Source organism: Myiozetetes cayanensis, unplaced genomic scaffold (genome assembly GCF_022539395.1).
Source record: "Myiozetetes cayanensis isolate MyiCay16 unplaced genomic scaffold, myiCay2020 scf1, whole genome shotgun sequence".
In the NCBI taxonomy this organism is placed as follows: Eukaryota; Metazoa; Chordata; class Aves; order Passeriformes; family Tyrannidae; genus Myiozetetes; species Myiozetetes cayanensis.
Window position 1 is genome coordinate 146,523,984 of NW_026086604.1, and position 62,130 is coordinate 146,586,113.

The 62,130-nt window shown below is 47.9% G+C and overlaps 1 protein-coding gene across 1 annotated transcript; it reads left to right on the forward strand.

The window, feature by feature from the left end:
- Positions 1–48,862: 48,862 nt before the first annotated feature.
- Positions 48,863–56,545, forward strand: XIRP1 (xin actin binding repeat containing 1). Its single transcript, XM_050319283.1, has one exon. It carries the CDS (start codon positions 48,863–48,865, stop codon positions 56,543–56,545), a length of 7,683 nt encoding a protein of 2,560 aa, XP_050175240.1.
- The last annotated feature ends 5,585 nt before the right edge of the window (positions 56,546–62,130 follow it).

Here is a 62,130-nt window from a genome sequence, read left to right on the forward strand (position 1 = left end):
TACTGGGTTGGTGTACATCATCTCTACTGACATCAGCGGATCATTTCCAATGCCAGCAAAATCCAAATAACACATGTAAGTCAATGGCTCAGAGCCCATGTTAACTAGGACTGGGGGGAAACCATCAAATGGGAATTTCAATGGTTTAAGCAGCTACTGCCAACTGTTGTCCGTCTTGTTTCATGCTGGTTTGAGCTCACATGTTCAAACCCACAGGTGGGAATGATGTAGGAAGACTCAGCTGAAGGGGGCATCTCATCTGTCACAGCAGCTCAGTCACATCCAGGTGTGCCTTTACCCTCTTCACCCACAAAAGACCTGGAAATACAGGTGGTTTTTGCCAGAATGAGCCTCTTGCTGCTAACCTATCTCATGGGTGAGACTCTTGAGAGCTCTGAGTCTCACAGTTTAGGAAAAAAAACAGTTTCGTTTTACAAAGCGGCAACAGAGCCAGGGTCACTCAGAATGTGGGCACCATTTCATCACGTAGCCTCAAGGATGGATGGTCAGAGTGCAACAGAATCATGCAGAAGACCCTGGGAGGAGTCATAGTACTAGATGAGATGAGGGAGAGCTTCCCTAACAAATTCCTGCCTGGTTACCCACATCTTGAAAGCGCCCTACCCAGCAGGTACCTACGGCATTACATTGAAAGGAACTTGAAGTCCTTCCCAAGCCTGTGGTCCTTTTCCTCTCCTGTGATCAGACCCTCTCAATGTACCTCCCTCACATAACCCCAGACAACCTGCCATCAGTCCCCACCTCTCAACACCCCCTGGGGCACTTCCCCGTTCCAGCAGGGGAAAGTCGAGCTGTCTGTCCTGGCAGTAAAGGAAGGTGAGATCAGGAATTGCCCCACCAACCTCCCCAGAGCTGCTGTGATGTGAAGCAAGCATGATGGGGAGGACTCTCTGACCCAGGGCACGCAACACATGTGCACTTTGTTATCAGCTCTTCACCCCTGGGAGAGCAGCTGGGATTCCCCAGCTGCCACGGCACCTCCGTGGAGCTATAACTTTGTAAACTCAGCTCAGCCTTTCAGGAAGAGATTTCTAATTTTATCCAGGCCATTCATCCACCCTTAATTTGCAATGAAAAAAAGAAGCTGTTGCAGGGTTATTATTAACTATTGGCCAAGAGAGAATGAACTCCAGGCTTGGCTGACTCCCTCTTTGGTAGAGAGCAAGTGCACAGAGAGCAGACGCATTGCTGGTTTGCTTCCCAACCATTTCTGCTCCTGAGTGAGGATGTCTGAAAGCCAAAGCAGAAGGAAAACCTTTATTTCACAGGTGTAGCTGCATTGTCCAGGCTCCACCTCAGCCAACTGGGCTTGGAGACCTTTGGCCAGCCATCAGTGTTCAGCCTTGCTCCACTTCCACACTCTCATAACGCCCTTGCTTTACTAAAATGAGTGGGAAAAGTCTCCACTGACCTCACTCAGGTTCTGAGATCAGATCTCAGATACAGGGAGCAATTATTCACCATCAGCTTGTGAAGCTCATGGGTCTCCACTCCCCTCAGCAGTGGTGCCCCTGAACGCTCACTGAGGGCACAGTTCCTTGCAATACAGAAGGACATATTCAAACCACTCCATCAAGCACACAGGATAATTCCTGGAGTTTGGTAGGAGGCCAAGAAAGCAATGTTTTAGTCTTCCCACCACTGTTTTCCAGGACAGAGATGTTAAATCCCTTAAGCTGGATACCTAGAGCCAGTCAGGTGAGGACCTCCAGCCATACCCTCATATCCTGCTATGCCAGACTGTGAGTCAGTCTGCCTATGACATGTTGGCAAGAGGTGATTCATGACAAATGTTCAACTATGAGAAGGTGTTTTTTTTAATAAAACAGGCAAAGTAACAAATAATAGCAGAAAGAATCAAGAAATCCACATCCTTATTAGCTGGGCTGGTAGCCCAAGGATTTAAAAACAAAAGTATCTTAACCAGAAATATTGCAAAGGTTGTTATATTTTCCCTAAAGTCTCCTAAAAAGACCTGGTTATTCTTATGCCCATTGTTGCAGGATTTGCCACTTGCTTCATCCTTTTTACTTTGATGACATAGTGGTTTCACCTATACCGAGCTTTTGGAATGTAATGAATATTCCAAGAGACAGAGCCTGGAATGTAATAGTTAAACAGCCATGGTTCTAAGGGCACAACAATTTATCTTGGATAAATTCATGTAGAGCTCCCTTGATTTTATGTATTTTTGTAATTCACGTTGTCCCCAGCTGATAATCGCACTTTATGAAATTTATATCTATTTATTGCAAATGTAAAAACTAATACAATTATAATTATAAATTCTCCTTTCCATACAGCTGCAAGAGTTTGTCTGTGATTAGTTTTTTTTGGTTTTTTTTTGATCATACTACTTTTCCCCAAATTCACCCTGGGAAAAAATGTTCCTGCTAATGCAACACATATCCCATTGCTCCACCTGCTCTGGCTTGCAGATCCACACAGCACCAAGCAGCCCTTCACCATGGACATAAATCAGCTTGCACCCAACATCTGCCCAAGAAACCTCATCCCAAAATTTCCTACCCAATTCCTGGCCAAATGAGAGGGGAAGAGGGGAGACAAATCAGGTCCTGGGAAAATATACCCTGGATACGTGAGTGTGTAAAGCTGTGGGGCACGGGGACTTCCATGGTAACTCTGTGCATAAACAGGACCAAACAGCTTGAAGTAGCTGCTTTCCTTGCAAGGCCGATGAACAAAGTATCTCTGTAGCTTGGCCAACGCAGCAAGCTCCAGCCAAATGTAAATAGCCTGCGGGGCTTTTTGGCACTTTGCACTCTATTTTGCATACAGCTGGTAATGTTTTAAAGGCCAGACCCAGCCAAGGGTAATGCTTCCAAGAACAGTGCAGGAAACACTTTGTGTACAGAAAAGAGTCTCAGGAGAAATCAGTGGGATCTTAGGACCTTTTGTGTTTCTTTCTGCCTTCCCAATTCAGGGTGTTTCATTTTTATGTCAAAAATTTCCAGAGCTCCAGGTAGGCTGCCTAGATGGGAGCGTCTCATTCCACGTTCCAAGTGCTTGGTAAGAAAGGTATTATCTTGGCTCCTGCAGACACAGAAACACTTGCTTTGTGTGGGCAAGTCCTGCTGAGCACATCCATGATGTCTTTCAGGGTAGAATTTCTGGAGCCGGCTGGCATTTAATGCAAAGCACGAGAGACGGCATCAAGGGAGGAGCAAGGTTGTATCAAAGCTTTTAGTGACACTCTTCCAGAGCACCAACACCAAGGAAATACCACAGTATTTCCAGTTGTCTGGATATCATTCAACCTTTAGGTAAGAATGAGCAGATCCTAAGGCTTAGGATGGGTTGGTGTGTTGGGGTGAGGCAGCTGCTACCTAAAATGTACCTCTGCTCTCCAAGGGCTTATCCTTGCTGGTGGGATGGAATTTCCCTCTTTATAGAACACTGAGGAACTGGAATTACAATATTTTGTTTGCCTTATCACTTTAACACCACTATGTAGGGCATGAAAAGGAAAAATCTGACTCTCCTGCAGCCTCTCCTGCTCCTGTGTGCAGAGGATGCCTATGGATTGGGCAGAGCAGAACCACACTGAGCATGGAAGGCTGAAACAGGCGGCCACACAGGATTAATATTGCAGCAGAAAATTTGTTACCATGTTTTTAAAATCACAGTGTACCAGCACAGGCATTTGGCCCACCTGCTCCTCTCCTTTCAACCTCGCTGTGTTTGAACACGTTTGTACATCAGGACCATCGTGTCCTAGAGGGAGACTGTCCTTCTGTTAGCTGTCCCAGGCACTTCATTATTCAGGGTAAAGGAATGAGAGCTGGCTGAGTTAGCAGCAGCCATCAAAGTTGGCAGCAAAAGGGAATATCTGCCAATAACTCAGAGAAGAGAAGCAGAGACAACTTGGAGAGGAGTTATCGCCACACCCGCACGAAGGGAAACCGAGAGCTCAGCTTATCATAATTTAGTGTCCTTTACTTTGCATCTTACAGATGTCTGTCCTTCCACAGGTAATTCATGAGTGCAAAGCCAAATCACTGCCCTCCAGACAGGGCTGGAGCACAATGGAAGGGTCACGCTGCAGAGGGACCCCGAGGGACAGATGGGGGACTGTGAGCTGCTGTCAGATGGCACAAAGGGCTGTGCTTTCATGTCTTTGTGTTGCGGCTGCACATGGTGGGCCAGCCAGGGAACAGAGAAATGGGAAAAAGCAGAGTTGGGATCTATAATGTAAACCATGCATTTGACCCCTCTGGCTGGGGACACGGCCTAAATCTCATTGTTGGCTTTAAAATTACAGAATCAGGTTCTCTCCGCTCAGGCCACAGTCCCTTTCCCTCTGACCAGCTTTGACATGTGTGCATTGGACCTTCCATCGGATTCAGAAACTCTGGTTCTGCCAGATTCCAAACTGTCCTTGGCCATGGGGGGCATGATGGCACACAAACATGCAGCTGCCCAGCCTGCAAGTTGCTTTACACACACCTCTTACTTCCAAATTGAACAGGCTCTTGGAACTCCCAGGTGGGCACCTATTCTCCTCATCCCAAACCTTCTGCTTTCTTTTCCAGGCCAGACAAGGAAAAAATTCCCACTCCAGCTCTTCCTGTCCATAGGAATTACACAGCCTACACTGAGATTAGAATCACAGGAAGAGCCCCATCTCTAAAATGCCCCTACTTCTTTTCTCCAGAGAAAAGAAGTGATAGAGAGAGAGGAGTCAGCACAGATCTCAAAAAGACATCCAGGAAGAAGGGAAAGATAACATTTTCTTATCTCCAGTTTCAAAATGTCCTTCTCCAGCCCCAAGAAGTGTGTGGCACACATGCAAATGTGACTAAACATTGCTTGTACCAAGTAACTTTTGAACCTGTTAGCCAGATGCAGGGGAGGATACTTCATAGGCAACTACAGTACATGAACAAAGAGGAAAAATTAATTTCCTGGAATCAACTTGTCCTTTGAATTTTGCAATCCAAAGGGACTCCTACAGTCAGACATGGTTGCTGGCAATGTGTGAGTGTGAGAAGAGGTGATAGGCTTATCCAAGAAAAATGGGAGCTCAAGGCAGACTATTTGAATAATAACAATAATAATAATAATGATAATAACAATAGTGATGATGATAATAATAATAATAGTAACATGTGAGATACTCATCCAGGGAAAGTAGAGAGAGTAGTACTCAAAAAACTACCCTTTCACAATACTTACCTTCATGAAAAGTCAAGTTGTGGCATTGAAACTGCGATAGGGAAGAGTGTCACCTGTCAGACACACAAGCTTAAATCAAGGAGCAAGTCCCTCGCTTCCCAGAGCAGGCACTAATGGGCTGCACCAGCTATGGTTCAAGATCTCAGCAATCTGCTGAACATGTTGTGTCCCAGACTGCTGAGAGAGGCTGGGCTCAACCCCAGCAAGGGCCTGCAGAGCCACTTGGCTTGAACCTGTAGGAAAACAACATATAGGTCAGTTGGCCCTCACTGATGCCAAAAGGATCTTCTGCCTGGATGTCTCCAGGGAGCTCGAGTGCTGCCCAGCGTGAGCTGCAATATCAGAATTCAGCCCTTTGCTAGTCTGGAGCAACAGAGGTGGGATGGCCCTGCAAGACAAGCAAGCACAAATGGCTAAAAGAGCAAGATAAATGTGGGACATAAATATGGGATGGTGCAGGAGGTGGTACTGTAAACTTATTTTATTGCCACTTGTCTGCAAAGGCCAGCATAACTCACTCCCTTCGCCTCGCTCTGCCGTTTGTGAATAATGAGATTGCCCAAACAGATGCCAATAAAAACCCCCTCACATCCAGCACCTGGGCAAGGAAACAAAGGAGTGGGGATTTCTAACAGTGATCAGTCCCCTGCTCTCCATAGCCTGCATACCTGATGTGGTGTTTACTGATTACCAATAACATCAGGTCATTCATGTCAGCTGCCCTCTGACTTAGCCCCTACCTTAGGAAGTCTTCAGGGGTGATAAAAGTATAGCTGAGCCCAGGTCCTGCAGGCAGAGGTCCGTGGTATTCATAAACTGCTCACAGCCAGTGCAGTCCATGCTGTGGGCTGAGCAGGTCTGTGCTAAGGCAGCCAGCACAGTGCTAACACCCATCCTGCGGCTGAATTACTCCTCCCAGCCTCTCTGCAGGGTCAGTGGGGGTTTTGGCTTGTTTGGGCTCTCCACAAACCACACAGGCATACTTGCAGAGCCAGGCTGTGCCCAGAGGTGCTGGCAAGTGCTTGATCCATGCCTCCAGTGGAAGCAGGGAATCTGCCTCATGGTTTTAGAGATGCATATTGAATTACTGTGTTGCTAGAAGTAGCAATGACAGGTTAATACTTATCACCATTTTTCTGAAATCATCTTCCTACCTGCCCCAGAGGTCTGTGGACTCAGCTGTGTTCCCCTCCCTCCTTGCCCTGGCCAACCACATTCCCACAGCCTGCTCCAGCCCCTGCATCAGCCAACATCCACCAGGAAATGGGACAGGCATGTGTGGGACGGACTGTGTCAGAGCTGGAGGGGAGGGAGCTGGATCAGGTTTGGGAATATGCAAAGCCACGGACAGAGGTTTCTGGTGCCTGAGGTGGCCACAGCAGCATTCCTGGCCCATCACTCTGGCACACGGATGTGTGGGAATGCCAGAGCCCACATCCCCACAGCCTCTGCCTCCCGAGGGGAAAGCCACTTCAGGGATGGATGTCTCTTCCCTGTACTAGCAGTCTGAGCCTCGCCAAGCAGCCCCTGTAGGAGTCAGAGCCAGAGTCACTCACTCTCTCTGCCAAAGGGTAAAGCAAGAAAAAGATAGTTAAACAAGGAACAAGGGTCAGCAAAGAGAGCCAGAACCTTTTCCCAGAGCCCACGAGGGAAAATTGCTGTAACCCTGTGCACAGGACATCAATGGGCCAGAGGTGCCCGCTGGATGATGCACAGGCAGAGAGCTGGGCCCCAGAACTAACCCTCTGCCCTCCTGTTACAGACCAGCACCTCTGTGTCACCGTGGTCACGGGAACAAAGGAAAGCTGCCTCCCCATCAGTGGGTGGCAGCAGCATGTCCCCAGCTTGCATCTCCCCAGCATCACCTGCTCCGTCTGGGCTGAGAGCTGGGAGCTGTAAATCAAAGTGTCCACTGGAAGTCGTAAGGGGATAAAGCATCCACAGTAAAATTTCTCTGACAAGTAGTCACAGCTGAGATATCATTTGATGAATGGCAGCAGAATTCCCAGTGCAAGGTGATGGATTTTCCGTGGTTGTGGGCAGATTGAACCCGGTTGTGGTTGACAGGGCTTTTGGACATCTGCTACTTGAGCAGGTACATGTGAGAACATACCCAGCCATGTACCCCAGGACATCCCCCTGAGGACACTCAGCAGGAACAGCACAGGTAGTTTTATCTGCCAGTTGCCTCCACCTAGGGAAAGCTGACTTTGCCAGTAAGTCATCAAATGCAGAGGCATCAGTTTAAGTCCCAATTTGAGCACTTTGCTCTTCTCCACCTCCTGGTCCACACAGGTAAAAAGAAAATAGGTAATTGCCTCATCTATCAAGGGTGGTTTCTCCAGAGCAGAGCCACTCATCCTCATTTATGACATGAATATAAATGTTACAGCAGGAGCTGTAACAGAGAAAATAGTACCAGATATGGCTTGGAAAAAAATAATCAGGGCAGGGCTTTCAATTTCTCTTTATTTTCCTGGAGATACCAGGAATTTCAAGAGATGTGGTACATCTCTTAGATACTCTGGTACTCTGCGTGCTGAACAACAGCCCTAACAATTATTTGGGTTGTAAGAAGGGAGGTTGTCATGGGCAGCTTCCCAGAAATAAAGAGTTGCATTTCAACTTCAAAATCACTTACAGCATCTCAAAAATAAAATACAGGTGCCTAAATTCACTCAACTGGAGTACATATAGGGATGGGTTTACTTTGTTTGTTTGTTTTCTACCTGGAAAGCTTTCAAATGAAAGGTAAATTGTGGGTTTGGTCAAAGACTTCTAAGGGAATTGCTGGGATTCTGGCAAAGTTTCCTCCTGGTTTTTGGGGTTTGTTAGTTCTGTACTGAACAGGACTCACTGGTGGTTCTCCCTGGTGAAAGGAAACAATTCATCACAGAGTGCACTGCTCCTGGCACACAGTGTGCTTGGGTATCTTCACCCACAGAAGGGGGAAGGAGCAAAAGCTACCACTCTGATCTACTCATATCACCAATATGCCCATGTTGCTCTTGGTGATCCAGCACAAAATTGTCTCGTACACTGGGGAAGAAGATTTCTGAGAGGTGAGTCACATTTTTCAGCTCAGGATTTCAGTGATCAGCAGATGCTTTTGGTGGAAGAGGAACTTGGACAAAAACCAGTTGCTTCTCATTTAAAAAAAAAAAAAAAAAAAAAGGTATTATTTTATTCATTTATTTATTCTTGGAAAAGATCCAGTGTCATTTTGTGACTGCCTGTGGGTGGTGCATAACTTAAGCATGCTGGAAAATCAGTCTGGTCTGCACCAAGGGACAAAAATGTACATTACAATTGAGGGCTTTCCACCAATATCTCCCTTTCTATAAGGCCCAGCCATGGAACAGGAGATCACTGTGTTATACAATAATCACACACCACTCAGGGTTTACATGCTGGGGTGATGCTATAGATACAACCCACACACAGCAAAAGTCTATAATAAGCACCATTGCAAGACACTCCCTTTCATTTCAGTGAGACTTTTCTCAAAGAAAAGAAAAAGAAACTAAAATCCAGAGTTTCAGGAAGAAATACACAGACTAAGATGATACTTGGATCAGGTACAATTTTAGGTTCTGTTTGCTGGAGCAGAGATCTAGGCTGCATTGTGTGATGCCCAGACACTCAGGTGTCTTGCTTCTCCCCCTCAAATTATGACCAAATTTGTGATATCCAGAATTTATTATCCACAGTTTGGCAGGACATTTTAAACACATTATTATAGCTGTGATTTCACACTCTGTAGCTGGTTATGGATGTGACTTCTGAAGGGACTTTTGAAGACCTTGGAAGTCACTCTTTGAGTGCCACGAGCTGCCAAGCAGCATCTGGGAGCTACAAGAGGTTACCAGGCCTCCTCAACCCTCTTCTTTCCTTCCTGCCTTTTTTTTTGGATCAGGACAAACTTTTTAGAGAACTGAACTGACCTTGTAACTGCCCTACCTTAGCCTTCCACTCTCACCATGCTTTCCCCTGCTTTTGGTACCAATTAACAGTGACAGCACATCATTTAAGTGAGGGGAAGGTTGACATTTCCTAAGCACTTGGACTTTCTGAGGTTTGAGACAGATGGCAAACCTCATCAGGATGAAGATCTGGACTTTCTCATGCATGACCCTGAAACTGGGAGCACAAGAGACCCACCCCTCTTGGCAGAGGGGGCACAGAGGCGAAATTGTTGTCAGTTCACCAAGCTGGGGTTCCAGCACCTCAGGTCCTTGAGTGGCCCCACTGGTGTCACAGTCACCTCCTTGGTGAACACCAGGGTGTGCTCAGGGAGATGAGATTTTTGAACATCCAGACCAAGGATCAGCTCAGGCACTCAGGAGGATCTCAGCTGTGCTTTCCTAGCAGGTGATACCGAAGAATTACATCCTTCTGACAGACATTGAGTTGGACCTGTAATCCAAAATCTGTCACTGCTACATAAACTGCTACACAAGAAAAAAAACCAAACTCATGTGGCTGTTACCCTTTAGCACTTTGGCTTTCTCTTCACAATAACTTGCCTTCCTGCTAATAGATTAGATCAACACTGACAAGGAACATGATGGAGTCTAACCATGTCAGACAGCTGGAGAGCTGCTCTGATGATGTTTAAACCAAACAATTCATTTGGGAGGGGGGCTTCGTTTTTGCTTTAATGTTGAGGACAGGGCAAACCTAAAACTACGGGAATAAGGGAGACCTGAAAGTTTCCAAGTACCTTTGCTAAGTATCTATCTATATTTTTCCCATGCATTTATGCGCACTTAAAATCTGCAGCCAAAGTGGGAAATTCCTAGAAATGCCTCTTACCTTTTAAGGCCCTCTATCTCTAGAGTCACATCATCAGCTGGAGTATTTGGAGCTACACTTCGATGAGATACACTTAGAAGCTCTTTACTATGAAGGTGGTGAGGCATTGGAACAGATTTCCCAGAGAAGCTGTGGCTGCCCCATCCCTGGAAGTGTTCAAGGCCAGGTTGGATGGGGCTTGGAGCAACCTGGGATAGTGGAATTTGTCCCTGCCCATGGCAGGGAGCTTGGAACGAGACGATCTTTAAAGTTCCCTCCAACCCAAACTACAATTCTGATTCCATTGCAGATGCAGCTCTGAGTCCTTGCAATGGCAGAGAAATTGGTCTGGAACAGTTAAGCATGTAGACTGGGCACCAAAGAGGGAGAGTAATTTTTCCTTTGGGACATTAAAAGAATCTGGGCTCTTTGATGGGATCTCTCTATCCCACATTAGGTCAAAACCTCTAATGAATTGAAATAGTTGCTGTTTTCAAAAGGCATCTTTTGCCCCATCTCATTCATGAGAGGAAGATTGCCCTATTCCATCTTTTCAAGACTTGCCCTCTTTCAGTGCTAAGCTTTATTATTGCAGATATTTTTCCCATTTTCAGGTAAAATGCTAAAAGGTTACATCTTGGAGGAAAAAGGGACAAAGTGTGAGGACCCTCTTCTCCTTGGGTTTATAACCTCTTGCATACTCAACAATTGGTGTAATTTAAATAAAAGAGGGGGTTGTAGGAGAATTCCAGCCTAATTACACATTACAATGGTGCTGTGCTGCTTCTGGGAGACCAGCCAGGCATCTGGAAAGAGGTTCAACTCCCAGCAGGGGGGAACTGACAGGACAAAGGAGGGAAGGCTGGGGAGTAAGCAGACAGAAAATACAACCAGGGGAGGGTGGCCCAGCTTCAGCCAGGAATTGGCAATATTACCCACACCAGGCAGCATGGACATGGCAGGCACGTGGCCAGTCCCAGAGGCAAATCCTGGTCATAGTGGTTTCAATTCAGGTGCCTCGGGCTGACCCTTAACCTTGATGAAAGACTGGCATCAAGAGCACACAGGATTCACAGCTGAGCTCCCCACTGACCATGAGTCCATGGGGGTTAAACCACACAGGTTTAAGAGTTCTGCTCCCTTTGGGTCACCTTGGAGGACCTTGCAAAGCATCCTAACACAGTGTCCAAGACCTCTGGTTCCTGTCCCATCAACACAACAGCTCTGCACATTTCATGGGAGCAAATCTCCTCCGAACCTCACTCACTTCAAAGATGTTCTTAAAATTACCTCCCAGCTTCTTCCTCCTCTTGGACAGGTCCTTCTTGCACAAATTCACAGGGCAGGGGTAGGAATGCAGGGCCACCTTCCCCACATTTTCCCTCTATCCATGAGGTTTCCCTGGGCAACACCAGCAGCTGAGGATGGTTAGTAAACACTGCACTCGTGTCCCTTGCAGACAAGGGCTGGTCTTGACTCTCTTGGCATACAGAGAGCAGAAGAGGGTGCCCTGGCAGCTGTGTTTGTGCACTGCTTAAGTGACTGCAAAGAGCCAGATGGACTTCAGCCCTGAAGACTCGAGTGCCCTGTTTAGCCAAAGAGAGGGGATGCAGTGAGATTCTGTGTGCAGGCTGCCTCAGTATTCTCCAGTCCTGGTTTGGAGGACTCCATCCAAGCTGAGTCTCCAGATCCATTCAGACCTGCCAACAAACTGCCGGAACAAGCTTGGGGAGCTGAGCAGCGAGGAGCCAACCCATGTCACCAGCCCTTCAGATGGTAACAATCCTTCCCAGCCCACAAGCCCGTGAGCAGGAGAGGGGAAAGACTCCAGATTTCACTCTTAATCCTCAAAGTTATTCATGCTAGCCCCATTCCCCAGCATTAGGAAGGACAACGTTCCCTTATATGGCCAAGAAAAAGTGGAGACTATCTGCAATACATTCTCACATCTGTGCTCAGCTGAGCCTGGCAGCGTGTCCTCGCGAATGCAGAGGTCGGAACCGCCAAGAGCTGTGGAGCAAAATGCCTCCACCCTGCTGTGAAAAGGCAGGCAAGGGGGATAAACAGATACGGGTGGAAACATTGCAAAATGGATCCCATTAAGCAACGCTGCTCGTGGGTTTATGGTATCTGATCTGGGATGTTTTCCCGTGCAAGCCTGGAGCCCAGTGGGAAAAGGAGGCTTGCAAATGTGAAAACAACAGTAAGAAAACACTGCAGGGCCAAGTCCTGGAGGAGTAACTAGAATGGGGCATATTGATCCCCAAAGGACCAAGAAGGAAACTGGTCCTGCTTACTCAGATAAATAGGTGCAGGTTTCCCCTAATGAAATCCTCCAACATTTTGTCTGATATTGAGGTCAAGGTTTGAAACTGCGGAGGTTTAGAAGGAAGAAGGAGGTTTCCAACAGGATCTTCAGGGGAAAAAAGGACACAACCATTGGAGAGATTCTTCAAACAGGTGGCATTAGGGATGTAGAAAGGGAAATGCTGCCACACTTCTCTGCTGATAGAGAATTGTGGAGTATTTAATACCAATACCTGTGCCACCTCATGCAAAAGACACATCTGAGATGTTGCCCAGGCAGTGTTTGCCCAATTAATGATAAAGCTCTTAACCACACTGATTTCTTAACACCACACTAAATGTCCAACTTTCTTTCAAAAAGGATCAGCTATTCAGCAAATGGATTTAGTTTCTGCAAGACCCTTGTATGCACATTAAAGAGAACCAAGCATGTTTTAAAGTGTAATCCACTGGTCTGAGAGTTACCTGGGCTAGTAAATATTCAGCCTGTAGTGCTGAAGTCATGGCATGTATTACATCCTGTAGGGAAACCCAGAGCAGTGTGGCCACTTCCAAACCAGGCTCAAGAACTGCCTGGGGTCACACTGTCCCAGGCCAGAACAGTGCCAGGGTGTGTGCTGATGACAAAAGTATGTTTGGCTATCCCTCCTTGCCCTCCTACTATCTCAGCCAGGGCTCTCCAGCCAAAATTCCCCATGGTGATGGTTCAAAGGGGAGGCCATTAGGCAACCAGGGCAGCAAGATGGGCTCAAAGGCACCTTGGGTTTCCTTCCTGCCTCCCATATCCTGTCCTATCAGAGGATGTTCTAGGCTCAAGGACAAGGCTGGGATCAGAGGTTGGCAGGGCTTGTCTGGCGCCGAGGCATGGACAGGAGGAGACAGACACAACCTCATCTGGATTGCCCCAAATTTCTTTCTTCTGATGAACATTTGGATTCGACCTGGGATGAGACAGTGGAGAAGAATGTTCTGTTTAAGTCACTTGTAGCTGGCTGAAAAGGACACAGAATTTCAGAACCTGGAATTGCTCATAAGGCCCCTCACCACCTCCAGCCCCAAGGAGCTATGGATGCTCTGGAAATCAGACCTCCTGTGTCAAGCTCCATATTTGAGAAACTAAACAGAGGCACTCTGATTTTCAAAGTTGTCAAGAACTTTTATCTTCATTTTCCCCTAATGGCCTTTATTGCTTTCTTTTAAAACTAGAACAGTTTATAAAAAACCCTTTAACATGTAAGTAGTGTTTGGGGAACATCCTGTTCCAGAACACAGCTTTACACATCAGAAAATGGTCTGATTTTCAGCAAAGATCTTTCCTCCCATAGAGCACCTTTTGAAAGGCAGGCATCTTAAAAGTATCTTGATGCAATAGTGTTAAAAAAAAATAATAACACTGGGCAGTAACCCATGCAATGTCCCCCAGCACTCTCAAAGAAGAAAAGCCCACCATCTCTACATCCTGGAGACTATGCAGCCTCAGGAAAACCTCAAGCCATACTGTTGTGATGAAAAATACCCCGGTGTTTTGATTTTCTCCTGAAGGCTGTATGAGGAGACGTGGCTGGCAGCTTGCTCTGTGCCTTCTCCAGGTCAGCCCTGCTCCTGTTACAAACATTCTGTCCCTTTCTGCCAGGTCTGCAGCAAAAACATCCCTGTCCAAACACATGGAGGGAAAACTTCTTTGAAACCTCTGCGTTGAAACAGAGGTGATAGGACGAGGATGCACAGGAAAAGTTGGGTGCTGGCTAATTAGACTCCATTTGTGAGCAGGTAATTAGGTGTAGCTGCAGCACTTTCTGATCTTATAGCTGCAATGAGAGATGTTCCCATTGCATGGATGTCCCTTAACTCTGTGCTCCTCTGGGAAAAGCCTGACTGTAAACAGCCTTAGAGCATCCCTTGAAGGGGGGATGAAGGAAGGAAGGCAGGCTCCAACACAGGAGTCTACATCCAGGTCCTGAGAGTGAAATTCCAAGATGTTATCACTGCTGTACAGCTTGGACATCCAGACCGTTGGTCAGACACCAGATATGGAGCATTTGGATACAGCAATTAGTAAAAAGCACCTTTTACTGACAGTGCCATGATGTGTCTGTGCACTGCAGGTCAGCCTGGAGGTCAGGGGTTCTCTGTTCTCCATCTGCAGAGCATGGCTGGGATACAGCCATCAGCAGAGAACAACCTTCTTGGGAAAAGGACACTGGGGAGGAAATCACCTGTGTTAGATGGGCACAGGCAGCATGGTTCCTCAACCTCTGCCAACATTCTTACATGTTCTGCCTCCTCCTTGGTGGTGGGAACACCATGTGTTTCACTTCATCCCCTTTGCTGCTGCACCCACTGGGGCAGCGAGTACAGAATTCATTCCCTCTGCCTTCACAGGCTCCCACCTCCTACTTTTAAACCAAATTTCCCCTGAATTCATCAATTCTGTTACAGCCAGAGAAGATCCCAGCAATGCCCCTTGGACATGTCTGTGTTTTGCACAGTGAATGGTGGAAACCAATGACCTGTCTCAGAGCCAAGGTCTTCTGAGATACACTTTGAAAAATCTACCAGATCCTGAAGTAGAACATCCCCTATTTTATACTGATAAATACGATTTCCTTTACTTTATGGGAGGCTCTGGAAGCCCCTCAAGGATGAAGCTCCCTTTAGCTTAGTGCTTTGCAAACACATACGGAGACAAGTTCCCTGCTTCAAGGACCTTCACCCAACCTTCCCCAGCTGACTGGGTGAAGAGGACAGAAAACCCTGCAAAAGAAGAAATGCTCCCCAAAAGTAAGGTGGAAGCGCCCTCTTGTGTCCTCGGAGTGGGTCATGTGGGTTCGTTATCCAAAAATAGATGGGTACACACTGTCCTTAAGCTCGTTGTGCAGAAATCGGAAACACCATCGGTACCTAAAGTTCAGAGCATGGGGAACAAGGAGTTTTCCCAGTGTGACACTGTGTTCCTGGGAGAAGCTCAATCTCTTACTGTAAACACAGTTGAAAAGACTGTGCAGAGGCAGAATGGAAATGGGTTGTATCACACCACTGGGAAACCCAGCACTGACCCCACCATGCTCAGGCAGAGAGTTGTGGGGAGGAAAATGCCAGATGGAGAACAGCAGTGAAGGGATTTGAAAAAAATAAGCTGCACAGAAAGATGAAATAAACTGGAATTATAATTTTAAGCATATTTTTGCCTTCCAAATCCTTTCCAGGATGGGATGTGGTTGAGATACTGACTTAGGGCATCTTCCAAGAAAGCTTTTATGCCTCGAACAAGCTAAGCTGCTTTAGTGTTTTCCAGTCCCCTCTTGGCATAGTCCTCCTTCAAGTATGAGGACAGCAAAGAAGTGCATGGCACTGATGGCCTCCATCCATGGAAACGGGCTCTGACCAAGGTGTCTTGTCCCTGGACACACACATCTTTGTAAGCAGGACCCTTGGGCATCACTAGAGGAACCATGTCTCGACCTCTGCCCCTTTGCTCACTCAGCTGTGGGCGAGGTGCACCAGGGAGAGCAGGGTGTGGATGGAAGTCTCCATGCACAGGCAGAAGAAAACTCAGAGCAGGTGCTTCAGGACAATCCCAGCAGGAAAATATCTATTTGGAATAGTCTTATTTGGAAGCAATACTTCTTGCAGCCCCCCCAAACCTGCCATTTTCAGTGTTCTGCCTCCTTTGTGTGGACAAACTTCCCAAATGCACTTTGGGGGTACCCTTGGCCATTTTACAATAGACCCTCTGAAGTCAGGGGAGAACTGAACCTCAGTCATTCGAGGTGAAATGATTGCAGCAACCCATATTTGGAGGGAAAATATTGGTTATGGAAAACACATACAAGCTGCATGACAACCACTGTATTTAGAGCATTTGCTCCTGAAGACGTGAAGACGAGACAGAACAGGGCTGCAAACAAAGAAACTAAGCTCAAAAATGCAAAGAGGTCAAAAGAAAGGAGGCAGGGGGGGATGCAGCAGGGGTTTGAGCCTGTGCAGTTGAGGGTTTATTCACAGCATCTGTCCGCAGGTAACCCTGAGTTTTCCGTAGAGACAGCAGAAGTATCTGGCTGAGCAGGCAGCAGCGCCGCCAAATCAGCCTCCCCCACCGCCGCGTGTGCTCCGTGCTCGCTGAGTCCTCTCCATCCGCAGCCCGCAGCTCCCACAGGGTTTGGTCTTGTCAGAGGCACGATAAGCTCCTGAGGGCACATGCTGTACACGCCTGCCGACACACTCCTCCATATGTCCCCACGTTGCTGCAGACAGACGACCCCTCTCCTGGTGGGGACGTCCCCAGGGCTCCGTGTGTTTGACAGATGCGGGATGAGCACAGGCAGCCTCCGAATCCCTTAATGCACCATTTCCCGTGGCTGGAGAGCACTCTCTGTATCTTGAGTAAATGGTGGCACCACGGGCTGGGAGGTTTCAGGCTTCACAAATCTTTCCCTTTGCTGGAAACAAAGAGCTGGAAGCGATCTCTTATTTTTACCTATTCTGCCTTTCAGAGACTAGAAGAAGCGCACCACTGTTAATAATAACAATAATAATAATACTGAATAAATCTCACTCGGAGCCTACTTTGGTATGCAAATGATTCCTCCTTATTTGCATTTTTCCAAAGATGCATGCAGATATGAAACCAGATCTATTTCTTAACAGTCGCATCAAGTTGGCACGTGAAGACCTCCAAGATAATTACACGGTATTTGGGAATACAGCTCCTCAGTGAGGACTTGCAGGCATTAAAGTGTAATAAAACTGATACCAAGCCAGTTCATCTATAGCCTGGAAGCCCTTGCTTCCTTAGCACTGCCAAAAACCCCAACAGTATATATCTGCACCTTTCAACCTACAGTTCCTTCTGATATCTGATCTTGAAGGTCAGACCAGGCTGGGGGTGGGAGGGGGAAGGAGAGAGGGAAAACTGGTTTTTAGGCTAACATAAGCAGTTTTGAGTCCTGGCATAGGCAAGGCTAATGCAATTCTGCCCCATTTCCAACCCCCTGGCCCAAAACCCTTTCCCTGCTCCTAACCACGCACAGGGAGGGAGCTCAGCCCAAGAGGAGGCGATGACAGCTGCCAAGCGCCCCAGCCAGCTGGAGAGAGGCTGAGGATGGAGCAGGGCTGTCTGGGCTGGGCCCTGGGGAGGTGCCCCACCACCTCCCAGCATCCCTGGATCCTGATGCAGCCTTCATGCTCCAGATACACCCAGGGCCAGACCCCAGCTGAGAGCGATGGAGCAACACACATTTGGCTCCTCGTGAGACAAGGCCGGCCGGGTTTGCCGCTTGCTCGGTGACGCAGGACTTGAGCTGCCTCTTGGCCCCTCGCCCACCCTGCTGAGCCTGACGTGGGGAGCATCTCCCCCTCACCCAGACGTACATTCCCAAGACAGATCTTAACAGATTTCCCACATCTTTGCTGCAAGGCTAGTGGTCAGGGCTCTGGCAGGCAGCAGCTGCTCAGCCAGATTCCCCGGAGCTGCTCTGCAGTGGTGCCTTTTCTCTGAGTCTACATTTTCAGGTACAGGAGTTTGCACTGCCAAGAGCCTCTCATGCAGGCATGGGGGAAAAAAAAAAGACATACCAGTGGTCACCAAACCTTTGCACACCTTTCAAACAATCCAAAAATACACTGTAAACTGTGCACAAGAGCACGTTTAGCAGGGAGGGCAGAGATGCTGAGAGGTTGCTGTTGCCTCTCCCCTTCCTTTAATATCAGTGCAGGTCCTTAAAGAATAAGGAGGGAAGCCTTATGTTATGGCTTTTGCCCCATATTTTGGCTGCACCCAGCCCCATGTAAGCCCACAGAGCACAACAGCACAGCACATGCACACTGAGTAGTTTGCAGTCACATGCATACACAGAGCCCCACAGTGTTTTAGAGGCAGCCAGGAAATATTTCCTCCTCACAAGAAATGTATTTTTGCTGGTTTTAATTTTCAGAGCTTCCCAGGGGGGGAATAAAAAAGATACTTTTCAATGAGAAGCTGAAGCCTGAACAATCTGCAGTTTCGCATTTTGCTGGGTGGAAAGAGGGTGGAAGAAACATCCACCTCTGAACACTTTCATAAAACCATCTCAGGCAACCACCCCTTTTCACAGGGAAAAAGCCTGTGAAATAAAAGCATGATCAGCCTGAAGGGACACTGCAGCCTTATATGCCAGAATATGATGGTTTATACACCAAAGATGGAAAAGACAAGGTCTTTCCCTGAGAAAAAGCAGTTCATGGGATGAGCAGAGCACTCAGCATAAGGAGAGTTACCCAGCTTTTAACTGCATTATCTTATTGTATTCAAAATTAAAGGTAGCTATAGTTCTTCCCTCCCTTCCTTCCATCCCACCATTTGACCATTCATTTTTCACTGCCATATAAATGGGTGGTTTCCCTTCTGTGATAAATAAATGAAGAGTTAAGAGATGTGACTTGTACCTGTGGAAAGATATAGAAGAAATCAGGGGGATTTGGGGAATGGCCATTTTACTTTGAGACCAACTCGGGAAAGTCTGGGGCGTGGATTCACAGGCCCAGTTGCAGCAGTGCACCCTGATCTGCAGAGGAAAATCGATGTTCCCTTCCCAAGCATCAGCACAGGGGCCCCACGGTACAGCCAGTCACACCACTGGATCCAGGAGGGGTGGATTCAGCTCACGATTCCCACGGATTTATACAGCCATGGGGGTAGGCACATAATCCCCTTGGGAACAGGGCAAAGCAGGTTTTGAGCAGCAGCATCTGGGGAAGATGAGTCAGGTTCTCCTATGGGGATCTCACACCTCTGTGATTAAGATTCACCACAAGAGGATGTGAGCATTGAGAGGAGCCAGTGCCTCATTTTCTTACAGCCCAGAGGGAACTTTATCTTCACACATCCTGTGGTGGAGGGTGAACTTGGTGGTGGGTGCATCTGTGGTAACACTCATGTCCTGAGGGCCACATCTTGGCTCCACTGGTCCAAGATTTGCTGCCTCTCATCTGCTGAGGCCAAGCAGGAGCTGGAGTTGGCCTCAGGTGTCCCCATAACCTGAACCCTGCATTGCTGGCCACCTCTACAACTCAACCTCCATGTGAACCTGACAACATGGAGGTCCAAAAAAACTTCAAAATTTTCTTTATCTTCTTCTTCCCTTAAGGGAGCCAGAGGCTGTACAATTTCCTGAAGGGAAAATTGCCAAACATGGTTATTTCCAACCATCACAAAACCCAGCCACTAAAAAGGTCCCCCCAAGAAAACCCAGTCCCCCAAGCTTTCCACCCTGAATGAGGGGAAAAAAAAAAATCGGAAAAAAAACCCACTTGGCAATCAGGGAATATTCAAACAACACACAGCAGCAGTTTTCCCATGCTTGCTCCTTCAGCCCACGGATTTGTGTTTCAACATGCTGGGGTGAAACTGGGGTGAAACTGGAGCCCCGTGGTCCCGGGGGCACAGAGAGCCTGGGGTGAGCACACACATGGGCTCCCTCCCCAGCACGTGCCAGTGCTGTGGAAGCTCATTAAAATGGGCCAGGGGATGTGCCAGCTGTAAATGCAAAGACAGGTCTTTTCAAATAAGCCCCATTAGTTCCACATGTGTGTTGGATAGATAATTTTTTTTTTTTTTTTGGTTACGTAACACGAAACCAATAATTATGGAAATGACTGTGAGGATCCAGATACTCCCCACAAGAAAAAGACAGAGAGCGGAGAGCAAACAATACCAGAGAGTTTGCAGGGATTTTTCCTCCCCTAGTGCACCCATCCTTAGTAAACTGCTGGTGCAGAGCCCTACCCAGCGGACCAAAGGAAAGGAATTGGCTCTGGGAGCATCAGCTCCCTGGAGCTGCACAGGGCCTTCAGCTACAGGATTAAAAACTCACTGTGCAGTCACATACCCGACCCTGAGGCCACACAGGCAAACAGCTCTCCTCACCCCCAAAAAATGTGGAGAATGTGCTGGAAAGAGTGCAAAATCTGGTTGTTTCCTCCACTGCTTGTAGCTAGTTTGCCGTAAATTCCCTGACCAAATCTGGAGGAGATGCACATCCCAACCGGAATTTTTCAGAGAAGTATTTATGCATCAGTTTGTTTGTAACAAATAGCAGATCTCTATTCACACCCAAAATGAGTTATTCCCTCTCGTGCTCTCTCTCATCCCACCATCCCTGCTCACACTCATCTGACAAGCAGGGCACAAACCTGAGTGCAGCAAAGTTGGGCACATGGGGGAAAAGAAAGAGGAACACACACATTTTTAGTGGGAATACAGCTATCAAAACAACATTATACAATTAGGGGGAAAAAAAAAAAAAAAGTAGATGTGATTATGCAAACCGCTGTCCCTGTCTGGTCAGCACAAATCTCGTGTGGGCTTAGGTCAGTCCAGTTTGACACAGCTAGAAATGATTGTCTGTGTTAACCATTAGTAGCTCCCAGTTCAAAGTTCCCTGCTAGCTGCCTCTGTCCCCTGACAGTATTCCCTCTGTCTGGCTCAGATAAGATGCAGGCAGCATTTCCCACCCTTGGCCATGTTCTGGAAGTGCTGGAGATCTCAGCACTTCAACAGGCAATGAGATACCAAACCACAACTTCCAGCCGGGATGTTCTGCCCCAGAACATCACACGTTGTCTGACCACAGCAAAGAAAACCAAAGAGCAGGCCTTATTGTTCCTGGTGTGGTGGTCAGGAGATGTCCTGGGCAGGCAGTGAAGCCTTGTAGTGCCTGGAATAAAATTCCAGCCCATACCATGGAAAAGCTGCAACCACAGGGCAAGGAAGAGTGGATGGCTCTTACAAGTAAAGCTGTGACCCTATATAGGAGAGTGGCAGTGGCATAATTTGCTACCTGTGGAAGCATCTGAAAGACTTTCTACCTCCCCTCTCATTTTCTGCAGGGAAACCCTCATTGCTTAAGGGAAAAGATTGTGATTTGGTTATTTCTCACTGAAGGAGAGAAGCCTGGCTTCTTAAAAGCTCTCAGCTACCTTCTCTCACAAGATGAGACCCCACAGAGGTGTCATCAGGATGGAGGTACAAATAAGTAACTGGGTTTTCCCACCTTTCTGCAGGAAACTAGAGGAGGTATTTGGGGTTGGATGCTCTCCCAGGGAAACTGCTGCAGCCCAAAAATCATGTCCCATCAAAGCTTTCAGTTTCTACATAAGATCTCTTCCAGCTTCTCACCAGGCAAGACACAAACCCCAACAGTCTTCAAAAGTAGTAATTTCCCTTCTTGGTTTGTGGGAGGAAAAGGTGTTTTGGGGACTGGTACATCCAATCTCTTCATCCCCTAACTAGTCCCCCACTACCATGCTTTGGTATCTGGAGGCAAATTCAGGCACCTTTCTATGTAAGTCAGTGAAAATACTTGGAGCAGTGTGAAAATGCTTGGAGCAGCCTGAAAATAAGGACAACAAAAGAAGAAGCAGGAATTAAGACATCGGGGATTTTGTCATGGACAGCAGGGACTAAGAGGGCTGGTCTGGGCAGCTCAGCAGCGTGCAGGTGTGCATAGCCCTAACCCATTTCTCTCCTTCTAGCATGGGTCTCGCCTCTTCTCAGCTCACAGAAACTGTTTGGCATGAAGAATTCCTTCCCATCTTCCCACAGATTCTTGCCAACAGAACAAACCCATTGCAGCGCTAATAGCGAAGACTAAAATCACTGTCAGCTGAGCAAGGCCCCAGCAGAGACAGTAGCTGAGGAATCAGCCTAAGGCCCTGTAATCCTGGCAAAAACAGTTTCAAAACACACTTTATCTAGCCAGTGTGCCTTAGAGCTATGCAGAGAATTGTTTCATGCAGCCTTTTTATGAAGAGCAGAGATGGATAGCAGTAGTCCCCAAAATAATTCACGGGGCTTTTAGCAGCTTTTATTACTCACTACTGGATGGACTGCAGTGTTCATTGTTTCATTCTGTCAGCCAAATCCTCCTCCTCTAAAATAAATAACTAACAAGGATGCATCCCAGGTTCAGAGATGTTTTGCCCATTCAATTAAAATCCTTCTCCCCTCCAACAGGTTTGTGTATTTATAGTCCAGCAGCTACTATACTCCACTGGTATTTTCCCATTACCATGCAGGGCATCCTGCACAGTCCTTCAAGAATTCAATCTGACTCAGTGGGGAACATCCATCAGGACAGGGAGACCCTGTCTGGCACAAATCTGAGCACGTACAAAGCTGGGGCTGAGCTTTAGGCTGGTTCTTAGGCACTGCTGCAAGGAACATGACCAATAGCATGAGAAGAGTCCACACTGTGAAACCAGACTTGCTGGATCTATCCACAGGACAGAGAATTAAAATCATTAGTGCTTCTCATTTCCTTTAGATGCTGAAATAAAAGCTTAGTAAGGAGGTTTGTACCAGTAAGAGCTGAATCACAACACAAGGAGAAGTGCAAGCTATTATTTCATACAGCAATGGCACGGACACTCAATTTGGTTATCCAGGTCTGCTTTGCCCTGGCTCACTGACTTCTCATCTCAAGGGTTTCTTGCTTAGCTTAGGCATTTCTGGGTAAATTATTTTCCAGCTTTTGATGTCCCATACAGCTTTTCTTGTTCATTATAAACCAAAGCAGTGATCTGCTCCTATTTGTGCGCTGGCTTTGCTGCTTGGTCAACTTTGCAGCATGAGCAAAGAATAAATCCCAGAGGGAACTTCACAGTAACCCAGCTATTGTCAGGTGAAAAGCAGCTCTTTCTGTGGCCATGATGTTTTTTGAGAGGGTGAGGAGGCTACTTTTGCCAAACTCTGACTGTAATCACACTTAGACTTTAGCTAAATCAAATCTCCTCAGAGGGGCCCGCCCTCTGCTTCCCCCAATAATGAAGTATTTCAATTCATCTCATCTGGATTCTGGCCTGCCTTTTGCTTTTGCCAGGAGGAGCAGTGTATTCCCTGGAGCTGTTAACACCCCAGAGAGATGCCTTCTCCTGCAGCTCATGCAGAACCTCCCCAGTGAAGCCACAAGCCCAGGGGACTAGGAGTTGAGCTGAAAGCACTCTCTGATTTGGAGGATGGATTTATGACCTGGGCCAGAAGCGTCCATTTGAAAATCCCCATGCAGACAAGCTCATTCCTGCTCCTCCTGAGGCAAGGTGGGGACATGGATTCCATCAGATTCCCACCTAAATCTAGGTGGCTGTGGGTACCCCAGCCAGGATTTGATCTTATCCAGTGTTTTTATGAGGAAGAATGAGACCTCAGTAACTGGCGACAGGCTGACAGGAGGAGGGAGGAGGCTCCATCTCCTCCACTCTTCAGTGCCAGCTCTCCAACTCACACCAGCCCCACTTGCACATCAGCTTTTAATATTTAATTGCAGCTTTGCCAAGGGACTTTGCCTCCTGTCTTGCAGAGAAGGGGGAGAGGAAGGAGTCGGGAGCGTGGTGCTGGAGAGCCCCGAGGAGAATATCAAATGGCAGCTCTCGGGCGGAGGGAAGCGCTGTAGCATGTAAGTGATTTTACCCAAAAACAGATCATGGAAGATGGAATGAATTAATATCAGAAAAATCCTGTAAGCCCTTAGCAACTGGGGAATGCTGCGCTGGTTGTGGGAACTGTTCAGGGTGGGCTGAGGAGAGCGTTTCATCCACTGCCTGTAGTGTATTTAAGGAAAAGGGCGGATAGGGAGCACTTCCCTCCTAACAGGCTCATTTTTGCCACGGAGTAAATCCCTCGAGGGCGCTTAACCTGGAATTGTTTAATGTTAGACACCACTGCAAAAACAGGAAACAATCCCCGAACCGTGGGAGGTGGGAGCCCGTGATCTAACAAACCTGCCTCTTCTCTAACATCGTGGGAAATTACCTGGAAAATAATAATAATAATAAAAAAATTAAAATAGAATAAATTTTAATTAATTAATTAATTAATTAATTAATTAATTAAAAGGAAGCTTTTAAAGCGACTACTGAGGAGTACGTCTCCGTCCCTCTGGACTTGCTTTCAGATGTCTTAAAGGCACGAGAAGGGAGGCAGAGATCCTCAAACTGCTAAATGACACCCCTATGTCCCCCAGAATCTGCCCTTCTTCAGTACATCTGGAAGTGGACACCCAAACACGGGTGGACAATGACTCTGGATGCTGACTAACACTCAGGCCAGCGCCAGAGAAATCGCTGATGAGACATATTTTACAGGCAACGTGGCTTTTAGAACAATTACTTTCAAAATGTAAATACAAGTATTTATTAATCCCGTAGTTCAAATGTCTGTGTCAGTAATTAAAAGGCAATTACATATAACTTGTAGGTCCCCAGAGCTCTGTCTGAATTCAGAAAATGAACCCCAGATGACCCAATGTACTTCCAAGTGTCAGATCAGTCACTGAAAATACAATGCCTGAGACTTCTGCTGCACATTTATGAAGTCTGGAAAACAAGAACATTTTTGGCAGAAGAGGCCAAGGGGTGCTTAAATCTCCAGTAACTGCCTGAATCCAGAGCTGGTTCAGGTCTATGCAACACTGGAAATGTAAGAAAATTCTAGCTAATGATAAATATACAAAATTCCACCAAATAACTTTTAAATTATTTAAAGCTAATTGTTCTTTACATCCTCTTTCATCTCACTGTCACAGAGATGAACTTGGTGCTCTAAGAGAATGACATAAGTGGTAGAACTGAGTGGATAAAAACCATTCCCTGCATTAGGAGGGATTTAATTTAACTTGTGTCTTCTTTAACCCCATTTTACTTTTTCAGAAGTGAATTTATGTGATGAGGTTTGCAGATGTATCAGTGAAGACAGCATTTGTTCCACAGCCTTTTACTGATGCACCGGTCCCATGAGTGGAGATGGACACACTAATTGTTGGCTTCTTTCCCTGAATCTTCACATCCAGCACCATAACCTTTGCTCTCTCTTTTCAGTGCCAGCAGACAGAAAACATGGAGAAAGCTGAGAAGCTGAGGCCAGCTCAGTCCTTTCCTTCTCTGTGCCATTCTCCAAGGAGCAATCCAGAGATCAGAGCAGTTCTTCTGAGGAAAGCTGTGTCCGTCTCTGAGCTGGTTGCCAGGTGGGTGGTTAATCTGCAGCTGCAGTTCAGCTCAGACCTGAGGGGCTCCAGGGTGGACTGTCCCTCTCCCATCTCCATAACAAGAAAATGTCACTCAGATAAGGTCTTTCCCAAGCACAGCATCCCAGATTGTCGGGTCTCAAGGAAGAGGTGGGTATTTTCTGCCACAAGTGCTGTTAGCTGTTTTATATTTCCAATGCATTGTTATGTCTTGGAAGACAAGTCCTGATTTAAAAGCCAGGCACACTCGACAAAGATCACTAAATACAACAACACAGAAAAATTTAACCTCCAACCCCAATGACTGGAGCATTCCCAGGTGGACAATTTAAGCTTTTAATCTTGATAGTTTGTAAGGTGCCACAAGGGAAAGAAGCAAATGCTGGAGGGATAAGCTGACAAGGAGGCAGGAGAGGTATGGGCATTGCATCCCCTCCTGGTTTCTCTCAACTGTCTCTAACCAAAATGCTCCAGGGAGAGTCACATTTCAGCCTGAGCCCCTTAAGGGCTAATTTCTCTTCTGGTTACAACCCATGACTGAGATCAGACCACAACACTGCCAAGCGTGAGACAAATAAGATCAGGAATAGAACCCAAAGGACGTCTCCCTCAACAGAAGAGTGACAGTGCAGCTGTCAAGGCTGCCTCTTGAACTTCCCCGTGGGACAGTTTAGTTCTGAATACCCCAAACTTGGTTAGTTTTCACTGTAAATGGCCATCCATCTGACAGAGTCTTTGGAGAAAGCTGAGAGTGCACTCCCCTCAGCAAGGAAGGTTTCTTCTGCAAAGGTCTCATTCATCACTGGTGCTGTATCAAGTCAGGTACTGACTTGGTAAATCACTTCATATTAGGCTAAACCTGAATAAATTTGCCTTCTGGAGAGCCTAATTTCAGGTCCAAGCTATAGATCAGCAAGGTGCAATAATACACCTCTTTCAGGCAGTAAAACCCCCCAACACGTCCTCCACCAGTGGGGAGATGGAGTGCTCCAGGGACACATCTGCAAGGAGCTGGGGAGGAGAGGGCTCACATGGATCTGCACTGACCTAAAACCAGTCCTCTCTGGGAGGTTTCTCACACCTCTCTCACCTTTCAAGATTGCTTTTGGAGTCTGTTGGGTTGGGGACTTCCAAAGGGTAGGGGGAAGGCAGAACGAGCCTGTCCACAATATGAAAAAATACATCCAGGCTAAAAAGGGATAAAGGTGCCATCTCCTGTCTTCCCTGCAGGTACCAGAGCATCCTGGACTGTGAAAGAAACATGACTAAGCATGAACATCCCAAGGTGAGAGCCAAAGTAGGGACAGGCTTTCTTAACAACAAAATGTTCCAGTTCTTGGCAATTAGAGAATAACCAAAACCTAACATTTTTTGCAATATCTGGTGCTGTTCTGAGGACAGGTTAGATCCAATTGCCTTTTAATAGGCACAGATGGACTGGCACATACAACATGCTACGAGATGGGATGGAAAATTCAAGTATAACATTCAGGTTGCTCTGGAGTGAGTACATTGTAGGGGTAGAGACCATCAGTAGGTGTAGGACCTGGCAGAGGATTCAGTATTGGTTAGAAGGTGAGGGAAGGATCCAGCCTGAGGTAAAGGCACACAAAGTCATTAAGGCACCCCCTGGGCTGGCAGGGATGACACTGAGGCATCTCTGCCCTTCTGCACCACCAGCTGGAGGTTTTTTGAGGTCGCCCTGTATGTTTCAAATGACACCTGCTAAAGAAGGTGGGTGATTGTGTCATTCTACCCCAGGGTGCAGAAATCACTTTCTTGGTGCTTTTGGCTGCAATGGGACTTAGACACCAAGACCACAAGCAGATTTTGCTCACAGCTACATTTAGATGTCTATTTCAGATTTCCCCCCTCAACAGAAGCTGTTACTACTGTTCTGACATCATGGCAAAGGTGCATCTCCCACCTACCAGTGTCCCTTGTATCATATTTTGCTTGCAAACTCATTGGCTTCAGGTGCAGTTGTCAGCTCTGTATTTGCATGTTGAGTCCTGCTTTGTCATAAGGGACCACTTATACCCTGAAATACAAATGATAAAATGACAAAATAACTCCCTGGAAGACAGATACTCTGAACTTTATTTGACTTTTCTGCTGAAGACAGGGTTGATTCCCACTGATCAGAGAAAGCTGAATTTCACCTCATTAAAAAAAAAAAAAAAAGGCAAAATCTGAAAATTTTTGTTTTCAGTCCAGGTTTCTAAGAAGAAGCTTGAGGTTTCTTATGAAATGATAGATGGGGGGGGGTGTTTCTAACTGTTTGGAAACACAGTTTCATAGAGTAGGAGGATGGAGATGGGAATAAAACAATGATCCAACAGGGAATACAACAATTCACCACATTTTTTCTCCTCCAAGGCTTCCTGGCATGATCATGGACAAATGAGGAGGATACACTGAAAATAGGCAAGACAAAAACTTCTTCCACACTTCAAAAATGGGCTAAAGTTTAGATTGTGTCCCTGACATTTACTCAGAGAACATGAAGCAGAAAGTGTTGGGATACTCTTTCATTCCAAAAAGTTAGGAGGTCAGTAGATGTGATACCTGAAGTAGAAGAGAGGGAAATAAAAATTTCACAGGATTTATTACTGAAGTTATATAAGAACCTATTTCAACGGGGTTTGGGGTTTGTTTGGATTTTTTTAGCTCATGGACAGAAGATATCCATCACAGGCCAATGTCCTTTCAGTGGGGAAGAACTATTCCTTGTCTCCAAGTCAGCCCAGCAATATGTGCTCAAGCAAGTCCATCCCTAACATCGGTGCCCCAACAAGGAATCTTGAAGGACTCCCAACCAACTCTGACACTCCTAAAGTCACTCCACGCTGCAAGAGGTCACACTGTGCTCCACTGAAGACACCATCTCCCAAAGGCCTTTCGAGGAAGAGGGAGGATGATGCCAGCACCATGACAACCATCCAGCCCCTGAGTGTGGAGACCAAACCCCACAAAGACTCACCCTTCCTTTCCTCTCTTCAGAGCATCCAGAGGAAGGCACAGTGGAGTCCTGACACCATCAAATGGAAGGAGTCTTCTGCAAAGGTTAGTAGATGTTCTTCAGAAGCTCCTGGAAATATACTGGATGTCATCACTATAAGTGGTTGGGTTTCATGGTGGTGCTTCATCATCCACTGATATCAATCCCTAGGTTTGGGGAATAGGCTTCCCTGTGGAAGTTTATGTCTAGTGCCATTCAGCTCTGGGTGATTTAATGGTCTCAGGGGCACAGGTCATATGTTCAACAAACTATTCCTTGGGATGATCCTCTTCCTGGAGGGAAGGAGTTGATAGGAATGGGCAGCCTAGATTGGAGAGAGACCCACTTCAGGGAAACATGAGAGATAATATCAGCATAAAATTGATATCATCTGGAATATTAATTATGGATGAGATCCTATCTGAAATGGTTGTGTTCATCCCACTGCTGTGTGATATCAGCCCAACCCAGTGATGGCTACTCACATGAGGGACTTGTCCTTCACTGCAAGTACAGCAAAGGGCAACTCCAGTCACTACTGGGTTTGAGACACTAAAATCTCTGTGGGAGCTGGTAAAGGAAGTGAATGGATAATCCTGACTCTGAAAGGTGTCATCAGAATCAAAGATGGGTAGAGAAAATACCAGTCAACTCTGGAAATGGGGTGGGTGGAGAGCAAGAAGCTGTGAAGCACAGCGTTGGAGAGAACGGAGCAAAGCCAAGACTGGGTCAGGTCTGCAGGAAAAGAAGGCCACCTTTGCCTCTGGAAAGCCTTCCATGCTGTCACCTTCCCCACACTGGGCCTTTGTGCAGTTCCTCTCCTCTATTTTTGGGAACTTACCTGTTTCCCTGCTGCTGTTCCCACACAGGAAGGGAAGGTGTCCCGAGAGAGGCCCACGATCATCCCCTCGGTGCCAGGTACAGCCAGTGACTCAGCCACGGGCACAAGCTGTGAGTTGGATTTATTTTGGTTACAGGTCATCACTGCTACTCTACTGCCAGCTCTACAGGTGCAACTGGGAGGGCTCTACTTGTTCCTTACACGCAGTTGTATTTCCCACATAACCCAGTAGCAGACCCTGACTGGGTGATGCTGGCTGGGCATCGTGTGGATCCTGCCAGGACTGGCCATGCAGGAATATGGCCAAGGATAGGGAGCACAGAGAGCAGATGACCCTGTGGCTGCAGCCTTCCAGCCCTGATCAGTCCCACTGCACAGAGCTGGCAAATCCCAGCACAGCTGGGATCTGGGCCAGTGATGAGTCCATAGAGCCGTGCTGGCTCTCCCTGTGCTGTTATCCCAGCAGTTAAAAATAGCTGCTATTAAATACCAAGGCAGAAGTACCTCCATGTTTAGTTTGGGATGAGTAATATTTCCCTGCACCTCAGCCTTGAGGATAGGAAGAGGGAGAAGTTCCTTTGTACCTAACTAAGGAGCTTTGGCTTGGCTCCTCTTTGAATTTGGCAGAGATGGCGTATCAGACACAGTCATCCTTGGCTTAAGATAGGGCATGTAAGGGATCCCTAGTGCTATGATATCATCAGGACTAAAGCAGGTCAGGGATATTTCAGGGCAAGAGGCATCTGTGAAGAGTGACAGATCCAAGCTTTGCATGGGAAAGGGTTGAATTTTGCCAAACTTTACTGTTTGATTTGAGGCAGAAAAAACAGCTCTCCAAAATGACTGAATTAGAGACCCCTAGACCATCCTCCCTTCTTTGGGTCTGGATTGGAAATACAGGGGACTCTTTATACCATCTATTTAGGATTTGTTCTCTTTCCTTCCCATTTCTTTCTTGTCTTTCACACAAGAAAGGGATAAAAATCACACGCTGCCTGGATTTGAGGCACTGTATTTAATTACCCAGCTACGTGGGAAAAGACGTCTCTTACACAAGCACACAAATCATGGAGCTGAGGTTTCCACAGCATTGTTGGGAATTTGTTTTAATGTCAAAGCACATGATGTCACCACTCTATCTGGCCAAACACTGTCACAGTGTTATCTGTAGTGTGCCTTTTACAGCGCGAGGAACGTCTTTTCCTCTGGCTGGCGAAGGATGAATCATGGTCTATCTTAGAGCCTTACACCACTCCCCAGCCCCTGACTCAAAGGCCTTGTAATAGAAGTGGCTTCGTGTTGTTGTGCTTCACTGGGAGGGCTTTGTGTGAGGTCCTTCTTGGGAGGCAATTCCATCCGTGGAGACAGGAATACGACAGCTACCGCTGATGTAGGTGCTGGATTTGCTCAGAGACAGGAGTTGTAATGTTTCCTAAAAAAGTCCAGGAACCCGCTGTCCCAAACCTCTTCCATGGCAAGGCACGTCCCGGGCTATACCTGTGCTGTGTTGCGTCATTCCCATGGAGCGAGAGAGACGTCACTGCTCCACGAGCCTCAGCACGGACCAGGGCAGGTCTTCTATGGGAACTTCCTCACCACCCTACAGGGACTGCCCCACAGCCCTTCCCCAGGGCTGAGGAGGGGACACCCAGCCAGTACAGTGACCTGGGATGGGGAAAGCAGTGTCGAGTGGTTTGAAGCCACACAACAATGTAAGTTAAAAGCAGGGCACGGTTCTCAGGGTCTGCGATGCCATGACATGGAGGACAACAGCTTGGCAGTGTCCAAGACGGCTCTGCTGACTGGTGTTGGGCTTATCAACAAATACATAACACAGTTCAGAGCTAACTACACACACAGCCAAAGCAGCAGTTGCTGCATCTCTCTCCAGGCATGGCACAGTCACCTCTGGGGCACCGCTGGAGAGCTGAGCATTGCTCAGAGTGGGAGGCTGCTACACCCCTCTGAAAAGCCCATTCCCAGGCAGCTAAACCAGCTCCCTGGTCATGCTGGTGGTATCAGATGATCCAGAGGAAGCTGCCACCAAAGATGCCATCAAGTCACTAATTAAAGAGGTCCAAGTGGCTGTAGTCTGCAGTAATGAGATTAAACTGAGAACCGGAATACTTACACGATGGAACAAAATTCTTCCTAGGAATGAAGATGGAAAATCAAGGCACCGTTTTTCCTGAAGGGAAATGGTTGAGAGCTTGAGTCCTTTAATATTAAAAAGGAGAAAGCACCAGCTAATTTACTGCAGGTAGAGTCTCCTGAGTACTCTGGGTTTAAAAATTAACAACTTCTAGATGAATTTTGGCAGTCAGAGAGAGGAAATTGCGGTCAAGGAAGAGAGAAGAGGAACATGCACACAGGCACACACACATATGCTTGTGCATGTGTGTATTAACACAGCTCCATTATTCAGGGCTTTCAGCTGAAGGGCACACCGGGATGTTACCTCGGTGCAGAGCGAAGATGAAACAGGAGCCTGACATGACTGCAAATCACAGAGCACCCAGGCAGCCTCCAAAATGCCTGTAATCCCCTCCTCCTGCTTTCTCTTCTGTGTTCATTTCGACCTCCACCCACGGGGAATTTTCAAAGCGAGGAGAGGAGGCGAAGGACAGGGCACAAAGCAGTGGGGTCCCCCATCCTGCAGGCAGGGAGACTCAGGTTTGGTTCAAGGTTTGCTTGACAGGGGAGGCTCCTTCCCCTGCTCGCTGCAGCACCCACACTTTCTGCTGCAAGGGGGTGCGGTGCCATCTAGCGACAACGAAACCGCCTCACTTCGATCCCAAAATTGGTGTCCGCAAGGATGCTCCGGACACTGTGTCCCAGCCCTGGCGGTGGGGGGAGGCTGCCACCCTCCCTCTCTGCATGTCCTGGGGCTTTCAGCCAGCATTCTCCCGTCTGCATCACGCTGTTCAGCAGACGGGCTGGGGAGAACATCACTAGTGAACTGGAAAGATCTGAAAGGCGGGGAGGGGAAAATGCTGATATAAGATAAAAGGCTGCGCTCATGCTACAGACGGCTCTGAGTTCAAGGTAGCTCTGGCACTCGCAATGATAGAGGCTCCTGCAGTCGAAATAATCCTTAAAAAGCTCATTTCCCTTTCAGCAGTCGCTTTTCATGGGCATGACAAGCGGAGTTGAATGTCGGGACTCCTTTAAGTGGCCAATCTGTCCAGCTCTCAGTGCTTGGTGCCTCTGGGACTCAGCCAGGAGGGAAACCCTGAGTATAGCACCCCACATCAAAGAAAGAAGGGGCAGAAGCAGGTGCCATCCATCCCCTATCACCTCTCCCATCTCCTGTGACAGCTGGTCGGGGATGCTGGGATCACAGGCATCTTCTGGGGGTCTGCCATGGGAGTGTGCAGTGGTTCTCAGGCAGCCATGGAGGGCAGGGGAGGGATCAGATTCTGCTGATCAACCTGGCCAGCTCTGCCAGCAATCAAAGCAGACAGACTAGCCCCTTCTATTTGGCTTTTTCTGCAAGCCCTAGCCTCTGCTCTCACTCAATCTAACCTAAAGAGCCTTCCCCCTGCTAAGACCCTCCTGACCTCTCCATCTGGCTTCCAGCAAGAGCTATCCCATCTCAGCCGAGGGCTCAGGGCTGCCCTCTGCTTCACACCCCCAGGGCTGCTGTCTCCTCCATCATATTCTCAGTGCCTCTCAGAAAATCCCAGTGCCTCATTGATTTTTTTTTTTCTCATTTCCTGCTTTCTAATTAGTTGCTGTCTTCCAGACGGGGGGAGGAAACCCTTTCCCCAGGAGCTGTGCAGGTCTGTCAGGCAGCTCAGATCTCTCGGGGTCGCAGGAGCAGTTTGCAGGGACACTGATGGGGACACACAGGGAAGTCAGAACCCACAGCAGACCAGGTCCTTCACCTAGAGGTGGAGAGACACAGCAGGAGTGTGAACAGCCAGCCATGCGTGCAGACAGACCGTGCACGTTGCAGATGAAGAGAGAGCTCCACATAAATATATGCATGCATCCCTTGTGCTCCTGCTGGGCACATGCACACCACAGCACACACATACCCTCTGTGAGCTGCTGACTGAGCTGATATGCTCTGCCCTTCGCCTCCTGCCTTTATGTTGCTCCACCCATACGGAATAAATAAGATATCTCAGTCCCCAGCCTGTCACTGTTTGCTGACATCCCTGGCACCCACTTCATGCTACCTGGGCAGGTGTGGGTTTGCTGACAGCCTGTGCCATCCCCAGCCCTCTGCCTCACCACCTGCCTGGCAACCAAGGACCTGTCTGTCACCCTCCTACAGATCTTTCCTCCGACCCTCATTTATTGGAGGAAGCAACAAAGAGCACTTCAGAAGGAGGGGTGATGATCTTCTGAGGCACCAGGCTTAACACAGGCAGCAGGGGAACAGCATTTTGTAGCCTTGCAGGATTGTTTAAAGAAACCAGGCTGTGGTAGGGAGGAGCAGAGCCCTTCCAGGAGCCTCGATGGAAAGCAGACGGTCATCTGGAGCTGGATGTCTTGATGTGATGTGATGTGATGTGATGTGATGTGATGTGATGTGATGTGATGTGATGTGATGTGATGTCACGTGGCGTTGGCAAGGAAACCACGTCACACGCTGAACTGCAGCCTGGTTGGTGTGTAGCATCCTCTCCAGGGACTGATACCTGCAGACCCACAGGGAGAAGAGAGGGGGGGGCAGCAGCCCCTCCAGACAGCCCTGCAGAACTCCAGCAGAGGTATTCAGGAGGAGGGCACCAAAAAACTAAAGCATCTCAGTAATTAAGGAGGGCTTTGAAAAAGAGGGAGAGAGACCTTTTACATGAGCAATGACAGGGCAAAGGGGAATGATTTTAAACTAAAAAAGAAGAGATTTAGATTAGATGTTAGAAAGAAATTCTTTACTCTGAGGGTAGTGAGGCATTGGAATTGGTTGCCCAGAGAAGTTGTGGATGTACCATCCTTGGAAATCTTCAAGACCAGGTGGGATAGATCCCTGAGAAAACTAGTCTAGTGGAAGGTGTCCCTGCCCATGGAAGGGGGTTGTAACTAGATGATCTCTAAGATCCCTTCCAAATCAAACCATTCTATGAGTCTATGAAACTCCAAAATCAGTAGCAGGGAGTTGCCCGGACCCTTGGAGCCAAGAGCATGTAGCCCTTTGGGGACCAGAGCTGTGCTTCACCTACTCACCACAACTCTGCTGAGATCTCTATGTGACCAGTTTGCTCAGCTGAGATGGAGATATCCCTGTGCAGAAACTGTGCAAACACATTGCAGGGAGGGTGACAGACCCTGGAGGAGTACCCTTACTCTGTGTTTCTGATGGTGCACTGGGGCACAGGAAGGCTTAAACAGCTTCTGCACTGGCAGATAAAACAGATAAGGTTTTTGCCCAAAGATCATCTGGTCCAGCACAGCTCCCACCTGTGCATCTCTCTCCCCCACTGCTGCTGCCCCAGCCTGTCTGGCACTGGGAGCTGTGGGCCATGGGCATGGCCAGGGAGGGTATGAGCAGAATGGGACCCAGCCTGGGTCTCTTGCAGCCCTCACCCTGTGTTTTGTGGTTCTAAGAACTTCTGTGTGAGTGTTTTATCTCAGGTGATGGTGACTTCTGGTATTGGCACAGCCAACCCACATCTTTCATCCCCACAGGGTGATGGACTCCAGCATAGACTCTCTAAAGGTGTCAGAAAAGTAAACCAAAGAAACAACAGCTGGGCCTGACTCAGTATTACTGGGTAGATCAGTCATATCCTTATCCCAGCCTGCTAAAGGTGGACTGCTAAAACAAGCCCCAGAGCCCCTGGTTTGTAGTTGTTATTCAGCACAGCCAGGCAGTGTCCCCAGCTCTGACACACAGTTGTACCCACCATTAATACACCAATTAATAACAATTGCCAAGTGGAACTTCGAGGACACCAACAGCCCTCTGGGGTTGAGTGCTTTATTATTATCCCTCTCCAAACACTTCCCAGAGCAGCTACCTGTGACACCACACAGCTACAGAGGGGCTGCAAGGATGGGGACAGTTCCCAGCTTGCCATAAAGCAGGTAGTGTGGTCATCCTTATTTCAGTCACTTTCCTAAAGTTTTGTGTTGTTTTGTTTCCTTCTTAGTTCTAAAATATCAGAACTGATGAGGAAATAGGGAGCCAGAAAATGTAGTTAACACCTGTCACCTTCCCAGCTTTTCTCTTAAAAGTTTGGCTGTGGCCAGAGGTGACAGGGGCCTGGCTGTGTGGATCAAAGCCTGAGGACATGACAATGAGTCAGGGAAATGCCTCTTCCCCGTTGCACCACGGCCTGGAAGCATCCCCCTTCCCGTACTGGGTTACACTGGGGGTATTTTGAATGAACAAATTCTGAAAATAAGCCAGGGCCCCAGCCTTTCCCAGCCTCTGTGCAGGATTGCTAGAACTCATGATTGACTCAGCCTGGTGGAAGAGCAGTTTCACTCTTCCCTAAAAATAGACCGAGTGGTTCATCCTCTCAACATAGCCCAGCACTCAGCGATAAAACCAGCTGCCAGGGACCACTGGGAGGCAGTGAACAGGACCGAGGGTGTGGGGAGTGGAGCGGGACTCCTTGTAGGATACGCTAAAGGCTGCCTGGCCGTGAGTTTCTCGTAGATTTGGGGGCTGTCTGCGGTGTGACACACCTGTTGGGACTACAGAGACCTTCCTGTAAGTAATATTGGGGTAGATTAGGGTGGGGAGAAGTGTTGCATGTTAACAAACCTCAGGGTGACCCTGAAATGCAGGGCAAATGAGGGTGCTTAGCACCTTGTGCTGTGAAAGAGATGTTGCAGCTTCTGGAAAGCCATGGATTTGATTCTGTTGGCCCAGAGCTTGGTAAACTCCACTCTCTGCTGCAGAAGTTGTGTTCCCACAGGTGGTGGCTTTGGTCTGGTTCAACACCATCAGCTGGGGCACTTGGGCACGTTCTAGGCAGAAACAGTGCTTTGTGCTTGTGTGCTTTTCCCCTGTCTTGAAATACTGACATTTGCAGACTTGAGCCTTAAATTCATGGAGACAGATCTCAGTGTCTATTCTCTCATCCAAAAAATACTGTTATTTACCATACCCTTGGTCACTGTGACCCCAAACAGGGCAAAGAATCTGTATGGGATTTGGTTGAGCCGGATGGACAGTGCGAGTGGAGGGGACATTTCCATGTTCAGGACTGGTAGTTGGGTAGGCAGCAAAATGTTCAGAAGAAAATGAGCTTTTCTTCATCTTACATCCCTAAGGAACATGAAGCAGGGAAGGATTAGTTAAGGAGGGAATTTCTTTCCTTACCTCTTCAATTCACATCTCCAAAGAGGGTTGAGAAATACGTTTGTGACCCTGAGACAAACAAAGGGTTCAGGAGCCTGTAGGGTCAGCAGCATTAATATGGCCATACCACTCCCTGCTTGTGCTCAGGTGTGTGGAAGGTAACTCCAAAAACCTGTGTCACTCTGTAAGACAGAGCAGAAGTCTACCCCTGTGTGCATGTGTGTGTCTCATTCCTTATTATCCATTTGCCAAATCCTTTTGGCTCTAAGGTCTGTGTTGTGGTCAGCAGGAGAGCCAGGACTGCAGGTCCAGCCCCTCAGTCACTGTGGGAAGGGCCTGACCTGAGCTGGAATTTTTTCCCTGCTCTTTTTTTTTTTATTTCATTTTGCTTATGCATCAGGCAATAGTTGACATTTCCTTCTGAGATTCCCATCCTGCTGATTGCTACGAGAACAACAGAAATTCCGCAGCTTTCCCCAGTTCCTTCAAAATCTCCAGTTTTCACCTCAAACTTTTCCGAAAAATATGTGAAGTAGCTTCAGATTTTCATCAGAAAACAGGGATTTAGGGAAAGAGACATGGAGTAGCCTTTCTTTCCCTGTGCTTTTGGTACAGACACCATTTTGCAAGAAGAGAAAAAATCTGAAACCCAAGTGGTAGATGGTTCAATAGTGTCAGTTAAGGGGTCCAGCCTGGGTGGAATTTGTTTTCGGCCCTTGAATACTTGCAGTGTTTTGTAAGACACAAAAACTTCCTTTTGGGGGGAAACCAAGCGAGGATTCCCTAACCCTGTTCCTAGGAGGGTGAAGATCCTTCTTTCAGCACAGCAAGAGTCCCCAGTCTGGGTCTGAACACAGTAACAGGAATCTCTGCATTAAGTACTGTATCTTACTGGTATCTTACCCTTTTAAGCCAAACATTTCTCTCCTCTCCCGTATTCTTGCTGGTAATTTGCCCTATTCAGAAACAAATGGAAATTCCTGGGAATCTCGATAGCAACAAGTGGGTTGGGGTTTTCTCTTTAAAGGATACTGCCAAGCTGGTATTGGATGTGACCGTTTCTCCCAAAACAGCGCTGAGTTTTCTTGGCTGCCGGCGATAAAGGGCCGGCAGGGGCATGGAAACACCGGGATAAGAATAGAAAGCCAAGGCAGGGTCTGGCAGCTCCTGGGAGCGCGTGGCATCCGGGCAATGCCCCCGCGTAAACACCCCGGCATGGCAAAGAAATCCTTCAAGGCCCTGATCCCTGCCGGGCCCTGCATCCCAGGCAGGATGTGAGGCCGGTGATGCTCACAGGGCTCGTGCCCGCACAGACATTCCCAAGGTATCTCTTCGGAGCGGGTTAGAGAGGGCTTCCCTTAAAAGGTCTGGTATTTGCGGCATGCCAAGAAGCCCTCTCCCCAGGCAGAGATTATTCCAGTGGGCAGCTCGGTGTTGCTTTTCCCCCGGGGGGACGGGGATCTTGGAGGGAGGGAAGCTGCCGTCGTGAATGGCCATCCTGAATTTCAGTCTGGAAGGGCTGAGATGCTGCCCTGCGTGAGGAGGGAGAGCAGAGAGAAGATACTGGCAGAGGGGTAAAAGTAGTCCCGGCGGTGGGAAAGGTGAACCAGGGGAACAGGGGAACAAAAACAGCTCTCGCTGGATGTCAAGCGGGGGTGTTTATCACCGTTTCAGTGGAAAAACCCTCTGTAAATAACAAAGAGTCACTGGAGGGTACGAGAATGGTGCTGGCGTGAGCGAGGCGTGACACGATCCCAGCGTGTCACAGGGCAGGGCTGGGTACTGAGAGCCCGGCCGAGGTACAGCCCGGGGAGAGAGTAATTAAACATCCACTCTGCCTTTATTAACCCTTTATTAACTTAGCCGAGAAACACCGAGGTAATGCCGAGCACACAGTCAGGTGTGCACTCACTTTCTCTAGACACTTGGTACCCAAGAAGTGAGGTTATGGGGTGATGCTGGAGCCCTCTCTAAGGAAAGGCAACCCCACAGCAGTTGGCCCACTCGGGGAGGAGACGTCCCCAACCAGCAATGCCACTCTGCAGCTGTCTCTCAGCAGAGCTTCTTGGCATTTTTTTGTTGCCAGGAATAGTCCTCCACATTCCTGGATTTTTGCAAAGCCCAGAAATAGCCCTGAGCTGCCTTGGGGCAGATACTCAGCTCTGCCTGAGGCTAAATTTTCCCAGCTCTTCTCAGAAGCTCTTTAAATTACCTGAGGGTCCTGATGTTGCTCCTGCAAAGTCCAGCTGACACTGAGGAGACAAAAACATTTGCAGAAGTGATGGAAGATCATGAACCTTCAGTTTGGAGATGCTGGAAGTTGCAGAGAGATCTGATTTTGAAACTCAAGGGCAGGAAACCAGATATTCCTTGGTAGCTTTTTCCTTCACCTCCCACCACCCCCTCAGATTTGCAAATGTAACTTTATACACGTGCAAAATGTTAATTATTAGACTATAATTTAGTAGGCAATTCCTAAAGCATGAAATGATAATTTAAATCTTATTTCCTCTTCAACACAGCTGGTCTTTAATTACATTATTTTATTTTACTTCTTTGTTTAGCACCTACCTCTGGTTCCGGTGCCTTTCAGCCCATTTCCCACCCCAGAATTCATCTATTAGCTCTGTGCACCAGAGCTCCTCAAGTGATTAAAATATATGGCTTACAGACAGCGCAAAATCATTCTTAAATCCTTTCAAAAGAGAACAATTTATATATTTTGATGTGTGTTAGTCATTAAATTTATTTTCTGTACCAGAGATGCCCTCCATCTCCAAATCAGGGATCTGTTGTACATGATGCTGTACAAACTTATTTGAAAGGACAAGGTGTACTCATGAAAGTTTGGAATTGGGGGGAAAAAACAGTGGGTTTAAGTTGTATGATTTTTTTAGCCATCTAACTGTAATCAGTGCTGCTCTACATGTGAGTTGGTAGGTGAGCTTGTGAAAATCTTAGTTCTCACTTTTAAAGGTTGATTCCTAGCCCATACAGTTACAACAAACAGGTAACTTGGACCAAAACAGTAAAACAATACATGATTTCTACATAAAAAGAACATGTTTACCATTGCCACTCTGCCCCATAATGGGCCAATCCATGGCAAAAAGAAAAAAGCTTGAATTTCAAATCCTCGTGGTCCTTTGTAGGACTGAAAATGAGAGAAAGTACTGCAGTTTGCAAACAGAAAAAAGTGTGATCCCGGTGTTGGGGGGAGCACCCATGAGGGTAAGCAGGTGTTTTAGAGCATGACTCATCCTCAGTCTTTACTGGAGCCTGCCTAAAATCCCACTGATGCTCCCCGTTGCATCTTTGTCCCACCTTCTTTTCCCCTTCTTTCGGAGAAAAGCACATGATATTTTAACATTCTCTAAATCCTCACAAGTGGGTCATGAGAGCATTGAGAAACAGCTAGAGATGTTCTCCCATTCCCAAATCCTCACCACTACCCCCCACCCAGGACTACCCCTCCCTGCTCACCTTCTTGGCAGCCTCCAAACTAGGGCAGCAGGGAGCCTGCCCCACTTTCCACACCTCCTCCAGCATGTGTCTCCTCTGGCAGAGCTTCCCTATGGACTGGGGCCACTGGTTCAGGGGTTGGGGCAGAGGTTTAAACCTTTCCCCGCTGACTGAGCACCCCCAATGGGCTGCCTGGCTCCTGGATTAAGCTGCAGCACTGGTTTCCCAGCCACCTTTTATGGGTGCTTACCCATCCATGTAAATTCCCCCAGCCCAGCCCTGGAGCAGTGCCGGTATTCGGGAGTCACTTTTGTCAGGGAACCGATTCTCCAGGAAGAAAAGCTGGGAGGAGGATGGGACAGATGTGATTCTGTACATTCAAGGACAGAGGCACTTGAGAATAGGGTCTCCATGTGCAGGGATGTGCTTCCAGCTTCAGGAGGGGTCACTGAGCTGCTGAGGTTTCACCAACATGCAAGCCAGGGACAAGGAGTTGGGAATGGGGACACACATCCAGCCACACAGCCTGGGTCAGGGGGCTGAGCTGGTTGTGACCATCCTATTGGGGGTAGCTCATGGCTAATCCCATGCAGGGGGGAATAGCAGCCCCAGATTCCCAGGAAACAGCCAGCCCAGAGCACCACAAACCCAGCAACATTTCCAGATCCATTCTCCTCCATCCCCTGGAAAAGAAAAAGTTGCTTTCACAATGTGAAGAAACCTCTGTTTTATCTCTGATTCCCACGGTGCTAAGGAGTTCCAGGACACAGGTCCCTTTGCTCCAACTGGCCTTTTGAGTACTGGGTTTTGGGTCCTGCACCATGGGATGCACCGAAGGCCTCGCATCACCTGAGCCAGGTCATAGCCAAGGGGTGAGACCATGGGTGCTCCATGGCACAGGACACTGCAGGTAGAGCAGCCAACATGACAAACCCAAAATTGACCTGCAGAGGGACAATGTCAGGCAGCCACAGAGCAGGTGATGGAGGATTCGGAGTGAGATGGTCTCACAGCACTGCTCCCTTCAGCGAGTGATGGAGCGGGGACAGGACCCTGGCAGAGCTTGCCCCACTGGACTATCCCTTTCCCCCCGACTCGTGCAAGCCCTGTGCGAGCCCCCAGCTGATCCCAGGCCCCGTTACACAACCCCCAGCTCGGGGACTGCCCGTGGGGCGCGCACGGCCGCACAAAGGGCTTTGCTTAGCAGCTGTGTTTGCTCAGGGCGGCTGATTTTGGGAGCAAAGCCGATGACATGTGGTTGGCCAGGCGGCCCGGGAGACTGGTGCTGAGCTTGCAGCTTCCTTTTTTAATAGGTGACTCAGGCGCTCGGTAGCTCACTGGGGTTGGTGGTGGGAGCTGTGAAGGAGTGCCAGTGGCAGAGGTGGTGGACACCAACAGGTGGGTAGCGTTGTTCCTTCATAGGCTAAATAGGTTTAAATAGAAAGCAGAGTGACACAGAGCTGCTGCGTTACTGGTGAAATGGGGTTTTCTCAGGGGAGGGCTGGGGCAGGGGAGAGGTTTTGTTAGAGATTTGTTTTCCACTTGTTGGGAGTTGGCTGTCAGAGGTAACATGATTATGGTTCAAGAGTAATATTATATTATCTTGTAATATTATCTTCAGTAGGAGACAGAGCAGCTGAGTGATTTATGGGCAATAACTGAAGAGGAAGTGAGTGAACTTTAAGATGAATATTTAAGAGTCTTTTTCCCCCATTGCCTTGCCTTTTCCCCCTGTGTCTAGAAAAAACAGAGAGTACAAACGAATATAAGGAATTATTTTCCCCCGTTGCAAGTTTCCAGGTCCCACAGCCCTCCCTGCCTTCCTGGGGTGTGACTTATGGGGCAGAGAGGCTGTAAACTGAGCCCGAGTTGCACATGGGTCAGGCATGGGAAGAGCTCAAGAAACCCGACAGCTGCTCCCCATGGACAGTCCTAACATTGCAGCCCCTCACACGAAATGTGCAGATTCATCCGGCGCCAGACACTGGCACGAAGGACATTTTGCCGACAAACGCCAGCGGGGAGGAGCATTCCCCGTATCCTTCACTTAGACAGCAGAGCCGTCGGCCGCAGTGCCAGCCGCTGGGCGGGACGGGAGGACGGGGTTTTCAGGAGCCCTTTCCTTCTATTTTAGCTCACAGGGGATGCTTTAATGCTGGAGGTATCTGGTTTGAAGTCCCTGGGGCTGCAGTCAGCGCTGGTCAATCAGCTCCGCGCGGGATGCATCACTCAGCGCCGGGTCGGATGCCGAACGTGCCAGCGGAGCCCTTTTGCTCAGCGAGGCAGAAATGCGGAGCCCAGCGCAGGGTTCAAACTGGGCTTCCACCTCAAGCACAACAAATAACCCCCTAAGCCTGGCCTGCATAACAACCTTTGGCTTTGCTTTAGCATCCCCAGCTGGGAAGCTCCGCGCTCCCCTCCCAGGGGGATGCGCCTCGCCCGCAGCTCTGGATGCGTCCTCGGTGCCGCTTGGGTGTCCTTATCCACGCACAAGCGACAGCTCGGCTTCCTCGTTAGCGGAATGAACTGTTGTTCTTTGGCTCTTATCTATAATTAGCAATTTGGAGGGTGGCAGCAGCCTGTTTCGTCAGGCGGAGACGTGTGGCGAGACCAGGCTTTGTGGAAGCGCGGAGCCAGCCGGCCGCCCGGCGGGTTGGAGCGGCCCCTATCTAAGGCGGGCGGGTTTGTGAGGAGTGATAAGCAAACAGAGGGCTGTGCACAGCCTGTGCACTGCAAGAGGAATTTAAAAAAAAAAAAAAAAAAAAAAAGGAAGGGGAAAAAAAAAAAGAAAACAAAGGCAACGATAAGGGAATGGCCTCAACGAAAGCCTTGTATCTAATTATATCTGTCATTAAAACAAGCCCTGTGGCCTTTCATCCATCCAAGCTAACGGATGAAGGACTCAGCAGCACTGACACTGTGCTATTTTCCACTGCAGGGACTGGAAATGTTCCTTCAGCTGCACTATTCACTCCTGGTTGGAGGGGCACGTTGCTTTTCTTTGTGCAGTATCTCAACCTACAGGCCTATAGGTCAATACAAATTATATCATCTCAGTGGTAATACCCATAGACTGGGGAGGGAGGAGACCAATAAATATCACCAGCCCAGCTCTAGGAGGTGGGGATGCTTTTGCTAAGCACTTTGCACCAAAGTGGTTAAGCACAGTAACATTTGTGTCGACTTAGGCAGGGTCCCTGTGTTGCCATGAAGTGCTCCCATCTCCTAGAGGTAGTTTTCAAGAGAACCGAGGATCTGTGTTCATTTTCCCAGCCAGAAAGGCTGCGAATCTGTGCTTGGTTGCCTTTCTGCTTTGAAGCTAGCAAGGCTCACTGTCTCCCCACTGCTCTTACTGGGAGGCTTAGCCAAACCTCATTACCGTACAAGGGAGAAAGCTTCTGCTTGCCAGGCTGATTGGACCCCTTTTTGCCTTTCCACAAGGTAACTGAGCAATGGAGGAGAAAAGAAAGAGATTCCCAGACAAGATTTTCCAAAGCCCTCCTCAAAGCCTTCTGCAGCCAGTTCAGCAAATGCTGCAAAGACCCTCCTGATGTCCATAGGACAAGGGGCAACAGTTTAAAAGAGGAGATGATTAGATATGAGGAAGAAATTTTTTACTGTGAGGGTAGAGAGGCACTGGCACAGGATTCCCAGAGAAGCTGTGGATGCCCCAACCCTGGATGTGTTCAAGGCCAAGTTGAACAGGGCTTGGAGCAACCTGAACTGGGGGGTGGCATCCCTGCTCGTGGCAGTGGGGTTAGAACTAGATGACCTTTAGGGTCCCTTCCAACCCAAACCATTCTAGGATTCTATGATTTCCAGGGTGCTGTTCATTTCAAAAAGCCAGGATCTAGTCAAAATTTGGGGTGTCTCGAGTAACATGGGCAAAAGTGATGCAACCAGAGAGTGGCTGCAACCTCTCAGCCTAACTCGAGACACACCAGATCTGCACCAGCCTTGCCACTCTCTCCACTGGCTGTAGAGAGATAGTTCCTTTTGACTCAGGAGTTTAAGCTGTGAACAGCAGAAATCAAGGCAAGAGGTGCCATATTTACATGGTGAGTTAGCAAAAAAAAAAAAAAAAAAAAGGCATTAAGGGAATACCTTCTTCTGTTTCCTCCAGTAATGTCCTAATGACCTTCAGCAGAACTGGGCAGCTAAATCTGTATTGCATCCCACTGCTTCCTCTTGTATCCAGCCTTGGTTCATCATCAGAATGACTGCACATAGGCAGGAGCAGCTGGAACAAAGGACAACACAAATCTGGGGGTTTGGCTCCTTCCAGCAGCACACTGGCCAGGGTCTGACAACTCACTGAGGTCCCTCTGCTATTGTTTTCATCGCTTTTTGGTGCATGTTTGTGCCCACAGGAACTGGTATTTCATTTGAAGCACCAGCTCCTGGAATCCTGTTAGTGCATAACATTAGCTGTTGTCAATTTCAAATAAAACCAGAGTAAATTTCCTTCACTATTTTAGAGAAGAACTTGAAAATCTGAACTTAAAATGCAGAACATAACGAAAAAGAGTCATTTGGTTTGTTATTTACTAATTTTCATGATTTGGGGACTGAGATTTGAGGGCAAAGAACACTGGAATGGCTGCAGTGCTTCTGATGTGCACATATTAAAAAGTACATCAGCCCTTTCCTGGCTGTGCAATAGCTGGATTTGTGGAGACAGAGCCCATTGTTCAAATAGAAAGCATTGCAAATACCGCACTAAATCCGACTGCAGCAGTGCAAGCCTGCAGAGAACAGGAGAACCTTCTCGTGTTTGTACAGTGGTAACAGAGAAATTACAGCCCTGACTAACCTGGAGAGCTGAGGTGCATCATGTAGGAGGAAAGCTCAGTATATGTCTCTGGTGGGAGGTGGGGATGGCTTTACCTAGCAGGGTAATGCAAAAAGGAAGTTCTTAGCTAGAATTTTGGGTTTCTGTGAAAACTCAACCCATCAGCATTAAATCCATTAATTTTAACATGAACCTCTCTCTGGGGATGGACACAGCTTTCATCCTCAGTGGGAGGGGAAGCCCCCACCATTTAGGGGGATGAGGACCAAGGGGATGAATTACAACAGCTAGAAATGAGGCACCATGCCCTGAATATCATCCAGAAATGTGTGACTGCTCCAACCATCCAGGCCCTCCGAGCAGACCCCAGGATGTCTGGCTAATAGGTCACCTCCTCCCAGAGTGACCATTTCTCCATGAACCCAATAGGGACAACCTCAGCTGTAGTATCTTCAAGGGAAACATCTGAACAAAGGTAGGAATGCTGAATATCCTGAGTATCTCAGCAATGCCAGGCTGGGCTCCAGTGGGGCCCCATGGGAGCTGGTGCAGCTCAAAATATCAGCCCTCTAAATTAAGAGCAGGGTTTGGTTTTCTGGCTCTGCCAAAGTCTCCCTGCTACAACCTGGGGCAAGTCTTGTAGCCTCATCATCTCTCCATTTCCTGAAACAGGGTGCCAGGGGAGAGGTGAAGATAAATGGATATAACTGCTTGAGAGGCACACCCATAGGAGAATGGTGGGAACTGGCTCAAGTTAAACATATGTGGATCCTTCACATTCTCTGACTCGCTTGTGTTTGGTGATGGTCTTGTCCAGGGATGCAGGAATAGGGGTCTCTGTGTTCCACTATCAGGATGGTGGCATCAGGTCACTGCCAAACATGTGACTCTCATCCAGGCTCAGAACCCATTTCACCCGTGAAAAAAGTGGAAATGTCCATGATTTTTCTCTGAACCAAAAGGGTATGATGTTAAGTTCTGGGGAGGGCCAGGGCAGGGGCTGCCAGGGGGCTTGGTGTGCAGATGGCAGAGCCCATGGTGAGCGATGCTCTCTCTCCAGGCTGGCCCTGCCCTCCCGCCTTTGGCTCGGGGCTCACCACGCACGTCTGTCCCTGTTTCAGATGATCGGGCACGGTCATTTTTAGACACATCAGACAACACTATCCACATACTTCACCAAGGACGAGGGAGGTCTTCTGCGCCCTCCGTGAAGGAGCTGTCGGCTCTCTATCTCTCCCAGACAGCTGCCGCTGCTGCTGACGCCGGCAGCCCCGCACAGCCGGTAAGCACCAGCATCCTCCCCCTCCCGAATCACCAGCGGCATCCCAACAATGTCCCGCCCGAGCAAGTGGCTGTAAAGAGAGTGAGAGAGAATGTGTCTGGTGAAGTAAATCTGCAGAAACACAGAGTTTGTTTTTCCAAAAATGATCATTTTTTTCAATTGTCCTTTGAAAATACTGGATGAATGTTGTCAGAGGTGCTGGTATGAGTGTGATTTATAAGCTGTGTACAAACAAACACGTATTATATACATAATAAATTCACACATACACACACATACCAAGCACACACACACCAATCTTACACACATCTACAGCCACTAGCCCATGTAGCTTGTTCATATATGAGATTTCTGCTTTATTTGCAGGTATATATTTACACACATTGGTGGAGGAAATATTTAGCACAGAGCAAGACCTAAATCTTCATCCTATCCCCCTTCCAACACACACACATGCACACATCTCCGTATATGCCACACTCAGGCATAACTGTGCAGTGCAACCTCCCTGTGTTCCTCTGCTTGTAGTCCTTAGTCTGGATCCAGGGATTTAATCCCCCATCCAGGATGATCAATGGGGCCATGGGATAATTCAGGTTGTAAGGGTTATGAGGCGCTTTTTCCCCATTTCTCCAGTACCACTGGTGATCCAGGAGTAACATGGGATGGGATTTCATATCTGGACCATTGCTGCAGGCACGTTCATGTTCCCCCCTGCTCTCAGCCTTTTATGGGGTTCAGAGATGTGGTCTCTCAAGTGTGCATGGGGACTCTGTACTGGACAAGTCCAGGCTGAAACAGTCCCAGTTGAAAATAAGTGAGTGGAGACTGCAACTGGAAAATTACAACCTGTTAGAAGACTAAAACAAATTAATGTTTTAAGCACTTTGTAATGTAATTACAAATATGAATCAGTCTTGTCTTTTAAAAGTTGAAGTATAAACAAAACCAAAGCCTAAATCAAACCTGCCTAGTTTTGATTTCCCCTAACTCTAAAAAAATGTGTTTGGGGTTCTATTTGTTGGCTGTTAGGAAACACACATGTTTTATCAACCTGGAATAAGATATTTTTTCTCATCTGCACGGAACTGCCAGTGATCCAAAAAAGAAAACCTGACTTGTAATGGTTTTCAGGTCTCTGTACTTGAATACACCTTAATACACATAAACACATAAAAATATAAATACAGATAATGTGTCTTCCTATGCAGTTAAATGTCATTTCTCCTCATATCTTTTACAGAGTGCTGTGAAGGACAACTCCATTCACTCTCCCCACAGGCAGAAAAAAAGCAAGGTAGGAAATGTTTAAGATAAGCACCGTTATCTAACCAAATATTTGTGGCCTGTGAGTGTGATTGAAATACCCACACAAGGCAGCAAGGAGCACTTTCATACTGAATATAGCTATCAGCTGCTCAGTAGCCCTTCCTCACGTTCAGAAGTTCTTCACAGATAAAAAAAAAAAAAACAAAAAAAAACAAACAAACAAAAAACAAAAAAAACCCCACCAACATATTTTTAAAAAATGCATTCAAAGTAAGTCGGAGAAAGATTTGCATTTTACACTTGCTGCAGAATATACTGGGTTTTGGTATTCTGAGTGTGGGTTTCTTTCACTAATGCTGAAAACTTATTTTTAGCCAGAACAATCTGCGTGTAACAGAGTGAAATAACACCGCGCACCATTGCTTTGAGCAACAACTAATAATATTCCAGGCATAACTCCACAGACGTAACTGCACAGGCATGCCAAGGGTCAGCAGATCTGTTTACTGAAAGGAAAGCCACCAGGATTACAGTCTCTTTTAGACAATGATTAAAGGCTTCAGCTGCCTTCCCTGTGGACAAACGCCCAGGCAGAGCAGGTTGCAGGTATTCAGTTCAGTGTTTGGTGCCCAGGATTCCCAGACTAAGGAGAAAACAATGCAGAAAGGGAGGCTCAGATGTAGGCTGGACATCCACAGTCCACTCTGTTCACTTCTGTACCAATGCTGCTGTGAATATGAGCTGAGCTCAGGCTGAGTATAAACAGGTCTAGCTTTCCTGGCACCCAGCTGTGGGTGCCCCCAACCTCTGATATCTCAGCCTTGCTATTTTTAAATAAGGGAGCACTGAATTTGGCCTGCTGATCCCAGCAGCTTGTAAACCTTAGTTAGTCTCCTATCTGTACAGGTCTGCAAGTCAAAAGAGCTTTCTTTAAGTCTCTATTAGTATAACTGTCCACCTGTTCTTGTGTAAATGTTGACATGGGGTACACCCAGGAGTCCAACAGAAGAAATCATTAATCGGATGAACATCCTTCCCCCAGCCCTCCCTCCTGAGCAGTGGGCAACCCAGGGCACGACCAAAAGCTCATGGTGCTACCCAGCACCATCAGCTCTGTTTGACAATTTGGTTCCCTCTCCCCATTTACTTCTTCAGACCTCTTCACAAAAAGCTCCTTGGCTTTCTCCTGCACCCATATCCTGTGTTCCCAGACTCCCTGCAGGTCCTCACACTGCCCCAGACACCTGGGAGCAGGAGGGAGAAGTTAACTTTTAGCTCACTGCCCTAAGACATCCTCTTTCACGTCATTCTTGTGGTCGCTCTCTTGGTGGCACAGTCCAAATCGAGTGCCTCTGTTATGCTGTGGCTGGACTGACTCCTGGGGACCATAGACTAACCAGCTCACCTGGAATAGAGGCCTTGCCTTGAGCCCTTGCAGTGGAACCAGAGCTAACACCGAGCCTGGAGCGTGTGCAGTGGTGTGATGTTTTGGAGTGCTGTGTGCTACTGAACCAAAGGTATGGAGCTTAGCTGGTGCATGGAATTCCCTTGTTGGCTTTTCCCTTTGCCGTTCGCACCACTAACGGCCGTGGGGTTGGCGGGAGAGGGACGGTTCTGACGTTTAAAACTGTTTCCCCAAAGATGTCAGAAGCTCAGAAACCGTCTAAAGTGGCCACCAAGAAAATGGAAGACGACTTGCCTCCCCCTCCCGCCGTGAGCTCAGTCCAGGTCATCGCTCCAGGGAGTCAGGATCTCAACCCGCTCCCTGTGCCTCCCCCAAAACAAGCCTTCTCCAAGTTCTACCAGCAGCGCCAAGTGAACGAGCTAAAGAGGCTCTACAGACACATGCATCCCGAGCTCAGGAAGAACCTGGAAGAAGCTGTGACTGAGGACCTGGCAGAAATGCTTAATACCGAAGACCCCAATGCACAGGCCTCTGTGAACCTGGATAAAGTTCTCCCGGGGGAGGTTCAGTCCATGCGCTGGATTTTCGAGAACTGGGCACTGGATTCCATCGGGGACCACCAAGCCCCCAAGAAGCTGGCGGAAGAAGAGATCATTCCTGGTGGGGATGTGAAAAGTACTTCCCTGAGGTTTGAAAGCCAGTCAATCAATGGATACAGCCTGTCAACATCAGCCAAGGTGTCAGAAACAGACCTTGCCAGGGGAGACGTTCGTACTGCCCGGTGGCTCTTTGAGACCCAACCACTGGACACATTAAACAAACTGTATTCAGATGAAACCGAAGTGCAGGAGGCAGTTCTCAAGGAGCCTGTCCAGGGAGGTGATGTGAAAGGGGCCAAACAGCTCTTTGAAGCACAGTCCTTGGATGCTATAGGGCGCTGCTCCTCAGTGGAGGAGAAGAGCATCCTACAACTCAAGTCAGAAATCCAGGAGCTAAAAGGCGACGTTAAGAAGACTGTCAGGCTCTTCCAAACAGAGCCCCTTTGTGCCATCAGAGACAAAACTGGGACTATCCATGAAATCAAGTCCGTCTGCCGAGAAGAAATTCAGAGCAATGCAGTCAGAACGGCTCGCTGGCTGTTTGAGACTCAGCCCCTGGACACCATCAACAAGGACACTTCCAAAGTGCAGATAATCCGAGGTATTTCACTGGAAGAAATTGGGAGGCCGGATGTCAGTGGAGCAAGGTGGATATTTGAAACCCAGCCCCTGGATGCCATCAGAGAAATCACAGTTGAAGAACAGGACTTCAAGGCTTCTACAGATTTTGTCACAGGGGCAGATGTCACTAAGCAGAGATTGCTCTTCGAGACCCAGACTCTTGACTCCCTGAAAGGAGAAGCTTCAGAAAGTGTTGTAGCCAAAGAACAAGTCATTGGAGGTGATGTGAAATCCACACTCTGGCTATTCGAGACGCAGCCAATGGAAACCCTGAAAGACAATTTTGAGGTGGGACGTTTAAAGAAAGTAGAGCTTTCAGCAGAGGAGAAGGGAGATGTGAAGCAAAGAAAACACGTCTTTGAGACCTGTCCCCTTGGCAGCATCTCCAAGGCATTTGAGGAAGAAATTCCAGCCACCAGCATGGAAGAGGTAGTGAAAGGGGATGTGAAGTCTTTCAAGACCCTGTTTGAGACTCTCCCCTTAGACAGCATTAAACAGGCTGATGCTGAGCCCATCACCAAAGAAGAGGAGGAGGAGAAGATTCCGGCTGGCAACGTCAAAGCCAACCAAATCCTGTTTGAGACAACACCTCTGTATGCCATCAAGGATAGCTTTGGCAATTTCCATGAAGTCACCTCTGTAAGCAGAGAGCAGATCATCAGTGGGGACGTCAAGAACTACAAGTGGATGTTTGAAACCAGGCCCCTGGACCAGTTTGATGAAAGCATCAAGAAAGTGGACATAATACGGGGGATCACAAAGCAAGAGGTGGTGGCTGGTGATGTCAGAACAGCCAAGTGGCTCTTTGAAACTCAGCCTATGGATGTCATTCATCACAAAGCCATGGAAGGAGAGGAGCATCCCTCAGTGAAGCGGGAGATCTCCCAGAGGGGGGATGTGAAGACCTGCCGGTGGCTTTTCGAGACCCAGCCCATGCACACCCTGTACGAGAAGGCTGAAAAGAAGCAGGAGGAGGACGGCAGCGTGCCCCAAGCTGATGTGAAGTCCTACACATGGATGTTTGAGACTCAGCCCCTGGACTCCCTGAAAGGCCAGGAGGAGCAGTATCTGCAAGTCAGTAAGGCGTACAGTCAGGAGGAGTTAGAGGGAGTTGATGTCAAAACTGTCCGGCACCTCTTTGAGACTGAGCCCTTGGGCAACAGCACTGTGGGTGAAGCTGACAGGAAAAAGACCATGCGGTATTCCAGTCGAGTGGAGATACAGTCTGGGGAAGTGTCCAGGGTGAAGGAGTTCTTTGAAGCTAAGCCCTTGGATACAGCCACCAAACCAAAATCCCAGAAAGATGCTGGGGCAATTGAAGCTGGATCCGTGCACAAGTTCACGTGGCTCTTTGAGAACTACCCCATGGATACCCTGAAGGACAACTCTGAGGGCATCCAGGAAATCCCTCCAGAAAAGGATATCAAGGGGGGAGATGTTGGAGGCAAAAGGTTTGTATTTGAGACTTATTCCCTTGACCAAATCCATGACAAAGTGGACGAGACAGAGCTCCAGAAGATCCAGAAAGACACCATGAACAAAGCAAATGTCAAGTCCTGCACGATGCTGTTCGAAAGCCAACCCTTATATGCTATCCAGGACAAAGAGGGGGGATACCATGAGGTCACCTCAGTGAAGAAAGAAGAAATCATGAAAGGTGATGTGAAAGGCGCCCGGTGGTTGTTTGAAACTAAGCCCCTGGATCAGGTCAAGAAGGAAGAAGAGGTGTTTGTGATCAGGGCTGTCACCCAAGAGGACATCAAGAAAGGAGATGTCCAGGCTGCCCGGTGGAGGTTTGAGACAGAGCCTCTTGACTCCTTCTCAGTGGGAAAGTTGTCTGTGCCCAGAACTGTAGACGATGTGCAGAGGGGAGACGTTCAGTCCAACAAGCAGCTCTTTGAGTCCCAGCAGGTGGGCCAGAAGAAGTACGTGAGGATGGTCAGCGTCAGTGACGTTCAGCGGGGTGACGTGAGGACATCCACCTGGCTTTTCGAGAACCACCCCGTGGATTCCCTGTACGGGGATGCGGAGAGAAGCTCGTCCATGAGCACAGTGCAGAGGGAGGACAGCCAGAAGGGGGATGTGAAACGCTGCACCTGGTTGTTTGAAACCCAGCCGATGGACACCCTTAAGGACACAGAGGTGACGGCCAGCGCTGGGGCCCAAGAAGCGATCCCTCGTGCAGATGTGAAAAGCACAACGTGGCTCTTCGAGAGCACGCCCTTGGATAAATTCAGCGCTTCTGAAGGCAGCATAGAAATAGAACTGAAAGAAAGAACCATGAAGGAGACTTTAGAGACTCTCTGCACTTGCCAGGCGATCCAGCACGATGGGATCCTCATTGAAGCCAATGATATGGAGAGTGTGAAGATGGTGAAGTACCAGCTCAGCAGCCCAGGTGCTCCAGAGATCCTGAAGGAGGAGGTTGTGGGAGGCCATTTGCAGAGGATTATGCTGCAGCTCCTGCACAGGACCGATGTGGAAGCACAGAGTGTGCTGGTGGAGGAGGACAGAGATGGCAAGATCAAAGTAAGCCCATTGCAGCTGTTGGACCAGAGTGAAGCTAAAGGCAAAGAGGACTTGAGTGGGGATGTAGCCAAGGCTTTACAGGGCCTCCTCAATCAAGATGCTTCCATCAAAAAGGGGATGGTCCTACAAGAGACAAAGTCGGGGTCAGTGAAGATGACTCTCTACTCCCTCCTGTTCCATTCTGTCCAGCAGAAAGTCGTCAAGGGGGATGTGAAGTCAACGATTGGGAACCTGTTGGCTTCTTCTCAGGAGCAGAAAGCAGCAGCAACCATCAAACGGGAGGACAATGAGAAGGGAAACGTCCAACTTTTTGCGAGCTGCATTGAGAAGGGAGATCTCAGCTATCTGAAGAATCTGCAGCAGGAGTCAGAGATACAATCCCTCATCAATGCCCAAGCAGAGCAGGGGGAAGATGAGAGCGTCCCACGGGTTGTGCAGGGGGCTAACATACATATCTTACCAAATAAAGAACAAATTGGGAAAGTGATTGCGGAAGGTGAGCCGAGGACTGATCAGGGAGCAAAAAAGGGATTTGTAAGTGAAAGCACAGGCAGAGAGGGTGTGTTAGAGAGAGAGGCTGTGCATGCAGCAGGTGTGACAGGCACCACAGTGCAATGTCTTGGGAAGCCCCTGCCCACAGGGGTGGGAAAGGAAGAAATTCTGTCCGGAGGTCTTAAAGTGACTACAAAGTCAATCCAAAGGGTGGCCGATGCCAGCAAGAAGGCAGAGAAAGAAGAAGCCACCGCTGCCCAGTGGAAGGAACCCAAAACTACGATGCAAAGCATATTTCCAATCCAAGTGACATCTCAGGGGGCAGAAGTGGATGGGAAACAGCAGAGTGTGATGACTGGGGCAGCAAGCCAGACTCAGACAGAAGAAAAGGCCCTCGGGAGCGATCTCCAGGCTGCAATGCAAAGCCTGAGGCTGGCAACAGCAGAAGCAAAAAACATCCAGCACCATGTCCAGAGCAAGTTCCAGAGGAACAGGGAGGAGGTCCACACAGCCTGCAGGCAGCAGACAGTCAGCACACAGGGGACAATGACCCTTCAATCAACCATGCACCAACAGGACTCTTCGTCCACCAAGCAGGAGAGCAGCAGCACTGCCACCAGGACCACCACCACCAGAGTCCAGGAGGCATCCAAGACCCACACAAGCGTGTCTCAGAAGAGCATAGCATCACACAAAAAGGTCAGTGCTTCTGAGGAAGTACAGGCAGGACAACTATTGAGCCAGGAAAGCCAAGTTGTGCCTAGTAGAGATTTTAGCATTAAGGATGGCCTTTATACTGCCACGCCCGTGAAAACCTATATAAACCCTTGTGTTGAGTCTGATTACAAAGAGCAATCAGTGCAAGAAGAAAGAGATGTTGTTGTCAGAGGGGATGTGCAGACAGCTATCAGAGCACTGCAAAGTGCCGCCACAGAACAGCGCCTGGTAGAAAAGGAGGATGTTGTCCGAGGTAATTTAAAAGCCACACTTCAGTCACTGGAAAAGTCTAACGTTAATGTCTCCAGAGGGGACTTTAAAGCTGCTATGATATACAGAAATGCAGGGCAGTCCTATTCTGTGTGTAAAAAGAAAAATGAGACTCAAGTCACTAGTAACCAGACTGCTGTAGTGGCTTCAGGGTCACAGGCTGATAATGACTTTCCTCCTCCTCCCCCAGCTGCTGTGATGAAAGCAGAACATTGCCCACCCTCAACTAAAGCAGCAAGAGAAGGTGCCCTTCCACTACCAACCAGCAAAGATGAAGTCCAAGGATGTTCTGCACCACTCCAGACCCCTCTTCCTACCCTCCCTTCTCTGTCCTGCAAACCCAGTGATCAGAGTCCTGCAGAGAAGCCCAGGACTCCTCCAAAACCAGAAATTACTGCCCCACACAGGATAAAACCTGTTCTCCCTCCAAAACCTGAGCACTTCTCGCACGAGGCACATTCTGCCTCTGCAAGTAACAGCACAAGCAGATCAGCCAAACCCATCCCTCCACCCCTGCCTCCAAAACCTCTAGGCTTGAAGGAAATCATCAGGCCAAAGACTCCCACCACGGAGCTGGGATCAAGCTGCGTGGAAGTTCATGAACAATCAGGCTATGAGGAGGTTCAGGCAAAATCCTACAATTTGGAGGCATCTGTGAAGAAGACTGTCACAGTTCAGGGTACAAACACTGAAAGAAAGGCGCCAAAATACTCTGCCAAAACCCCTCTTCAAATAGCAGAAGAAAGGTACAAGGCCAACAAAGCAGGACAAGGAAAGGTGGAATCAGACAGTGCTAAGACTTCGAAGCCAATGAAAAATGGAGTGGTTAGTTTCGAAGTCAAGCAGGGAATGGTGAGTGGGAAAGCTGCTGCTCCAAGGAGATGCCCAGGTGAGGTGGCTCAGAGGCACACAGAGCTGTGCCGAGATGAGAACGGGTGCTCTCCACTGTCGCCTCCCATCTGTCCTGGTAGGGCACAGATGAATAATGTGCCGGGACAAACTGAGCCAAGAACCTCCCCTGTGGGCCACACCGCTCCTCCAAAGAGAGATGACATTGCACAAAATGCCTCATCCAAGGTGGAAAGGGAAAGTGTATCTAACTCTTACGGATCGTGGGATAGTCAGAGGGTCGTGCAGCAGGTGCATGAGAGGAGGCAAATGTCTCATTCAATGTCCTTCCATCAGCAGTCAATGAACTCCTTTGAGAAGCAACATCAGGAGACTAGTGAGCAACTGAAGTGTCCTGATGGGGAGGCAGAGACACCTGCCCAGGAGAAGCCAGTGGTTGTTATGAGAGAAAAAAAAATGAGAGAAACAGAAGATGAGCGTCGGAAGAGGCTGTCGGTACACAAAGAGGAGATCATGAAAGGCAATGTCAAGGAGGCTATGGAGATCTTTGAGAACCTCAGGAGGCAGGAGCAGCTGCAGGAAATCTTGACTCGAGTGAGGGAGTTTGAGGAGGAGACAAGCAAAGTGGATGTGAAAGCTCTGAAGAGCTTCTTTGAGAAGGTCCCTGAGTGGGTTGTTCGTCAGAAGGCCCACCAGGCCAAGCAACAGGGCAAGGCTGAGGCACTGGAAAAGGAGGACACTGACAGTGTCTCCTCAGTGGAGCTGGTTTTTGAGGACCTGGAACGAGCAAGCGCTGAGATTATGCACCTGAAGGAACAGACACTTGCACGGATCCTGGACATCGAGGAGGCCATCAAGAAAGCTATTTATTCTGTTTCTAGTCTCAAGTCTGAGTCAGACATTGCAGGGCTGTCAGGGCTGTTCAAGGAGTCTCTGGGGAACACCCAAAGCTCTGTGAGCAGTAGCAATATCCGTAAAATCAGTATTGTCTCAAGCAAAGCCAAACAGGAGGAAGTCACACTGGAGTCAGGGGAAGCAGCATCTGTGGAAAGTGCAAAGGTGGCAGAAAAGACTGAGGCAACCAAGGCAGAGCTGGGGGTCCCCCGTCTCGTTCAGTCTCGTGTCAGCTCTCCCTCCTCACCTTCCTACATCTCCATCGAGTCTGCTGCCAGGAAACCAGCAGAATCACCCAGGACAGCACATTCCCCCCGGGATGCCCCTTCACCAGACTGTCTTGACTCTCCAGGAAGGAGGGGTGCTTTTGCTCAGAACAGCTTTAGCTCCATTAGCCATCCATCAGCTGGGTCTACTGGGCATGACATGAAACCCTTAGAGAAGAGACCAGACCCCGTCCAAACAAAATCTGGGCTGAGCTCCGTGAAACAGCACAGCCTTGGCAATGCCAGCGACAAAGAGAAGGGCTCCCCGGACACCTCCAAGGACAGCTGCCACTGTGGGAAGAAAGGAAGCTTTTCGGAGTACTGCTCCCTGAATGTCTCCAGCCCACAAAATCCGCGGAGGCAGAAGAGCATCTTGGAGCTGCAGACGGGGCCTGATGGGTCCAAGCTCTACGGAGCCACCCGGACTGTCATGGAGCAGTACGAGGAAATGGACCAGTTTGGAAACAAAATCATCACCTCGTCCACCACCGTCACCAAACAGTCTGAGACACAAACATCTTCCACGTGCGATGTGGTGGCTCATCCCCAGTACGAGGTCTCTGCCTCACCCGTGTTTCGGAGGTACTTGAAGAGCCCGGGCGAAAACTTCCACACCAACGGGAGTTTCCAGGAGCCAGGAGTGGTCTTTGTCACCTTTGGCAACTCCAAGCCAAAGAAATAGGAGACTCTGGAGAGCAAGAGAGGACTCTTTGAGACAAAAGAGAAAGGCCACCATAAACATCTCTCCTCTTTCAGCTACACGACACACAGGGATTCACCTACACCCCAGGGACTTCTCAGGGTCATCGTCTTGGTGTTTGCACACAGACAGGACAAATGCAGTCTGCCTTGACACTGGAGGAGAACAGCCCTCCCCTGGCCAACCCAACAGGCTTGGTGCTGCACCACAACCCAGAGTCCTGGCACTCTTAGAAGCACAAGGGAAAAATCCATCCGTGGGCACCTTAGGGTACCTTCCCCCCGAGAGTTTGGTGGGGGGGCTGGTGGTGTTGTCTCGGGCTTCTCTGAACTACTGCAGAAGGAAGGATAGGTAGGATCAGTTAAAGAGCCAACCAACCTGGTCACTGGCAAACAAACACCTTTATGATACCTTCTTTTTTTTTCTAAGGAGGGCATCCTACACACACACACACACATGTATATATATGCACACAAGCTCATGTTGATGGGTGGGTTTGATAAGTTTTCTCTTAGCCATTAAGAAAAAGAAAAGGAAAAAGAAAAAAAAAAAGTCTTGAATTGCTGTCACTATTGATTTCAGGGGAGGTGTTTATCAGTTTATTTTTCAGTTCCTGGGAAGTGTTTGATGCTCATGGAAATTGTCAAGCCAAGACCTACGGCTGTTATCAATGCCATTCCCCCAAAGAAAGATGCTATGGAAGATTCTCTACTTGAGTCAGAATGGTTACAGCTTTCCTTTGTTTTTTTCTAGAATTGTAATTTATTATTCAACATATACAAAACCCTTATTTTAGATTTTCCATGCTTTCCTACATGTTTACTGTTTAAATTCACTTTGAGACTTTGTAAAGCAATTTTCTTATTATCATGACTTTGTTTTGTACATTCTCAACTGAAGATTTTAGATATTTTGTGGCTTTTTTTTTTTTTTTAAACTTCTATTGCTGCGTTCTGAAGGTAAACATTACCTCTAAAAATACTTTGGTCTGGTTGAGTTTCTTTTGTTCAGTGCCTGTTTCCTTTCTAAGTATCTTTCTGTGATCGGGACAGTAACCTCATTCCAAAAAAGAAAAAACCATTAGTAAGTTGTTATGGTTAATGTTTGCCTTTTTCCTCTAAGAAAAAGAACCCACACTAATCAATTAAGAGCAAGACAGTGGGGACGAAGGGACTGTTCAGAGTCCATCACTCCATATCCCTGAGTCCTTAGATAGGTTTTTAAATAGCAGATTTCATCTTGCATCATGCAACACCTTGTTCAAGGTGTTGTAGATCACACAGGAGTTCTGCTTCCTTCCCCAAAAACAGATACACACCCAGAACTTACTGATTTACGTCTAGGACCCCATAAAATTGAAAGTAAGGCATGCCAAAAGAAGAGTAAGAACATGATTTTCAGTTCCACCAAAGTAAACACTGAAGGCTGAGCTAGAAGAGCAGATCATCATAAACTGAGCATATCTGGTTTCAGACAATCAGAAAAAGAAAAAATGTTTAGACCTTCACAATCCTTTTAGTAGGACCAATGGCAAAAATAAGGGAGTGTTGGTAATCTGGACTTTCTCTTCAAAATTTTTCCAACACTCCTTTCTCATCCTTGTTCATTTCCATCTCAGTTTGCTTCAGGGTGCCCATCACACATGTTTGTTTCACTTCTGTTGAAGGACAACTGTGGAGCAGTTTTGGTGAGCTGCAAACAGGTTGCTTGGGCAATGAGAATGATTCCACAGGAACTCAAATAAACCCAAATATCCTGCACTGCCAGTGTTTAAAAATACCAATCTTATTGTTTGTTTCTCCTTTTGCAGGATTACTGAATGTCTCAAAGAGCCATTTATGAGGCTAAGATCATTTAAGATGTGTTTCTTTCATGGTATTGCCATCAGCCAGGAACTGAAATATGATGGGGACACAGATGCTGCATTATTTCAGCACCATACATGGCTCCTTGAAACACTGAAAGGGCTGGAGAGAAAAAACAAATGCAAAGATTTGAAACTCAAATACAAGCTGAAGGATCAGCTCATATTCTCTGTGCTTCAGACCTTGCAATAATAAACCAGCAGAGCACATACAAATTTTGAAATCCCAAGGGAGTTGTCACAGATTTTCTGTGATTTTTGGGTACAACACATGACATTGTTCACTGTTCTTTCCATTTCTTTGTGGGTCGCTGCATTCTCACACAGTGCTGGGTAGGTATTTTCAAGAGCAAACAGGCTGGGAGAATTACCTGGACCAGTGGACAGTTGTCCTTGCCTAAACTATGCCTTGTTGAGTGGTCAAAGGACAAGTTCAGCTACAGACCTGTCTCTCTTGCAGCAGTGGACATGAATTACACCACATTTGAAGTGCCCACAGCAGGTACTGCCCTTGCCAGCTCTACCAGTCACTGGCCTCCCTGGGGATACTCAGTGTGAGGTCTGAAAGATTTGTGCTCACCGTAGAATCACAGAATCATTAAGGCTGGAAAAGACCTCTAGGAGTCCAACCATTAACTCAACATTGCCAACTCCACCACTAAACCATGTCCTTAAATGCCACATCAACACATTTTTAAATCTCTCCAGGGATGGTGAGTCCACAGTTTCCCTGGGCAGCCTGTTCCAGTGCATGACAGCCCTTTCCATGAAGAAATTTTCCCCAAAATCTAATCTGAACCTCCCCTAGTGTGAGCTGAGGCCATTCCCTCTGGTCCTCTCACTTGTTACCTGGAAGAAGAGACTGATCCCCATCTGGCTACAACCTCCTGTCAGGGAGCTGTAGAGAGCAAGGTCCCCCCAGAGCCTCCTTTTTCCCCAGGCTGAACAAGCCCATCTCTCTCAGTTGCTCCTCATAAGGCTTGTGCTCCAGACCTTTCACCAGCTTCTCCACCTATCAATAACACAAGCATTTCAAGGCTGACTCCTACTACTACGTAAAGGTTCTAACTCACACAAGGTAAAAAAAAAAAAAAAAAAAGAAAAAAAGCCAACAACTGATAAGCCATGAGCCAGTTGCAACTTTCAGCACTGCAGTAATCAGCAGTGTGCTGGAAGAGCTGTCCAGGAACACTCTGCTACTGCTTTTCACAGAAGCCTTAAGATAATCTCCTTGCCCACAGTGCCATTCAATTGCTGCTGGTCACCTCTCTATCTTCCAAACCACTAGGAAGGCTTATTCCTGGGGCTGACAAATGTGCCTTGTGCTGTGTGAGAGCTTGTCACTGCCAGAGGAAGTGCCTGCCAGAGTGCCTACATGTAACTGTGATCTCTCCTGCCCTATACAGCAAAGCCAATCCCTTGGCCGAGGTTTGTTATCGCCAGCACTGGCATTTTGCTGCATCACAGGTGATGCTGCCTTCATGCAGCTGCCCATCACCACTCACTGTTCTCTGCCAAAGAACCTGCTCATTTCCTCCCGTGAGATGACACCCATGCCAAAGGTGCAGAGTTTCCTTTCTCTTGGATGCACCAAGAGACACAGCACCACTTTCCATCTGGTTTCTGATACCACTTTCCTCTTGAAGTCTCTATATTACATTTGCACAAGGGCATATTTCTGCTTCACCTTCACCAACACTGCCCTCCCACTGGCATCAGCACAGTTCTGCAGTAATATTGGTGAAATTCATCTTGAAAACTGACTCATTTTGTACAATTACATGGGCCTGGTTTAGGGTAGATGTGTCACCCTTCAGATTCCTTTAAGTGGCCCTCCACTGAGTATACTGGGAGTTTGGACACCTATTACACATGTATTCACCTACAGACCTATGGATCCCCCCTCTGTAGAGGACTGGAGTAGCAGAGTTATGCTGGGATCATTTCAGACTGAAGGGAAGGCAGGGGATTGGTTTGTCTGCTTCCCTCTGGAGAGAAGAAATAAACTGAAGGTGTTAAACCCTTCTTCTTGAAAGTATTGTTGTAGGAAAACAAAGATAATTTTACCTTGCTTGTATGTTCAACCAAAATGAAGGTAATTAAAAAACAGTTGATCCCTCAGGTGTCTGTTAAAAAAAAAAAATAATAAAAGAAGACAAGTCATCTCTTGAGTGAGATACAGGAACACCTTTCCTGTTTCAGAGTCACAGAATCATGGAATGGTCTGGGCTAAAAAGGACCTTGAAGACCATCTAGTCTAGCTCTCCTGCCATGGACAGGGACACCTTCCACTAAACCAGTTTGCTCAGAGTCCCATCCCACTTGGCCTTCAACATTTCCAGGGATGGGGCTTCTACAGCTTCTCTGGGCAAACTGTTTCATCTGGTCAAAGCCAAAATTTGGCCATCAGCCCACTCCACATGAGAGCAGAAATCAAACTTTCCTTTTCTCTGATCTGACAACACTGCAAACGAGGGTGAGAATACGTGGAGAAAAAAAAAAAGCCTGAGGAATCAGAGAGCACCAGCAGAACTGTGGCAAATTACCCCCCTAAAAGAGGCAGAGTTGTGCCTCACATCAGAGCCCTGATGAGAGGGAGTGTCAGTACTCAGAGCACTGACCTGTCAGAGTTAGCCTGGGCTCACCTGTGCTCCTGGGGCTTTGGACAGACCCGACCTGCAGATTAACTCACCAGGTAGCCTGAGCCTCTGCTTTGCACCACAGTGAGAAGGAGTGCACAGAGACACCAACATTGCCCCCTGCATCCTCTGGGTCACTCGACCATGCAGAGTACCTGGAGCTATTTCTGGAGCTGGGCTGATATCCAAGATTCTTTATTCCCTTTCTCTCTCCACTAATATAGCTGGTGTTGGCAACGCTTTCCAGAGAGATTCCCTGGGCTTTTCACATAAAGAAGTGTTTGAGGAATCAGGTCATGGCATAAAACACAGTCCAGAGGGTGAACATGCTGGAGTAAAGCACCAGGTTCGTGGACCTGTGGAAGCTTTAATGCTGATATCTGTTGTCTTTTTAATGTTTGGACTATGTGTCAGTGTGAGCAGCCATATGATATCAGAGATTCCAGGAGCTGAACAGCCAGAGTTTTTGAGTCAGAGGCTCTGAAGACCATTTCTTACTTCACTCAAGGTTTTTAAATTATTCAACTGAATGAATCATTTGCTCCCAAACAATTGAATAATTTTTCTCATCGGGAGTCCAACAGTGTTCTGTCTTTCTGTCCTGACTGGAAATGAACACTGACTTATCCAAGGTGACAAATAAATTGAGTCAGACGCGAAGCTGAACTCTCACAACAGACCTGCAAAGGGAACAGCAAGAAAGAGCAACCCAGCAGAAGATTCACTAAACTGGTTTGCAGATACATTTCCAGGTGGTCATGATTCAGTTATTTAACTTCAGTTTCTCCTTCTTCAGCCCATGTTGAAAGAAACGTGCGCCTCCTGCCTGAAGCCCATCTACTCCATGGAGCGCGTTGTCATTGACGGGGTCTGTGTGCACCGCTCGTGTTTCTGCTGCCAGGTCTGTGGGAGGAAGCTGAGGTGAGTGGTAGGACCCAGGTGCATTTATTTTTAAGGAGTGTCCAAGCAGTTTCCATCACAATTGTCCAAAGGTAGTTCTAGCAGGACACGATTCAGGGAATGAGAAAGGCCAGGCAGTTTCCCTTATACAATCTGCCTCTCCA

What these genes read in the sequence shown, in the direction of transcription:
- XIRP1 (XM_050319283.1), top strand. Translation starts at nt 48,863, where the DNA reads ATGTCAGAAGCTCAGAAACCGTCTAAAGTGGCCACCAAGAAAATGGAA.